General features: G+C 44.8%; 1 protein-coding gene and 1 long non-coding RNA gene across 26 annotated transcripts; one reads left to right on the top strand and one right to left on the bottom strand.

The window, feature by feature from the left end:
* The first annotated feature begins 48,794 nt into the window (after window positions 1-48,794).
* On the top strand, window positions 48,795-56,544 carry LOC123136154 (uncharacterized). 25 transcript variants are annotated; one of them, XR_006466608.1, is made up of 9 exons: window positions 49,230-50,597; window positions 50,684-52,807; window positions 52,904-53,089; window positions 53,464-53,963; window positions 54,050-54,128; window positions 54,267-54,321; window positions 54,407-54,764; window positions 54,900-54,984; window positions 55,814-56,544. It is a non-coding gene; the product is annotated as an uncharacterized lncRNA (long non-coding RNA). The 25 variants fall into 25 exon arrangements; XR_006466606.1 differs by having other exon boundaries at window positions 49,231-50,597; window positions 54,407-54,984; window positions 55,814-55,903; window positions 56,017-56,544; XR_006466604.1 differs by having other exon boundaries at window positions 49,231-50,597; window positions 54,407-54,996; window positions 55,814-55,903; window positions 56,017-56,544.
* On the bottom strand, window positions 56,049-57,701 carry LOC123136152 (uncharacterized). The gene is made up of 4 exons (XM_044555464.1): window positions 57,270-57,701; window positions 57,083-57,184; window positions 56,550-56,678; window positions 56,049-56,466 (listed from the first exon to the last, which is right to left on the bottom strand). Exons 1-4 carry the CDS (start codon window positions 57,611-57,613, stop codon window positions 56,049-56,051), a joined length of 993 nt encoding a protein of 330 aa, XP_044411399.1. The 5' UTR covers window positions 57,614-57,701.
* Between the last annotated feature and the right edge of the window lie 14,388 nt (window positions 57,702-72,089).

The following is a 72,089-nucleotide window of genomic DNA, read 5'->3' as shown; positions in this document are numbered from 1 at the left end:
CATCATGGGTATCCAGATCCCGCTGTTGGTTATTGACCTGAGAGCGTCTCGGTCATGTCTGCATGTCTCCCGAACCCGTAGGGTCTACACACTTAAGGTTCGGTGACGCTAGGGTTATTAGGAAGACTAGTATGTGACTACCGAATGTTGTTCGGAGTCCCGGATGGGATCCCGGACGTCACGAGGAGCTCCGGAAGGGTCCGGAGGTAAAGATTTATATATGGGAAGTTGTCAAACTGGCACCGGGAAGTTTCGGGGTCATACCGGTATTGTACCGGGGCCACCGGAAGGGTTCCGGGGGTCCACCGGGAGGGGCCACCCCTCCCGGGGGACCACATGGGCTGCGTGGGGCAGGGAGCCAGCCCCTGGTGGGCTGGGCGCACCCCCTCCCTTGGGCCCTTGCGCCTAGGGTTGAGGGGGGAACCCTAGAGGGGGCGCCCCCCTTGGCTTGGGGGGCAAGCCACCCTCTCCCCCTCTCCCCTTGGCCGCCGCCCCCCCTAGATGGGATCAAGAGGGGCCGGCCCCCCTTCTCCCTTCCCCCTATAAATAGAGGGGTGAGGGGAGGGCAGCCGCACCACCCTCCAAGGCGCAGCCCTCCCCTCCCCAACACCTCTCCTCCTCCGTTGTGTGCTCGGCGAAGCCCTGTCGGAGTACTGCTTCTCCACCATCACCACGCCGTCGTGCTGCCGGTGGAGCTGTCTTCCTCAACCTCTCCTTCCCCCTTGCTGGATCAAGAAGGAGGAGACGTCTCCCGTCCCGTACGTGTGTTGAACGCGGAGGTGCTGTCCGTTCAGCACTTGGTCATCGGTGATTCGAATCACATCGAGTACGACTCCATCATCACCTTGCAAGCTTCCGCACGCGATCTACAAGTGGTATGTAGATGCAAACTCATTCCCTCGACTCGTTGCTTAGATGAACTCATAGATGGATCTTGGTGAAACCCTAGGAAAAATTTTAATTTTCTGCAACGTTCCCCAACAGCGTTTTGGGTAGCTCTTGGAGGGGCGTTCGAGTTCATACTCTTCGGCCACAAGGACTTCAGTCCATCTGTCGGCTAGCAAGTCTTGGTCAGCTCTAAGTTGTTGCTGCTTTTTCTTAAGGCTGCTTGCCGTGGCCATAAGCCTGCGGTTGAAACGCTCTTGTTCGACAGGATCCTCAGGCACGACAAATTCGTCGTCGTCTAGGCTTGCCTCGTCTTCGGGGGAGGCATGTAATTATCGTCCTCTACCTCTCTGCCTGCCTCTCTCTCATGAGGGTTGGCTTCTCCATCCTCCCGCACTGAATCCTACTGGAGGGAGTTGTCTTCCGCACTGTCCGGGGTGTTATTGTCTCCCGTGCCGGAATCACCATTTTTGCTGTGGCGGGATTTAGAGCGGCGCCGCTGACACCAGCGCTTAGGCTGTTTCTTGGAGGGGTCATCCTCCGTTGTTCCATCACCATTCCCATCTTTTGGGATGTCCACCATGTAAATGTCGTATGATGAGGTGGCCTTCCAGTGCCCTGTAGGCGCTGGTTCTTGGTCGTCTCCTTCATCGTCGTCCATACCGTCGATGTCTTCGGAGTCGAAGTCGAGCATGTCGGTTAAATCATCGACAGTGGCTACTAAGTGGGTGGTGGGTGGGCTTTGAATTTCATCATCGTCCACATCCCAACCTTCCTGACCATAGTCCGGCCAGGGCTCTCCTGATAAAGAGAGAGACTTTAGTGAGTTCAGGATGTCGCCCAAGGGCGAGTGCTGCAAGATGTCCGCGGCGGTGAACTCCATGACCGGCGCCCAATCGGATTCGATTGGCAAGGGCGCGGGAGGTTCGGAGTCCGGAGAGGAGTCCGGCACCTTGGAGTCACGAGCATCGCAAAGGACAGGGTTGGTGTTCGGCTCATCGCCGTAGAGATAGCATCCCCCGAGGCGGTGTCCAGCCATCCATCCTCGATCGGCGCAGTCGGCTCCGAGCTAAGGGTCGGAGCGGACTCTGGTGCGGCCTCTAGGGCACTGTCCGGCGGCAGAGCTAGATCATGCCCTTCGTGACAGCGCGGTGCGTTTGGCTGTGGCTCGAACCCGTCGAATATCAAGTCTCCGTAGACATCAGTCGTGTAGTTCAAACTTCCAAATCTGACCTGATGGCCAGGGGCGTAGCTTTCGATCTGCTCCAGATGGCCAAGCGAATTGGCCAGCAGTGCAAAGCCGCCGAATATGAAGATCTGTCTGGGGAGAAAAGTCTCACCCTGGACCGCATCGTATTTGATGATCGGAGGAGCCATCAGGCCTAAAGATGACGACACAGAGGAACTCTCAATAAAAGCACCAATGTCGGTGTCAAAACCGGCGGATCTCGGGTAGGGGGTCCCGAACTGTGCGTCTAGGCGGATGGTAATAGGAGACAAGGGACACGATGTTTTTACCCAGGTTCGGGCCCTCTCGATGGAGGTAAAACCCTACTCCTGCTTGATTGATATTGATGATATGGGTAGTATAAGAGTAGATCTACCACGAGATCAGAGAGGCTAAACCCTAGAAGCTAGCCTATGGTATGATTGTTGTTCGTCCTATGGACTAAAACCCTCCGGTTTATATAGGCACCGAAGAGGGTTAGGGTTACACAGAGTCGGTTACAATGGTAGGAGATCTACATATCCGTATCGCCAAGCTTGCCTTCCACGCCAAGGAAAGTCCCATCGGGACACGGGACGCAGTCTTCAATCTTGTATCTTCATAGTCTAGGAGTCCGGCCGAAGATGATAGTTCGGCTATCCAGACACCCCCTAGTCCAGGACTCCCTCAGTTGCCCAGTGGCTATAAATAGCCCACCCCTACACCATAAATTGGTGGCTGCTCAGAGTTAGTATATGGCTTTTGTCATTTGAGAGCAACCCACCTCCGAAGCATTTGAGAGAGAATCCTTGCGAGGACAAAGCCCAAACCACCCAGAGCCCAAAGAGTGTTTGGAATCACTGAAGTCTTTCTGTCCGCATGATCTCAACACTTGTTACACTTGAGGACTGTGAATCCTCCAGCCGGTTAGGCGTCGCGTTCTAAGAATCCAAGGGTCATTCTGGATTGTCGGTGAATGAAGTCTGTGAAGGTTTGGAAGTCTACCTTGAAGACTTACCAGAGTGATTGGGCGGGGACTAAGTGTCCTTAGCTCAAGGAGAATAATGTGAAGACGCGGTCTTCTGAGTTGAATCTCAGCCTCCCTAACCAGACATACAGTTGTCACAGGAACTGGAATTGGTCGAACAAATCTTTGTCCTCTCCAAGCTACTGGTTCTATCTCTCACTCCCTTTACTTACAATTTGTCTTCATGAAGTCATTGCCTAATTGCATTATCTGTTTGACTTCACTACGTGACTACTTGTTCTGATTGGCTTCATACTATCTTTCATCCTGATCCATACTACCTCTAGCTGCTAATAGTCTTCGTGCTTTCACTTCATTGAATACTTGACTATGGCTTGCTTAGTGTAGTCTACCTTCCGCTGCATATGAATAGTGTCATTTCTTTTGCTTATCTTTGAAACTCCCATGTTTTGAAGACTTTCATAAAAATCGCCTATTCACCCCCCCCCTTCTAGTCGATAACCAGTTCTTTCAATTTGTATCAGAGCAAGGTACTCCCTTGTTCTGTGTGATTCGGTTTAACCACCTGGAGTTTTAGCTATGTCGACTGCAGGGATAATCAAAGTCTCCGCTGCGTGCTCCATCTTCGATGGCACTGAATAAGATGTGCATGCATCTTGAAGCCATTGATGTCGATTTGTGGTATGTTGTCAAGAATGGCATTCCCAAGACCGGTGAAGGTGTCACCCTGATGATGTCAAGAAGTTCGTTCAACTGGACTCTACTGCCAAGAACATCATCTGTCGTCATCTGACCAAAGGACAGTATGGCCATGTGAGTGCTCTAGAAACATCGAAGGTAGTCTGGGACTGGCTCTCCAAGGTCAATGAAGGCGTCTCAACTCAGGGTGATCAAAGGATCAATGTTCTCCACAACCTCTTCAACCGCTTCAAGAGACATGACAACGAGAACGTCCAGCTCACATTTGATCGCCTCACTGATATCACAAATGAGCTCCAAGCACTAGGCGCCACCGAGATCACGAAGCATGAAATAGTCAAGACACTACTGAGATCACTTGACAGCTCATTTGACACCTTAGCCCTGATGATTCAAAAATGCCCTGACTTCAAGACTCTCGATCCGTCTGACATACTTGAGAGGCTCAACACACAGGAGTTTCAGCTATCTGAGAAACGAGATATCTATGGCCCCAACTATGGCCGAACTCGTGTTTTGAAGGCAAAGGTTGTTTCCTCATCTGAAGAAGAATCTGACTGTAGTTCTGGTGATCCTGAAGACATTGGAAAGGAGCTTTCTATGCTTGTGAAGAAGTTCCAGAAATTCACTAAGAAGAAAGGCTTCTGAAAGTCTTCACGGTCCATCTCAAGAAATGATGAAGCTTCCACACATGACCACAAGAAGAGAACCTGCCACAAGTGTAAGAAACTTGGTTACTACATCTCTGAGTGTCCATAGTGGGACAATGAGAAGAAGAAGAAGAAGAGCAAAGAATATGATTCTGATGACAAGAAGAAGAAGAAATCCTCACAGTCTTCTCCCAAGTCTTCTTCCAAGTCTTCATCACACAAAAAGAGCTCATCTGGCAAGGCTCGTGCTTTTGTTGGCAATGAGATGGATTCAGAGGAGGAGTCTGCTTCTGAGGAGGCGGAGGTGGAGTCTGAGGAGGAGTCCAACTCTAGTGTTGCGAGACTGGCTCTAGCTACAACCTACATTGCCAAGTCCATCTTCAACACTAAAGACAATGGCTCCGTCACCAACGTTGATGATAATGACAAGGACGACTCGGCTCCCACCTACTGCTTCATGGCACGTCGTGCCAAGGTAAAATCACGTGATGCCTACTTTCAAACATCAAGTGAAGATGACTCTGATGGTGAATCCAAACCTAGTTACAAAAAACTTGCTAAAATTGCAACTGAACAACGGAAAGCTATGGAACACAGTCAAAAACTGTTAGACAAAAGCGATGACCTGTTGGACGCGGAAATGACCGATCTTAGTCCTTAATTGAAGACATAAAAAATCTTCATGTTAAGTATGAGGAACTTGAAAGTCGTCATGAAACGCTCTCAACAACTCATGAAAAGCTTTCCTACGATTATCTTCAAAGGAAGCAAGATCTTGAGAAATTGAGAGCGATTCATGAAGATCTTCAAAAGGAGAACGAGTCACTTCGCGCTCAATAGATCAGTCCCACTCAGGAAGGATTTGAACCACCATGTCTAAAATGCATTGAGTGAGATAACGCTGCCTCTGTTGCTAAATGTTCTACTGCTACTCCTGTTACAATATCTTCAACTGCTGATGTGGTAACTAACCCCTCTGCTAAGGATACCACTACTATTGCTGATGAGAATGCTAGGTTGAAGACATTGCTTGAGACAGGGATGTACAAAAGCCTCAAAGGTCATCAGACATTATGTGATGTCCTCAAAAAGCAGATTCTGAACCGAAACCCTAGGAAAGAGGGTGTTGGGTTCGAGAGGAAAATGAATGTTAATGGGTCGTACTGGAAGCCTGAGCAGTACCCGAAAACCACATGGGTTGCTGCAAAGGAACCTTTAGTAGATCCATCCACCTTATCTGGTTTCACTTGTGCTAACCCTATCATCATTAATGAATCCTTTGATGCAAACGATAAACTGTTTAAGAATCAGAAAGTTGTCTTGAGAATCTTCCTGTGAATGTCATCATGACACCACCTCGGAAGAAGACAAACCCCATACCAAAGGCTTCATATGGTCCAAAAGCTTCATACAGACCGAGGACTCATCTGAGTCACCCTAAAATCAATGTTTTACAGGAAAATCATACTCAAACCCATGAATATGAGCGTGTTTCCTCAAACCACTATGTTCATAGAACAAAGAACTTTTCTGCTTATTCCTATGAGTATTATTCACCTCCTGCAAGGCTATTTACTAGGGCTCCAAAGCCGAAGTTCTCAGATGCTGCACTTAGACTCATTGCTTTGAAGCCACCCCTGAAAATGTGGGTGGTTAAGAAGAATTAATTCTCTTTTGCAGGGAAAGGTCTCCAGCCAGAAATCAAAGGCGTCTGATGCTTATGCTGGGTACCTAAAACATCTTGTGGGACGCTGGACTAAATGTCCAAATGGTCTTATTGTATATCTCGTCCCAGAACCTACTGACTATTACACTGCTGATCCTAACCTTGATCTGAGCTTTCATAATCCACTTGCATGTCAAATGTTTATGCTTCACACTTCATTTTGTGAAGCCTATCCCCCTAACTGTACTGTAGGGTATGACACCTCGTGCTTCAGAATGGATTATGGATAGTGGCTGCACTAACCACATGACTGGTGATCGAAGACTTCTGATGGATTCAATGCTATGTCCATCAGACAAGATTCACAACACATTTGCTGACACTAGTAAAAGCAAGGTATTGGGTCTAGGTAGAGTTGCAATATCAAGGGATCAGCACATGGATAAAGTGATGCTTGTTGAATCCCTTGGTTTCAACTTAATGTCTGTCTCAATGCTTTGTGACTTAAACATGATTGTGCTATTTGGAAAATATCGTTACCTTGTACTAATGGAATCTGACAAGTCACTAGTCTTTGAAGGGTGTCGGAAAGATGATCTGTATATGGTAGATTTCTCAGCAGGACCACAGATGGTTGTATGTCTTCTAGCAAAAGCTTCATAGTGCTGGCTTTGGCATCGAAGGCTAGGGCATGCTAGCTGCTAAGTCTTGAGCTTGCGTTGGTTGTCCTCGAAGAGGAGAGCGTGATGCAGCAAGTGTAGCATAAGTATTTCCCTCAGTTTTGAGAACCAAGGTATCAATCCAGTAGGAGGCTCCTCAAAAGTCCCACGCACCTACACAAACAAACTGAGAACTCGCAACCAACGCAATAAAGGGGTTGGCAATCCCTTCACGGCCACTTGCGAAAGTGAGATCTAATAAAGATAGTATGATAAGATAAATATATTTTTGGTATTTTATAATATAGATGCAAAAAGTAAAGATGCAAATAAAGGTAGATTGAAAGCAAATATGATAAGAGATAGACCCGGGGGCCATAGGTTTCACTAGAGGCTTCTCTCAAGATAGCATAAGTATTACGGTGGGTGAACAAATTACTGTCGAGCAATTGATAGAAAAGCGCATAGTTATGAGATTATCTAGGCATGATCATGTATATATACATCACGTCCATAACAAGTAGACCGACTCCTGCCTGCATCTACTACTATTACTCCACACATCGACCGACTCCTGCCTGCATCTAGAGTATTAAGTTCATAAGAACATAGTAACGCATTAAGCAAGATGACATGATGTAGAGGGATAAACTCATGCAATATGATATAAACCCCATCTTGTTATCCTTGATGGCAACAATACAATATGTGCCTTGCAACCCTTTCTGTCACTGGGTAAGGACGCCGCAAGATTGAACCCAAAGCTAAGCACTTCTCCCATGGCAAGAAAGATCAATCTAGTAGGCCAAACCAAACTGATAATTCGAAGAGACTTGCAAAGATAACTCAATCATACATAAAAGAATTCAGAGAAGATTCAAATATTATTCATAGATAAACTTGATCATAAACCCACAATTCATCGGATCTCGACAGACACACCGAAAAGAGTTTACATCGAATAGATCTCCACAAGAGAGGGGGAGAACATTGTATTGAGATCCAAAAAGAGAGAAGAAGCCATCTAGATAATAACTATGGACCCGTAGGTCTGTGGTAAACTACTCACAACTCATCGGAGGGGCAAGGATGTTGATGTAGAGGTCCTCCGTGGTTGATTCCCCCTCCGGCAGAGTGCCAGCGAAGGCTCCAAGATGGGATCTCGTGGATACAGAAGGTTACGGCGGTGGAAATTGTGTTTCGTGGTGCCCTCGGATGTTTTCGGGGTACGTAGGTATATATAGGAGGAAGAAGTACGTCGGTGGCCACCTGAGGGGCCCACGAGACAGGGGGCGCGCCCTACAGGGGGGGCGCGGCCCCTATCTTGTGGGGTCCTCGGGAGCTTCTTGACTTGCACTCCAAGCTCTCCGCATCACGTTCGTTCCAAAAATCACGCTCCCGAAGGTTTCATTCTGTTTGGACTCCGTTTGATATTCCTTTTCTTCGAAATACTGAAATAGGCAAAAAACGGCAATGTGGGATGGGCCTCCGGTTAGTAGGTTAGTCCCAAAAATGATATAAATGTGTAAAATAAAGCCCATAAACATCCAAAATGGGTAATATAATAGCATGGAACAATCAAAAATTATAGATATGTTGGAGACGTATCAAGCATCCCCAAACTTAATTCCTGCTCGTCCTCGAGTAGGTAAATGATAAAAAAGAAATTTTTGATGTGGAATGCTACCTAGCATAATTCATAATGTAATTTTCTAGCATGAATTTTCAGATCCAAATGAGTACAAAATAAAAGTTCATATTGACATAAGAAATAGTAATACTTCAAGCATACTAATCAAAGTAATCATGTCTTCTCAAAATAACATGGCTAAAGAAAGTTATCCCTACAAAATCATATAGTCTGGTTGTTGCTCTATCTTCATCACACAAAGTATTTAATCATGCACAACCCCGATGACAAGCCAAGCAATTGTTTCATACTTTAATAATCTCAAACTTTTTCAACTTTCACGCAATACATGAGCGTGAGCCATGGACATAGCACTATATGTGGAATAGAATGGTGGTTGTAGAGAAGACAAAAAAGGAGAAGATAGTCTCACATCAACTAGGCGTATCAACGGGCTATGGAGATGCCCATTAATAGATATCAATGTGAGTGAGTAGGGATTTCCATGCAACGGATGCACTAGATCTATAAATATATGAAAGCTCAACAAAAGAAACTAAGTGGGGTGCATCCAACTTGCTTGCTCACGAAGACCTAGGGCAGTTTTGAGGAAGCCCATCATTGGAATATACAAGCCAAGTTCTATAATGAAAAATTCCCACTAGTATATGAAAGTGAGAACATATGATACTCTCTAATATGAAGATCATGGTGCTATTTTGAAGCACAAGTGTGGAAAAAGAGATAGTAGCATTGTCCCTTCTCTCTTTTTCTCTCATTTTTTTCTTTTCTCTTTTTTTCTTTTTTTTCTTCGGCCTTCTCTTTTTTTTGGCCTTTCTCTTTTTTTCTTTTTTTTGTAAAGTCCGAAGTCTCATCCCGACTTGTGGGGGAATCATAGTCTTCATCATCCTTTCCTCACCAGGACAATGCTCTAATAATGAAGATCATCACACTTTTATGGATTTACAACTCAAAGCTAGAACAAGATAAGACTCTATATGAATGCCTCCGGCGGTGTATCGGGATATACAATGAATCAAGAGTGACATGTATGAAAATTATGAAGGTGGCCTTGCCACAAATACAATGTCAACTACATGATCATGCAAAAAAGCAATATGACAAAAGTAATGCGTGTCATATGAACGGAACGGTGGAAAGTTGCATGGCAATATATCTCGGAATGGATATGGAAATGCCATAATAGGTAGGTATGGTGGCTATTTTGAGGAAGGTAAATGGTGGGTGTATGGTACCGGCAAAAGTTGCACGGTACAAGAGAGGCTAGCAATGGTGGAAGGGTGAAAGAGTGCGTATAATCCATGGACTCAACATTAATCAAAAGAACTCATATACTTGTTGCAAAAAATTAGAAGTCATCAAAAACCAAAGCACTACGTGCATGCTCCTAGGGGGATAGATTGGTAGGAAAAGACCATCGCTCGTCCCCGACCGCCACTCATAAGGAAGCAATCAATAAATAAAATTGTGCTCCAACTTCATCACAAAGCGGTTCACCATACGTGCATGCTACGGGAATCACAAACTTCAACACAAGCATTCTTTAAATTCATAATCACCCAACTAGCATGACTTTAATATCACTACCTCCATATCTCAAAACAATTATCAAGCATCAAATTGATCATAGCATCCAATTCACTTCCTATGATAGTTTTTATTATACCCAACTTGGATGCTCATCATTCTGGGACCAACTTTATGATCATAGAAAATACCATGCTGTTCTAAAAGACTCTCAAAATGATATAAGTGAAGCATGAGAGACTAGCAATTTCTTCAAAATTAAGACACCACCATGCTCTAAAAGATATAAATGAAGCACTAAAGCGAAAACTATCAAGCTCAAAAGATATAAGTGAAGCACATAGAGTATTCTAGCAAATTCTAATCAAATAGGCTTCTCCCAAAAGGTGTGTACAGCAAGGATGATTGTGGTAAACTAAAAAGCAAAGACTAATATAATACATGATGCTCCAAGCAAAACACATATCATGTAGCGAATAAAAATATAGCTCCAAGTAAAGTTACCAATGAACGAAGACGAAAGAGGGGATGCCTTCCCGGGGCATCCCCAAGCTTAGGCTTTTGGCTATCCTTGAATATCTTGGGGTGACATGGGCATCCCCAAGCTTAGGCTCTTGCCCCTCCTTATTCCATAGTCCATAAAAGCTTTACCCAAAACTTGAAAACTTCACAACACAAAACTCAATAGGAAATCTTATAAGCTCCGTTAGTGAAAGAAAACAAAACCACCACATAAGGTACTGCAATGAACTCATTCTTTATTTATTTTGGTGTTAAACCTACTGTATTCCAACTTCTTTATGGTTCATAAACTAATTTACTAGCCATAGATGCATTGAAATAAGCAAACAACACAAACAGAATCTGTCAAAAACAGAATAGTCTGTAGCAATCTGTAACTAACGCAAACTTCTGGAACTCTAAAAATCCTACCAAAATAGGAAGTCCTGGAAATTTTGTTTATTGAACAGAAGAAAAAAGAATCAACGCAAAAGCACGTTCCTGTGATTTAACAAAATTATATTCGTGCGTGCAAAGTTTCTGTTTTTCAGCAGAATCAAATCAACTATCATCGTAGGTTATCCTATAGGTTCTACTTGGCACAAACACTAATTAAAAGATAAAAACACATCTAAACAGAAGGTAGATGAAAGATTTATTACTAAACAGGACCAAAAACAAAAAACATAAAGAAAATTGGGTTGCCTCCCAACTAGCGCTATCGTTTAACGCCCCTAGCTAGGCATAAAAGCAAGGATAGATCTAACGAGTGCCATCTTTGGCACTAAATTCATAAGTAGCACGCATGATAGATTCATAAGGTAATTTGACTTTCTTTCTTGGAAAGTGCTCCATGCCTTTCTTTAAGGGAAATTGGAATCTAATGTTCCCTTCCTTCATATCAATAATCGCACCAATCGTTCTAAGAAAAGGTCTACCAAGAATAATAGGGCAAGAAAGATTGCAATCTATATCAAGAACGATAAAATCTACGGGCACCAAATTTATATTTGCAACAATAAGAACATCATTGATCCTTCCCATAGGCTTTTTAATGGTGGAATCCGCAAGGTGCAAATTTAAAGAGCAATCATCAAGATCATGGAAACCTAGAATATCACATAAAGTTTTCGGAATCGTGGAAACACTAGCACCCAAATCACACAAAGCAAAACATTCATAATTTTAATTCTAATCTTTATAGTAGGTTCCCACTCATCATTAAGTTTTCTAGGTATAGAAACTTCCAAATTAAGTTTTTCATCATAATATTGCATCAAGGCATCAACAATATGTTTGGTAAAAGCTTTGTTTTGACTATAAGCATGAGGAGAATTAACAACGGATTGCAACAAGGAAATACAACCTTTTAAAGAGCAATTATCATAATCAAATTCCTTGAAATCCGAGATAGTGGGTTCAATGTTATTGGAAGTTGAGGATTCTCCAATCTCACTTTTACCAATTTTAACATTAAGATCTAAAGACTCTGAAAGTGCAACTATCCCTAGGTGGTTTTGGTAATTCATAACAACATATAGCTCATTAAGCTAATGCTATTCCAAGACTATTATTTTAGGAAAGCTCAATGAATGGCATGGCATGGATGATGAAAGTGGATCCCTCAAAATACTAAGGACAAAGGATTGGCTCAAGCTCAAAAGCTCAAGACTCTTCATTTTATATTTTAGTGATCCAAGATCACATTGAGTCTATAGGAAAAGCCAATACTATCAAGGAGGGATGAGGTGTTGCTTAATGAGCCTCTTGCTTCATGTGCTTAGTGATATGCTCCAAAATCCTCAGCTACTTTCCCGCATCCACAAATGACCTAATCCTAAAGCCAAAATCGGTCACACCGATTCTTCCTATCCGGCACCACCGATTCCAAAGGTCATAGCCACTGCCACAAACCCTAAGCAAATCGGTCTTACCGATAGGGATCTCGGTCTCACCGAGATGGGATTGTAATCTCTCTGTTTCCCTTCGTGACATTTCGGTCTAACCGAAGTGAGCGATCGGTCCCACCGAGATTGCAATGTAAACTCTCTGTTTCCTTTTTGTAACATTTTGGTCTCACCGAAAAGAGCAAATCGGTCCCACCGAGTTTACCTGACCAACTCTCTAGAAAGCTTATTACCAAATCGGTCTCACCGAGTTTGTGTAATCGGTCTTACTGAGATTACGTGATGCCCTAACCCTAACCAAATCGGTCTCACCGAGTTGCATGTCAGTCCCACCGAAAATCCTAACGGTCACTAGGTTTGCTAAATCGGTCCGACCGAGTGTGTTGAATCGGTCCCACCGAGTTTGGTAAATTGTGTGTAACGGATAGATTTTTTGTGGAGGCTATATATACCCCTCAACCTCCTCTTCATTCATGGAGAGAGCCATCAGAACAAACCTACACTTCCAACTTACCATTTTTGAGAGAGAACCGCCTACTCGTGTGTTGAGGCCAAGATATTCCATTCCTACCATATGAATATTGATCTCTAGCCTTCCCCAAGTTGCTTTCCACTCTAATCTTATTTCCACCAGATCCAAAACCTATGAGAGAGAGTTGAGTGTTGGGGAGACTATCATTTGAAGCACAAGAGCAAGGAGTTCATCATCAACGCACCATTTGTTACTTCTTGGAGAGTGGTGTCTCCTAGATTGGCTAGGTGTCACTTGGGAGCCTCCGACAAGATTGTGGAGTTGAACCAAGGAGTTTGTAAGGGCAAGGAGATCGCCTACTTCGTGAAGATCTACCACTAGTGAGGCAAGTCCTTCATGGGCGACGGCCATGGTGGGATAGACAAGGTTGCTTCTTCGTGGACCCTTCGTGGGTGGAGCCCTCCGTGGACTCACCCAACCGTTACCCTTCGTGGGTTGAAGTCTCCATCAACATGGATGTACGATAGCACCACCTATCGAAACCACGCAAAAAACATCCATGTCTCCAATTGCGTTTGAATCCTCCAAACCCTTCCCTTTACTTTCTTGCAAGTTGCATGCTTTAATTTCCGCTGCCTATATACTCTTTGCATGCTTGCTTGAATAGTGTGATGATTGCTTGACTTGTCCTAAATAGCTAAAATCTGCCAAACTCTAAAATTGGGAAAAGGTTAAGTTTTAATTGGTCAAGTAGTCTAATCACCCCCCCTCTAGACATACTTCAAGGTCCTACAAGTGGTATCAGAGCTTTGGTCTCCATTTGCTTTGATTTCCATAGCTTTTGGTGGTCATAGCCTTGGTTTCACAACCTAGGAGAGTATGGCGTCTAGCGAGGGAAATTATCACCGTAGAGGTCCTTACTTTGATGGTACTAATTTTGCTAGTTGGAAGCATAAGATGAAAATGCATATTCTCGGACATAACCCCGCCGTTTGGGCAATTATTTGTATTGGCTTGCAAGGTGAATTCTTTGATGGGAGAGAGCCGAACCGTGAAGCTAATGCGGAAGAATTGAAGATGCTGCAATACAACGCTCAAGCTTGTGATATCATCTTCAACGGATTGTGTCCCGAAGAATTCAACAAAATCAGCCGTCTTGAGAATGCAAAGGAAATTTGGGATACTTTGATTGATATGCATGAAGGTATCGAATCCGTCAAGGAATCCAAGTTGGATGTGCTCCAAAGTCAGCTTGACAAGTTCAAAATGAAGGATGGTGAAGGTGTCGCTGAAATGTACTCTAGGCTTGGACTTATCACAAATGAGATTGTCGGCTTAGGGAGTGAAGAGATGACCAACAAATTCATCATCAAGAAAATCCTAAGAGCATTGGATGGAAAGTATGATACCGTGTGCACATTGATCCAGATGATGCCAAACTACAAAGATCTCAAGCCAACGGAAGTCATTGAAGAATTGTTGCTCATGAGATGTCACTCAAGGATAAGGAGGAACTTCACAACAAGTCAAGTGGTGCTTACAAAGCCTCAAGTGAAGCCCCCACATCATCAAGTGAGAAACAAACCTTCAATGAAGAATTGAGCTTAATGGTGAAGAACTTCAACAAATTCTACAAGAGTAGAAGCAAAGAAAGAAGCTCCAAGTCAAGGTCTTACAATGACAAAAGATCTTCTAGTCGAGAGCGCAATTGCTTCAATTGTGGGAGACCCGGACACTATTCCAATGAGTGTACGGCACCCTACAAAAGAAGAGAAGATTCTCCAAGAAGAAGAAGCAAAAGAGAAGAATCACCACCAAGAGAGAGGAGGAGTGGAGATGATCGTTATGAACGAAGACCCTCACGGAGAAGCAAGGATTCGGAAAGGAATGACAAGTCATCAAGGAGCTACACAAAACGAAGACATCAAGCTCATGTTGGTGAATGGGTATCCGGCTCCGACTCCGACAATCACTCCGAGAGAAGCTATCACTCCGACTCCGAATATACTCAAGATGAAGGTGTTGCCGGTCTAGCACTTGTGTCAACCAACTCCCACGACATATTTGATTCACCAAATGAAGGAATTGGAAGATGCTTCATGGCCAAAGGTCCAAAGGTAACACATCCTGAGTATGTTGATTTCAATAGTGATGAAGATGACTTGCTTGTGGATGATGATTTACTTGTTGACAACTCTAGTGATGAATACTATGATGAAACGTCAATTAATCATGCTAATCAAGATAAAACGAATGACAATGATAAGGAGAAAATTGAGCTTCTAACTAAAGAACTAAACACTCTTAAGTTGGCTCATGAAACTATCTTCGAAGATCATCGAGAACTTTTAAGGGCTCATGAGAAGTTATGCTTTGAAAAGCTCAATCTTGAGCAAGAGCATGAGTTCTTAAAGGCAATCAATGATGATCTTCGCAAGAAAAGTTCTTCTTACATTGCCAAGCATTTACTCTTATCTACTTACATGCCTCAAGTCAAGTCTAGTAACAAGTACAAGAAAGATACTTCCTCTAGTGGTAACAATAATAATGTCAAATCCGATATTGTTGCTTCTAGTAGTTCTCTTGATTCCACTAATGATTCTCTTAGGCAAGTTACACTTGAGCAAGAAAATAGCTTATTGAAGGGAATTATAGAGAAAGGTGTTTACAAGAGCCTTGCCGGGAGTAAGCAATTCAAGGAAATTGTACGCAAGCAAGGAAGGCACCGAAAGAATCAAGGTGTTGGTTTTGAACAAAAGTTTAATGCCAATGGAGTTGAGTGGGAAGAAGATCAATACCCCAAGACGAAGTTTGTTCCTCAACAAGAGAAGTATGATCCTACTTCCTTCAAGGGAACACAAGCACAAGATGATCTTCCACCACAAGACCACAAGAACAAAGGCAAGGACAAGCTTCAAGAAGAGATTGATGCATTTGAAGAAGCACCTAAAGCCTCATTCAAGTGGGTTCCCAAGACTACGTCAAGTTCTACTTCATCAAGTACAACTACAACTCCAAGGATTCCCATCAAGATGATGTGGATCCCGAAGAAGAAGAACTAGAGAGTTCTTGAGGGTGACTCCGCCAACATTCTTTACTCATATCGTCATGGCAAGAACAAGTGCAATCAACTTCCACATCTTGCATTAGTTCAAGGAGTCACAAACCCTCATGTTGGTAAGGCAAGGGACAAGGTAACCTAATGATTTCATGGACATCATCTTGTGTGTGCATCACTCCATGTCTATGGATATTCTTGTTTGTTCCTTGTGGGACTAACCCATGTAGGTAAGTTGAAAGTTCAACTCACTCCAAAGGATTGCTCCAAATGATCTACATCAACATTGAGCATCCACATCTTCAACACCTACATGAAGTCATCATCGACAAAACCCAAGGTTAGTTCATCCCTCTAAGGGGGGATCTCACATCTAGGGGGGAGCTTAACTCTAAGAATTGAGTCAAAGCAACTCTAATGGTGTGAACACATCAATGCATTATGTAAAAGTGGTAACCCCACTTGAGCTTAAACGATGAGTATGACCTATGATCAAATGTTCTCATTTGACTCCTAAGTCAATATACTCATATATAGATGACCTAGTCACCGCCAATTGTTTGATAGATGCTAGAATTGGTTGTGCATGCTTTGCCACATATTTCATTTGTCATCTTATTGTGTGAGCATGTTGGTGCATATTTTACTCATTCAAGGACATCCACTTGTTGTTTTGACTGTTTGGCTTCTTTTCTTTTTGCCAAGTGGATGGACAAGAATGCCTAAGGACTTTCTCTAGCTATCTATGCTTTTCTCGTCTCAAACTTTATTCATGCTACATCACAAAATTTGATCAAGTCAGATTCAAACCACTCTGTGTGAGCAGCACTCGGAGTCCCCGATTCGTCATAGACTTAAACTTCCAAAACCTCTTTGTGATTTTCGGTCTGACCGATTCCTCCATTTCGGTCCTACCGAGATCATTAAGTTGATCTAAGTTTTCAATCTCGGTGCAACCGATTTGAACTTTTCGGTCAAACCGAGTTGCTGTAACTGTACACAGTTATGCATCTCGGTGCCACCGAGTTGTTCCACTCGGTCACACCGACAGGGTCGGGCTATATATAGTCACGGGCAAAAATTTGGAAATTCCTCCAAACTCCTTCGCCCGTGCAATAGCTCGCTCTGCCATCCCAGGTCTCCGGATCGTCTCCTCGTCGCCAGCAGCCTCCAGTAGCTGGTCTCCGCCGCCGTCAACGGAATTCGACCCCGCCGTTCTACCGTAGCGAGTTCATCGCCAAGCTAGGGTATGGACTCGATCATTGTGCTATCCTCGTTTGATTCCTAGCACATTGTGTTCTTACTATTTCTTGCCATGGTTGAAACACTCCTATCCACTCTATATAGTCCGTAGATTAGATGAGATTCAAAATTTTAGGGTTAGGTTTCCGTCGAAACCATCTCGGACCCACCGAGTTGAAAAACTCGGTCTCACCGATTTGGCTTATGCCATTGCACTAGTAACTCTCGGTCTGACCGAGAATTGCTAATCGGTGTGACCGATTTTAGGACTTTGTGAAACCCTAGCAGTCTCGGTGCCACCGAACTGTGACTTGGTCCAACCGAGTTCGTCAGTTTAGGTTCCAAAACTGCTTCGGTATCACCGAGTTTGAAAATCGGTTGATCCGAAATGCTTTCTGTGGAAAACTAAAACTGAATTTTTGAATCATTCTTTTGCAAAAATCTCTACATTTTGTGATGCTCATCTATTCTATCTCATCTACAACTCTTCACAGGGTCAGCAGTCAATGTTTGCAGCATGTCAGACCAGAGTGACAGCCAGAACAGGTCAGAAGAGCAAATTGACATGAGCAAGGGCACTAGTCCCTCAAGTTCTACAGATGAAGGGAGCAGAAGCACTCCTAGCAACCTGCCTAAGGCTGCTACCAGGTAAAGGAGGAAGAGAACTTCAGACTCAGAGGATGAGGACTACAAAGCTGAAGAAGATGAGGCTACTTCCAAGAAAGTAGTGCTCAAGAAGGAATATGGCTCAGCACATAGCACAAAGCCTGGACTGAAAAAGAAAGTTCCTGCCAAGAGGACACCAATGCCCAAGGCCAGAAGGTCCACTCAAGTGCCAGAACAGACTGAACCCAAAGAGGCACCTGAAAAGAAAGTCACATCTTCCAAACCCAAGAAAGTTCCCACTAGAGAGACAATGAAGTTTACCATTGAATCAGAGGATGAAGGTGCTCAGGACAAGAAGAAGAAGAGAGCAAGAACCACAACTGCCAAGGTCCTTGGAAAGCCCTCTATGAGAAGAGATTCTGAAGAGGAAGAAGAGGATGCTGCACCAGCACCCAAGGCACCAAAGCTTATGGGTGATGCTATTAGATCAGGGGCTGCAACATCTAAGCCCAAGGAGGCACCCAAAGCTGCCTCCAAGGCCAAGCTTATACCAAAGAGGAATACTAGGAGTATTCCAGCTGCTGAGAAGAACAAGGCCCCAGTGCCAAATGTTGCTGAAGAAGAAGATGAAGAAGGACAGGTCCTAAGGAAGCTCAAGCCCAAGATACCAGACCACAATGATGCCCATCATGTGGCTGAGGACATGAGGATCAGGAAGGACTCAGGGTTGAGGCTATGGAGGATGGAAGATCCATATGCCTCAAGGAGAAGAACTGTTGTTGATTACATGTTCCATACAAAGGAACAGCGGGACTTCTATGAGACAATTCTGTTGGATAAGAAGCCCATAGTTTGTGATATGAGGTGGGTCGACTGGACCTACATCAAGGAAAATGAAGAGCACTATCCTGGGGTGCAAGACAGCTTTGTTGCTTGTGGAGTTGCTGATTTTGTTGGGCAAAAGCTCACCCACTGGAATGATGAACTTATCATGCAATTCTACTCCACAGCACACTTTTATCCAGATGGAAGAATTGTTTGGATGTCTGAAGGTACAAGGTACCAGTCAACTGTTGAGGAATGGGCAAGTCTGATAAATGCCCCAAAGGAAAATGAAGATGACCTGGACATTTATGCAAAGAAGAAGATGGATCACAATTCCATGGCACACATGTACAAGGAGATCCCAGACAAGGCTGTTGAGACACATAAGTTTGGATCAGTCCACTTTCTGCTGTCAGGGCTGCCAACAATCAATTGGATTCTGAGGCACACTTTGTTGCCTAAGTCTGGTGACCACAACATGATCAGAGGGCATGCCATCAACATGTTGCATGTGTTTGATGTGCCACAGAAGTTCAAAGTCATGAGCCTTATGATTGAAACCATTAAGAGGACTGCAGCAGATCAGAAGAGGAGTTGTGGATATGCCCCTCAGATTTAGGAGTTGATAAACTCAAAGATGGGCACAGGGAAATATCAATTGGATAAGGAACATTTTCCACTTTATCCAGACTTTGAGGACAATGAGGTTGTCATGAATGAGAATGATCCATCATCAGTTCAGGCTCAAGAGAAGAAGGAGAAGGCAAGGAAGGAGAAGGCTGCCAAGATGCCAACTCAAGAGGAGGCATCTGAGTATTTCTTGAAGAACAAGCAGGAGCAGCTTGGTTACTTAATAGCATCAACACTGAGGATTGAGAAGGGACTGGCCACCCTCACTCAGAATCAGGAGAGCCTGCAAAGAATCATGGAACTCAAATTCCATGACCTTGATGTCAAAGTAACTGAGATTCAATCTGTTGTGGAGCAGCTGCAGGATGACATGCAGGAGAGGCAGGGCAAGACTACAACTAATGTGTTTGCCAGAGTGCCTAGAGCCCAGAGGTCAGTTGCAGTGCCTATGACAAACACTAGAGCAACATCATCTGCACCAGCTACAGCCCCTACTGCTCCAGTGCAACCAGCTCCAGCATCAACTCCAGCACCCTCTACTTCAACTGAAGCCTTTGTCCTTGGAGTTATCCGGACACCACCACCTGAAGATCAAGCCTGAGAGACGATCTAGCACTATGCATTTTCTATGAACTTTTTGGTAACTTGTTGCCAAAGGGGGAGAAAAATGTATAGATCATAGGCTTCGAGAGAGAGTGTGTTGCTTTTGTTCTCTCTTGCTTTATTTGGTGGTTAAAACTTGTTTGCTTTTGATTGCTTGAGATACTATGCTTGTGAGACATTGATGATCATGTGTTTGATCATAAGCTACACTTATGCATGTTTGATGATATTATGTTATCTATCCTATGTGATCATTCACTTTGCTTGGTGATGAGTGCATGTATTCAATCTTTATTATTTTGAGCGCTCCACCAAGATGTATGTGACATGGAAGAGTAACCCATGAGCCTAATTCATTGTGCATTTGCAGTCCAAAGCAAATCTTAAACTATGCACAAATTTAGGGGGAGCTCTTGATTATCACATACTTCTCAAAGCAACGATGTTATTCAATCTTATTATCATTTGTCGAAGCTTTGATCTATATGTTGACATCAGTTACCAAAAAGGGGGATATTGAAAGTGCAACTATCCCTAGGTGGTTTTGGTAATTCATAACAACATATAGCTCATTGAGCTAATGCTATTCCAAGACTATTATTTCAGGAAAGCTCAATGAATGGCATGGCATGGATGATGAAAGTGGATCCCTCAAAATACTAAGGACAAAGGATTGGCTCAAGCTCAAAAGCTCAAGACTCTTCATTTTATATTTTAGTGATCCAAGATCACATTGAGTCTATAGGAAAAGCCAATACTATCAAGGAGGGATGAGGTGTTGCTTAATGAGCCTCTTGCTTCATGTGCTTAGTGATATGCTCCAAAACCCTCAGCTACTTTCCCACATCCACAAATGACCTAATCCTAAAGCCAAAATTGGTCACACCGATTCTTCCTATCCGGCACCACCGATTCCAAAGGTCATAGCCACTGCCACAAACCCTAAGCAAATCGGTCTTACCGATAGGGATCTCGGTCTCACCGAGATGGGATTGTGATCTCTATGTTTCCCTTCGTAATGTTTTGGTCTAACCGAAGTGAGCGATCGGTCCCACCTAGATTGCAATGTAAACTCTTTGTTTCCTTTTTGTAACATTTCAGTCTCACCGAAAAGAGCAAATCGGTCCCACCGAGTTTACCTGACCAACTCTCTGGAAAGCTTATTACCAAAATCGGTCTCACCAAGTTTTTGTAATCGGTCTTACCGAGATTACGTTATGCCCTAACCCTAACCGAATCGGTCTCACCGAGTTGCATGTCAGTCCCACCGAAAATCCTAACGGTCACTAGGTTTGCTAAATCGGTCCGACCGAGTCTGTTGAATCGGTCCCGCCGAGTTTGGTAAGTTGTGTGTAATGGTTAGATTTTGTGTGGAGGCTATATATACTCCTCCACCTCCTCTTCATTCATGGAGAGAGCCATCAGAACAAACCTACACTTCTAACTTACCATTTCTGAGAGAGAACCACCTACTCATGTGTTGAGGCCAAGATATTCCATTCCTACCATATGAATCTTGATATCTAGCCTTCCCCAAGTTGCTTTCCACTCACATCTTCTTTCCACCAGATCCAAAACCTATGAGAGAGAGTTGAGTGTTGGGGAGACTATCATTTGAAGCACAAGAGTAAGGAGTTCATCATCAATGCACCATTTGTTACTTCTTGGAGAGTGGTGTCTCCTAGATTGGCTAGGTGTCACTTGGGAGCCTCCGACAAGATTGTGGAGTTGAACCAAGGAGTTTGTAAGGGCAAGGAGATCGCCTACTTCGTGAAGATCTACCGCTAGTGAGGCAAGTCCTTCGTGGGCGACGGCCATGGTGGGATAGACAAGGTTGCTTCTTTGTGGACCCTTCGTGGGTGGAGCCCTCCATGGACTCACGCAACCGTTACCCTTCGTGGGTTGAAGTCTCCATCAACGTGGACGTACGATAGCACCACCTATCGGAACCACGCCAAAAACATCTGTGTCTCCAATTGCGTTTGAATCCTCCAAACCCTTCCCTTTACTTTCTTGCAAGTTGCATGCTTTAATTTCCGCTGCCTATATACTCTTTGCATGCTTGCTTGAATAGTGTGATGATTGCTTGACTTGTCCTAAATAGCTAAAATCTGCCAAACTCTAAAATTGGGAAAAGGTTAAGTTTTAATTGGTCAAGTAGTCTAATCACCCCCCCTCTAGACATACTTCAAGGTCCTACAGACTCCAAATTCTTGGGACACCTTCTAGGCAAAGTTGATTCATCATCAGTCCCATAATCATCAAAATTCATATTGCAAAACATAGATCTAATCGGAGACGCATCAATAACTTTAAGATCCTCATCATTATTTTCATGGAAACTAGAAGAACACGTTTTTATAAAGCTTTCTTTTTTAGCACGCAATCTAGCGGTTCTTTCCTTACAATCATCAATGGAAATTCTCATTACTTTGAGAGACTCATTGATATCATGCTTAGGAGGGGAAGATCTAATTTTAAGAGAATCAACATCAAGCGAAAGTCTATCAACGTTCCTAGCCAAATCATCAACTTTGAGCAATTTTTCTTCAAGCAAAGCATTAAAATTCTTTTGGGAAATCATAAATTCTTTCACACTATTCTCAAAATCAGAGGGCATCTTATTAAAATTACCATAAGAATTATTGTAGGAATTTCCATAATTATTTGAGGAATTACTAGGGAACGATCTAGCATCAAAATTTCCTCTATAAGCATTGTTTCCAAAACTATTCCTACCAACAAAATTCACATCCATAGATTCATTACTATTCTCAATCAAGGAAGACAAAGGCATATCATTGGGATCAATAGGAGTATTTTTAGTAGCAAACATCTTCATAAGTTCATCCATCTTTTCACTCAAAACATTGATTTCTTCTATAGCATGCACTTTTTTACTAGAAGATCTTTCAGTGTGCCATTGAGAATAATTAGCCATAATATTATCAAGAAGTTTTGTAGCATCTCCTAATGTAATTTCCATAAACGTGCCTCCCGCGGCCGAATCTAAGAGATTTCTAGAAGCAAAGTTCAAACCGGCATAAAAATTTTGTATGATCATCCATAAATTCAAACCATGAGTAGGGCAATTGCGAAGCATCAATTTCCTTCTTTCCCAAGATTGGGCAACATGCTCATGATCAAGTTGTTTAAAATTCATATTATCGTTCCTAAGAGTGATGATCTTAGCGGGAGGAAAATATTTAGAGATAAAAGCATCTTTGCACTTGTTCCAAGAATCAATACTATTTTTAGGCAAAGACAAAAACCAAACTTTAGCACGATCTCTAAGTGAAAACGGAAATAACTTCAATTTGACAATATTGTTATCCGTATCTTTCTTCTTTTACATATGACACAAATTAAACCCGGGCATGGGCAGCCCGGCCACCAGGCCCGAGCCCGGCCCGAAAAACCCGGGCCGGGCCGGGCCGGGCTTGACATTCGGGCCGGGCTCGGGCTTTGTTTTGCAGCCCGAAAGATAGTTCGGGCCGGGCTCGGGCTTCAATTTTTCCGTATTTTGGGCCAGGCTTTCGGGCTTCGGGCTGGGCTTGCACGTGTGCGTACTAAAAAACAGCATTCGGGCCAGGCTTTCGGGCTTCGGGCTTGATTTTGGGCCGGGCTCGGGCTTGAAAATATGGAGTATTTCGGGCTTTGGGCCGGGCTCGGGCGTGAGAAATGAAGGTCGGGCTTTTATAAGCCCGGCCCGAAACCCGGCACGGCCCGACGTTTGCCCAGGTTTAACACAAATCAACAAAATTGTTTAGATGAGTAGCGTCATCTTCACTAGGAAGGCCGGCAAATTGATCTTTCATAACAAGATTCAGCAAAGCGGTATTGATTTCACAAGACTCAACATCATTAAGAGGAGCAATCGGAGTACTAAGGAAATCATTATTATTGGTATTCGAGAAATCACACAATTTGGTATTGTCTTGCGCCATGGCAACAAGTAATCCAACACACAAGCAAACAGAAAAACGGCAAGCGAAAAAGAGAGGAGGAGATTGGGAAAGAGAGGGCGAATAAAACGGCAAGGGTGAAGTGGGGGAGAGGAAAACGAGAGGCAAATGGCAAATAATGTAAATGCGAGGGAGATGGGTTTGTGATGGGTACTTGGTATGTCTTGACTTGAGCGAAGACCTCCCCGGCAACGGTGCCAGAAATCCTTCTTGCTACGTCTTGAGCTTGCGTTGGTTTTCCTCGAAGAGGAGAGGGTGATGCAGCAAGTGCAGCGTAAGTATTTCCCTCAGTTTTGAGAACCAAGTTATCAATCCAGTAGGAGGCTCCTCAAAAGTCCCACGCACCTACACAAACAAACTGAGAACTCGCAACCAACGCAATAAAGGGGTTGTCAATCCCTTCACGGCCACTTGCGAAAGTGAGATCTAATAAAGATAATATGATAAGATAAATATATTTTTGGCATTTTATAATATAGATGCAAAAAGTAAAGATGCAAATAAAGGTAGATTGGAAGCAAATATGATAAGAGATAGACCCGGGGGCCATAGGTTTCACTAGAGGCTTCTCTCAAGATAGCATAAGTATTACGGTGGGTGAACAAATTACTGTCGAGCAATTGATAGAAAAGCGCATAGTTATGAGATTATCTAGGCATGATCATGTATATATACATCACGTCCATAACAAGTAGACCGACTCCTGCCTGCATCTACTACTATTACTCCACACATCGATCGACTCCTGCCTGCATCTAGAGTATTAAGTTCATAAGAACATAGTAATGCATTAAGCAAGATGACATGATGTAGAGGGATAAACTCATGCAATATGATATAAACCCCATCTTGTTATCCTCGATGGCAACAATACAATACGTGCCTTGCAACCCTTTCTGTCATTGGGTAAGGACACCGCAAGATTGAACCCAAAGCTAAGCACTGCTCCCATGGCAAGAAAGATCAATCTAGTAGGCAAACCAAACTGATAATTCGAAGAGACTTGCAAAGATAACTCAATCATACATAAAAGAATTCAGAGAAGATTCAAATATTATTCATAGATAAACTTGATCATAAACCCACAATTCATCGGATCTCGACAAACACACCGCAAAAAGAGTTTACATCGAATAGATCTCCACAAGAGAGGGGGAGAACATTGTATTGAGATCCAAAGAGAGAGAAGAAGCCATCTAGCTAATAACTATGGACCCGTAGGTCTGTGGTAAACTACTCACAACTCATCAGAGGGGCAAGGATGTTGATGTAGAGACCCTCCATGGTTGATTCCCCCTCCGGCAGAGTGCCGGCGAAGGCTCCAAGATGGGATATCGCGAATACAGAAGGTTACGGCGGTGGAAATTGTGTTTTGTGGTGCCCCCGGATGTTTTCGGGGTACGTAGGTATATATAGGAGGAAGAAGTACGTCAGTGGCCGCCCGAGGGGCCCACGAGACAGGGGGCGCACCCTACAGGGGGGCATGACCCCCTATCTCGTGGGGTCCTCAGGAGCTTCTTGACTTGCACTCCAAGCTCTCCGGATCACGTTCGTTCCAAAAATCACGCTCCCGAAGGTTTGATTCCGTTTGGACTCCATTTGATATTCCTTTTCTTCGAAATACTGAAATAGGCAAAAAAACAGCAATATGGGTTGGGCCTCTGGTTAGTAGGTTAGTCCCAAAAATGATATAAATATGTAAAATAAAGCCCATAAACATCCAAAAGGGGTAATATAATAGCATGGAACAATCAAAAATTATAGATACGTTGGAGACGTATCACTGGCATGAGGAACTTGCACACTCGCGAAGAAGAAGCATGTCGTGGGCATCGAAGGCGTCAAGTTCAAGAAGGATCATCTATGTGGTGCCTGCAAAGCTGGAAAGATGACTAGGGCCAAGCATCCCTCGAAGACAATCATGACTACATCTCAACCCTTCGAGCTGCTACACATGGACTTATTTGGCCCTACTCACTACTCTACTCTCACTACCACTGCTTGCCTCTATGGCTTTGTCATTGTTGATGATTATTCAAGATATACTTGGGTGCATATAATCCTCTACAAGAATGAAGTGTAGGATGTCTTTAGACGCTTTGCAAATCGTGCCATGACGAACTATGGCGTCAAGATCAAGCATATCAGAAGTGATAACTACACTGAGTTCAAGAACACCGGCCTCGACCTTTATCTGGATACTATGGTCATGAGTTCTCTACTCCATACACACCTCGGCAGAATGGCATCGTGTAGCGCAAGAACAGAACCCTTATTGAGATGGCCCGAACAATGCTCGATGAGTACAAGACTCCACGGAAGTTCTGGCCTGGAGCCATTGATAATGCATGCCACGTCATCAACCGTGTTTATCTTCACAAGCTTCTGAAGAAAACATCCTATGAACTCCTAACTGGTAAGAAGACAAATGTAAGCTACTTCAAAGTATTTGGTGCAAGGTGCTGGATCAAGGATCCACATCACACTTCAAAATTTGCACCGAAAGCACATGAAGGTTTTATGCTTGGTTACGGAAAGGATTCGCACTCCTACAGAGTCTTCAACCTCTTTCACTATAAAGTGGTTGAAACTGTGGATGTGCGGTTCAATGAGACTAATGGCTCGCAAGGGGAGCACCTACCAAATGTGCTACATGAAGTACCTCCCAGTGAATCAATCAAGCAAATGGGAATTGGAGAAATCATACCTTCTGAGGCTCACACTGAAGAGGAACTGATCATTTCTGCACCTAATCAACCTGAAGACAATGCTCAGCTTGAAGACAACCCTCCAAATGATGACATTGATCAGCAAGAGCAAAATCTTCGTCCTGTTCATCCTCGAGTTGCAAATGAAGTACAGATTGAGAAGATAATAGACAACATCAATGCACTTGGTCCACTCACTCGTTCAAGAGCAACACAAAGAGCAACACAGCTAACAAACTTCTGTGGGCATTTTGCATTCGTCTCAATCTCTAAACCCAAGAAAGTTGCTGAAGCCTTCATGGAACCTGAATGGATTCAAGCCATGCAAGAAGAGCTTCAACAGTTCGAGCTGAACAATGTGTGGGAATTAGTCAAGCGTCCTAATCCTCATAAGCACAATATCATTGGCACCAAATGGATATATTGCAACAAGCAAGATGAGCATGGTCAAGTTGTCAAAAACAAGGCTCGTCTTGTTGCTCAAGGATATACTCAAGTGGAAGGAATTGACTTCGATGAAACATTTGCTCCGGTGGCTAGGCTTGAAGCCATTCGCATACTGCCAGCCTATGCAAATCATCACAACATACTTCTGTATCAAATGGATGTGAAGAGTGCCTTTCTCAATGGGAAGATTGAAGAAGAAGTATATCTTGCACAACCTCCTGGTTTTGAAGATCCAAAACATCCTGATATGGTGTACAAGCTCAACAAGGCATTGTATGGCCTCAAACAAGCCCCTCGTGCTTGGTATGACACAGTCAAAGACTTCCTGAAGAGCAAAGCCTTCAAACCTGGTTCATTAGATCCTACACTCTTCACAAAGACATATGATGGTGAACTATTTGTGTGCCAAATCTATGTGGATGACATTATCTTCGACTGCACAAACAAGAAATACAGTGATGAGTTTGGACACGTGATGCAAGAGCAATATCAGATGTCCATGATGTTGGAAATATGCCCTAGAGGCAATAATAAAAGTATTATTATATTTCATTGTTCATGATAATTGTCTTTTATTCATGCTATAACTGTATTATCCGGAAATCGTAATACACGTGTGAATACTTAGACCACACTATGTCCCTGGTAAGCCTCTAGTTGACCAGCTCGTTGTGATCAACAGATAGTCATGGTTTCCTGACTATGGACATTGGATGTCGTTGATAACGGGATCACATCATTAGGAGAATGATGTGATGGACAAGACCCAATCCTAAGCATAGCATAAAAGATCGTGTAGTTCGTTTTGCTAGAGCTTTGCAAGTGTCAAGTATCTCTTCCTTCGACCATGAGATCGTGTAACTCCCGGATACCGTAAGAGTGCCTTGGGTGTATCAAACGTCACAACGTAACTGGGTGACTATAAAGGTGCATTACAGGTATCTCCGAAAGTAGCTGTTGGGTTGACACGGATCGAGACTGGGATTTGTCACTCCGTATAACGGAGAGGTATCTCTGGGCCCACTCGGTAATGCATCATCATATTGAGCTCAATGTGACCAAGGTGTTGGACACGGGATCATGCATTACGGTACGAGTAAAGTGACTTGCCGGTAACGAGACTGAACAAGGTATTGGGATACCGACGATCGAGTCTCGGGCAAGTAACGTACCGATTGACAAAGGGAATTGCATACAGGGTTTGATCGAATCCTCGACATCGTGGTTCATCCGATGACAACATCGAGGAGCATGTGGGAGCCATCATGGGTATCCAGATCCCGCTGATGGTTATTGACTGAGAGCGTCTCGGTCATGTCTGCATGTCTCCCGAACCCGTAGGGTCTACACACTTAAGGTTCGGTGACGCTAGGGTTATGAAGATATGTATATGCAGAAACCCGAATGTTGTTCGGAGTCCCGGATGAGATCCCGGACGTCATGAGGAGTTCCGGAATGGTCCGGAGGTAAAGAATTATATATAGGAAGTGCTATTTCGGGCATCGGGACAAGTTTCGGGGTTATCGGTATTGTACCGGGACCACCGGAAGGGTCCCGGGGGTCCACCGGGTGGGGCCACCTGTTCCGGGGGGCCACATGGGCTGTAGGGGGTGCGCCTTGGCCATCATGGGCCAAGGGCACCAGCCCCTATAGGCCCATGCGCCTAGGGTTTCCCCCTAGGAGGAGTCCTAGTGGTGGAAGGCACCCCTAGGTGCCTTGGGGGGGAGGGAAACCTCCCCTAGGCCCCCCCCCCCCTAGTAGATCTCATCTACTAGGGCCGGCGCCCCCCCTGGCACCCCTATATATAGTGGGGGAGAGGAGGGACTTCATACACCAGCCCCTGGCGCCTCCACCTCCCCCCGTTACGTCTCTCCCTCGTAGTCTCGGCGAAGCCCTGCTGCTGTGACGCCCTGCATCCACCACCACGCCGTCGTGCTGCTGGATCTTCATCAACCTCTCCTTCCCCCTTGCTGGATCAAGAAGGAGGAGACTTCTCCCGTCCCGTACGTGTGTTGAACGCGGAGGTGCCGTCCGTTCAGCGCTGGTCATCGGTGATTTGGATCACGTCGAGTACGACTACATCATCACCTTGCAAGCTTCCGCACGCGATCTACAAGTGGTATGTAGATGCAAACTCTCTCCCTAGACTCGTTGCTTAGATGAACTCATAGATGGATCTTGGTGAAACCGTAGGAAAATTTTTAATTTTCTGCAACGTTCCCCAACAGTGGCATCATGAGCTAGGTCTATGCGTAGTTCTCTTTGCACGAGTAGAACACAACTTTGTTGTGGGCGTGGATTTTGTCATCTTACTTGCCTCTACTAGTCTTTTCTTGCTCAACGGTATTGTGGGATGAAGCGGCCCGGACCAACCTTACACGTACACTTACGTGAGACCGGTTGCACCGACTGACATGCACAAGTTGCATAAGGTGGCTGGCGGGTGTCTGTCTCTCCCACCTTAGTTGGAGCGGAATCGATGAACAGGGCCCTTATGAAGGGTAAATAGAAGTTGACAAAATCACGTTGTGGTGATTCGTAGGTAAGAAAACGTTCTTGCTAGAACCCAATTGCAGCCACGTAAAAGATGCAACAACAATTAGAGGACGTCTAACTTGTTTTTGCAGCGATTGATCATGTGATGTGATATGGCCAGAAGTTGTGATGAATGATGAATTGTAATGTATGAGATCATGTTCTTTGTAATAGGATTCACGACTTGCATGTCGATGAGTATGACAACCGGCAGGAGCCATAGGAGTTGTCATTATTTTTTGTATGACCTGCGTGTCATTGAATAACGTCATGTAAACTACTTTACTTTATTGCTAAACGTTAGTCATAGAAGTAGAAGTAGTCGTTGGCGTGACAACTTCATGAAGACACGATGATGGAGATCATGATGATGGAGATCATGGTGTCAAGCCGGTGACAAGATGATCATGGAGCCCCGAAGATGAAGATCAATGGAGCTATATGATATTGGCCATATCATGTCAGAACTATATAATTGCATGTGATGTTTATTATGTATTATGCATCTTGTTTACTTAGGACGACGGTAGTAAATAAGATGATCCCTTATAAAATTTCAAGAAGTGTTCTCCCCTAACTGTGCACCGTTGCTACAGTTCGTCGTTTCTAAGCACCACGTGATGATCGGGTGTGATGGATTCTTACGTTCACATACAACGGGTGTAAGACAGTTTTACACAGCGAAAACACTTAGGGTTAACTTGACGAGCCTAGCATGTGCAGACATGGCCTCGGAACACGGAGACCGAAAGGTCGAACACGAGTCGTATGGAAGATACGATCAACATGAAAATGTTCACTGACGATGACTAGTCCGTCTCACGTGATGATCGGACACGGGCTAGTCGACTCGGATCGTGTAACACTTAGATGACTAAAGGGATGTCTAATCTAAGTGGGAGTTCATAATTTGACTAGAACTTTATTATCATGAACTTAGTCTACAACCTTTGCAAATATGTCTTGTAGATCAATGGCCAACGCTAATGTCAACATGAACTTCAACGCGTTCCTAGAGAAAACCAAGCTGAAAGATGATGGCAGCAACTATACGGACTGGGTCCGGAACCTGAGGATCATCCTCATAGCTGCCAGGAAACAATATGTCCTAGAAGGACCGCTAGGTGACGCTCCCGTCCCAGAGAACCAAGACATTATGAATGCTTGGCAGTCTCGCGCTGATGATTACTCCCTCGTTCAGTGCGGCATGCTTTACAGCTTGGAACCGGGGCTCCAAAAGCGTTTTGAGCATCACGGAGCATATGAGATGTTCGAAGAGCTGAAACTAGTTTTCCAAGCTCATGCCCGGGTCGAGAGATATGATGTCTCCGACAAGTTCTACAGTTGTAAGATGGAGGAAAACAGTTCTGTCAGTGAGCACATCCTGAAGATGTCTGGGTTGCACAACCGTATGACCCAGCTGAACATTAACCTCCCAGATGAGGCGGTCATTGACAGAATCCTCCAGTCGCTCCCACCAAGCTACAAGAGCTTTGTGATGAACTACAACATGCAGGGAATGGAAAAGACCATTCCTGAAGTGTTCTCGATGCTGAAGTCAGCAGAGGCTGAAATCAAGAAAGAACATCAAGTGTTGATGGTCAATAAGACCACTAGGTTCAAGAAGGGCAAGGGTAAGAAGAACTTCAAGAAAGACGGCAAAGATGTTGCCGCGCCTGGTAAGCCAGTTACCGGGAAGAAGTCAAAGAATGGACCCAAGCCTGAGACTGAGTGCTTTTATTGCAAGGGGAAGGGTCACTGGAAGTGGAACTGCCCCAAATACTTAGCGGATAAGAAGGCCGGCAACACCAAAGGTATATTTCATATACATGTGATTGATGTGTACCTTACCAGTACTCGTAGTAACTCCTGGGTATTTGATACCGGTGCCGTTGCTCATATTTGTAACTCACAGCAGGAGCTGCGGAATAAATGGAGACTGGCGAAGGACGAGGTGACGATGCGCGTCGGGAATGGTTCCAGAGTCGATGTGATCGCCGTCGGCACGCTGCCTCTATATTTACCTACGGGATTAGTTTTGAACCTTAATAATTGTTATTTAGTGCCAAGTTTGAGCATGAACATTGTATCTGGATCTCGTTTAATACGAGATGGCTACTCATTTAAGTCTGAGAATAATGGTTGTTCGATTTATATGAGAGATATGTTTTATGGTCATGCTCCGATGGTCAATGGTTTATTCTTAATGAATCTCGAGCGTAATATTACACATGTTCATAGTGTAGATGCCAAAAGATTTAAAATTGATAACGATAGTCCCACATACTTGTGGCACTGCCGCCTTGGTCACATTGGTGTCAAGCGCATGAAGAAGCTCCATGCCGATGGACTTTTAGAGTCTCTTGATTATGAATCGTTTGACACGTGCGAACCATGCCTCTTGGGCAAAATGACCAAGACTCCGTTCTCCGGAACAATGGAGCGAGCAACCAACTTGTTGGAAATCATACATACCGATGTGTGCGGTCCAATGAGCGTTGAGGCTCGCGGAGGATATCGTTATGTTCTCACTCTCACAGATGACTTGAGTAGATATGGGTATGTCTACTTAATGAAACACAAGTCTGAGACCTTTGAAAAGTTCAAGGAATTTCAGAATGAGGTGGAGAATCAACGTGACCGAAAGATAAAATTCTTACGATCAGATCGTGGAGGAGAATACTTAAGTCACGAATTTGGTACACACTTAAAGAAATGTGGAATCGTTTCACAGCTCACGCCGCCTGGAACACCTCAGCGAAACGGTGTGTCCGAACGTCGTAATCGCACTCTATTGGATATGGTGCAGTCTATGATGTCTCTTACCGATTTACCGCTATCATTTTGGGGATACGCTCTAGAGACAGCTACATTCACTTTAAATAGGGCACCGTCTAAATCCGTTGAGACGACACCGTATGAATTATGGTTTGGAAAGAAACCTAAGCTATCGTTTCTAAAAGTTTGGGGATGCGAAGCTTATGTCAAGAAACTTCAACCTGAAAAGCTCGAACCCAAGTCGGAAAAATGCGTATTCATAGGATACCCTAAGGAAACTGTAGGGTATACCTTCTACTTAAGATCCGAAGGCAAGATCTTTGTTGCCAAGAACGGATGCTTTCTGGAAAAAGAGTTTCTCTCGAAAGAAGTAAGTGGGAGGAAAGTAGAACTCGATGAAGTACTACCTCTTGAGCGGGATAGTGACGCAGCACAGGAAACCGTCCCTGTGATGCCCACACCAACTGAAGAAGAAAACCATGATAATGATCAAGGGACTTCGGATCGAGTTACTGCTGAACTTCGTAGGTCCACAAGGACACGTTCCGCACCAGAGTGGTACGGCAACCCTGTCCTGGAAATCATGTTGTTAGACAACAATGAACCTTCGAACTATGAAGAAGCAATGGCGGGCCCGGATTCCAACAAATGGCTTGAAGCCATGAAATCCGAGATAGAATCCATGTATGAAAACAAAGTATGGACTTTGACAGACTTGCCCGATGATCGGCGAGCGATAGAAAACAAATGGATCTTTAAGAAGAAGACGGACGCGGATGGTAATGTTACCATCTATAAAGCTCGACTTGTCGCTAAGGGTTATCGACAGGTTCAAGGGATTGACTACGACGAGACATTCTCTCCCGTAGCGAAGCTAAAGTCCGTCCGAATCATGTTAGCAATTGCCGCATACTATGATTATGAGATATGGCAGATGGACGTCAAAACAGCATTCCTTAACGGGCATCTTAAGGAAGAACTGTATATGATGCAGCCGGAAGGTTTTGTCGATCCTCGGAACGCTAACAAAGTATGCAAGCTCCAGCGATCCATTTATGGACTGGTGCAAGCATCTCGGAGTTGGAACATTCGCTTTGATGAGATGATCAAAGCGTTTGGGTTTATGCAGACTTATGGAGAAGCCTGCGTTTACAAGAAAGTGAGTGGGAGCTCTGTAGCATTTCTCATATTATATGTAGATGACATACTCCTGATGGGAAATAATATAGAATTTCTGGACAGCATTAAGGCCTACTTGAATAAGTGTTTTTCAATGAAGGACCTTGGAGAAGCTGCTTATATATTAGGCATCAAGATCTATAGAGATAGATCGAGACGCCTCATAGGTCTTTCACAAAGCACATACCTTGATAAGATTTTGAAGAGATTCAGAATGGATCAGTCCAAGAAGGGGTTCTTGCCTATGTTACAAGGTATGAGACTGAGCTCAGCTCAGTCACCGACCACGGCAAAAGATAAAGAAGAGATGAGTGTCATCCCCTATGCTTCAGCCATAGGATCTATTATGTATGCCATGCTGTGTACCAGACCCGATGTAAACCTTGCCGTAAGTTTGGTAGCAAGATACCAAAGTAATCCCGGCAAGGAACACTGGACAGCGGTCAAGAATATCCTGAAGTACCTGAAAAGGACAAAGGACATGTTTCTCGTTTATGGAGGAGACGAAGAGCTCGTCGTAAAGGGTTACGTCGACGCTAGCTTCGACTCAGATCTGGATGACTCTAAGTCACAAACCGGATACGTGTATATGTTGAATGGTGGAGCAGTAAGCTGGTGCAGCTGCAAGCAGAGCGTCGTGGCGGGATCTACGTGTGAAGCGGAGTACATGGCAGCCTCGGAGGCAGCACATGAAGCGATTTGGGTGAAGGAGTTCATCACCGACCTAGGAGTCATACCCAATGCGTCGGGGCCGATCAAACTCTTCTGTGACAACACTGGAGCTATTGCCCTCGCAAAGGAGCCCAGGTTTCACAAGAAGACCAGGCACATCAAGCGTCGTTTCAACTCCATCCGTGAAAATGTTCAAGATGGAGACATAGAGATTTGCAAAGTGCACACGGATCTGAATGTCGTAGATCCGCTGACTAAACCTCTCTCGTGTGCAAAACATGATCAACACCAGAACTCTATGGGTGTTCGATTCATCACAATGTAACTAGATTGGTGACTCTAGTGCAAGTGGGAGACTGTTGGAAATATGCCCTAGAGGCAATAATAAAAGTATTATTATATTTCATTGTTCATGATAATTGTCTTTTATTCATGCTATAACTGTATTATCCGGAAATCGTAATACACGTGTGAATACTTAGACCACACTATGTCCCTGGTAAGCCTCTAGTTGACCAGCTCGTTGTGATCAACAGATAGTCATGGTTTCCTGACTATGGACATTGGATGTCGTTGATAACGGGATCACATCATTAGGAGAATGATGTGATGGACAAGACCCAATCCTAAGCATAGCATAAAAGATCGTGTAGTTCGTTTTGCTAGAGCTTTGCAAGTGTCAAGTATCTCTTCCTTCGACCATGAGATCGTGTAACTCCCGGATACCGTACGGGTGCCTTGGGTGTATCAAACGTCACAATGTAACTGGGTGACTATAAAGGTGCATTACAGGTATCTCCGAAAGTAGCTGTTGGGTTGACACGGATCGAGACTGGGATTTGTCACTCCGTATGACGGAGAGGTATCTCTGGGCCCACTCGGTAATGCATCATCATATTGAGCTCAATGTGACCAAGGTGTTGGACACGGGATCATGCATTACGGTACGAGTAAAGTGACTTGCCGGTAACGAGACTGAACAAGGTATTGGGATACCGACGATCGAGTCTCGGGCAAGTAACGTACCGATTGACAAAGGGAATTGCATACAGGGTTTGATCGAATCCTCGACATCGTGGTTCATCCGATGACAACATCAAGGAGCATGTGGGAGCCATCATGGGTATCCAGATCCCGCTGATGGTTATTGACTGAGAGCGTCTCAGTCATGTCTGCATGTCTCCCGAACCCGTAGGGTCTACACACTTAAGGTTCGGTGACGCTAGGGTTATGAAGATATGTATATGCAGAAACCCGAATGTTGTTCGGAGTCCCGGATGAGATCCCGGACGTCACGAGGAGTTCCGGAATGGTCCGGAGGTAAAGAATTATATATAGGAAGTGCTATTTCGGGCATCGGGACAAGTTTCGGGGTTATCGGTATTGTACCGGGACCACCGGAAGGGTCCCGGGGGTCCACCGGGTGGGGCCACCTGTCCCAGGGGGCCACATGGGCTGTAGAGGGTGCGCCTTGGCCATCATGGGCCAAGGGCACCAGCCCCTATAGGCCCATGCGCCTAGGGTTTCCCCCTAGGAGGAGTCCTAGTGGTGGAAGGCACCCCTAGGTGCCTTGGGGGGGAGGGAAACCTCCCCTAGGCCGCCGCCCCCCTAGTAGATCTCATCTACTAGGGCCGGCGCCCCCCCTGGCACCCCTATATATAGTGGGGGAGAGGAGGGACTTCATACACCAGCCCCTGGCGCCTCCACCTCCCCCCGTTACGTCTCTTCCTCGTAGTCTCGGCGAAGCCCTGCTGCTGTGACGCCCTGCATCCACCACCACGCCGTCGTGCTGCTGGATCTTCATCAACCTCTCCTTCCCCCTTGCTGGATCAAGAAGGAGGAGACGTCTCCCGTCCCGTATGTGTGTTGAACGCGGAGGTGCCGTCCGTTCGGCGCTGGTCATCGGTGATTTGGATCACGTCGAGTACGACTACATCATCACCTTGCAAGCTTCCGCACGCGATCTACAAGTGGTATGTAGATGCAAACTCTCTCCCTAGACTCGTTGCTTAGATGAACTCATAGATGGATCTTGGTGAAACCGTAGGAAAAATTTTAATTTTCTGCAACGTTCCCCAACACATGATGGGTGAGCTGAAGTTCTTCCTGGGTCTCCAAATCCGTCAGCAACGCAACGACATCTTCATATCTCAAGAAAAATATCTCAAAGATTGCCTGAAGAAGTTTGGAATGCAAGACTGCAAAGGATACACAACGCCAATGCCAACCAAAAGTCATATGGGTCCCGACGCCAATGGTAAAGAGTTTGATCAAAAGAATTCTTACAGAGTCACATAAATTCTCCTGAAGCCAGTTCTTGTCTGACCATCCACCGGAAGCCTTTGCTAGCCTTGAAGCCATTCAGTTTAAGCTTCATGGCTACTGAGAAGTCAGCAAGAAAGGGTGGCAGACAGCGCCGTGGGAACACTTCCAACAATTTGTCACCTGATCTGCACGAACTGTACAAGACAGACCCAGAGGAAACCTATGGAGAATGCAAGAATCGAATCCAATGGATTCGAAGATATTGGGCTGAGGAATGGTACAAGTACAGTTTTGTCACTGCTGAGTATGCCGAGAAGAATGACATCAAGCGACCCTGGGGAGATATCCTATACAAAAATCTTCCTCCCAGGTCCAAGACTGAAGCTATTGAACAAGGATTCTATCCGTGCATGGTTCGCGGAGCACAGCCAGAGAATGCTGACCCTTCTTCTCTGTTGTGGTGTCGCGAACACAATATGTTCAAGCGCAATTACAAATTCGCCAAAGACTCTGCTGTGAAGAACAAGAAAGCATTTGGACTTGACTTCAACCCATGTCCATCTGCTCCTCGGGAAGATGGCACCCGTGAAGCCAATGAAAACAGAATCGGCCCCTTCTACAACCTCGAAGGCCTCGTCACTCACATTGTCGTCCAAGGTGCAAATGTGGATCACTCTGCCGATGAAGCTGATACTGATGATGCGCCAGCTCCTCCTCCTAAGCCGCAGAAGCAGAAGAAAACTAAGGCTTCAAAACCTTTTGCTGCTTCAAAAGCTTCATGAGCAAAGCCATTGGCAACTGCCCCTCCTGCTCCAAGTATCAATTCTGAAGATCTCTAGCATCTCCAAGAAGAAAGAGAAGCCCCAGAAGAAACATGTTCAGAGTTCTGGTCAAGCCCTGACACCTGCTGCCGTTCTGAGGAACGAAACTGAAGCCATTAAGCTGTCAACTAATGATGAGTGCAGTGATGATGCCCTTGAGCAGCTGATTAAGAGCAAGCAAGAGGCGGAGATCTTCAATGACCTGCCCCTCTTTGATGTGAACATTCTGGATAACTTCATTGATGAGTGGTTTGACAACCCAAATCTCAGCTTTGATGATCTTCAGCTCCCAATTGGCATCAGCATCGCCTTCCAAGGCACCATTGCTCCTGAGCTGGCTCTGGCTCAAAGAATTGTTGAACTAAAAAATAAGATTGACTATGAGAAAGACCAGTTCAAGAAGCATGTGGCCAAGCTCAGTGTTGCTGATGTTCAAAACTTCAAGCTGATGTTGCATGACCTCAAGGAAGCATTTCGAAAGAAGCATGAAGAAGCAAAAGGTTCACACGAGCAAATGAAGAATCTAGTTGCCAAGTGTGTTCAAGCTTACAATGAAGCTGAGAAGCGCAAGGCACTTGGGCGTCCTGGCATAGACCCCAAGCTGGCTGCCAAGAAGAAGAAGCCTATTGTGGCCCAAGCTGAAACACCAAGGCGGGAAGAACCTCGCATTGTCTTCTCTACCAGTATGACAGGCTCGAAGCCTAAGGTCCCCACAGTGGCTTCAGAACGGAAGAAAACCAAGGCAGCTGAAGCCGAAGCCAGAAAGCGCAAACTCAAGAACACCACTGACGATGCTCCACCCACCAAGAAAAGAAAGACCAAGAAGAAAGATAGGGCTGCCCCCATAGAGCCCCTCGTTGTCGAGCCCATCTCCGTTGCTCGTCCAGCATCCGAACACCAAGAGTGTCAATTGATAGTTCACGAGCCTGCTTCCACAAAGGCTCCTAAAGCTGAAGAAGTTCCAGACGTTGACCCCATCACGGATGAAGACATTGGTCCCCAAGAAAATGTAGATGATGATGAAGCCCTTCCTCAAATAGAGCGCCAAACGGTATCATCGCCTGTTCTCACGAACAACGAACTCATCAGTATTGGTTGTCCCTTGACGCCAATCTCTCAGGATGCCTCATGGGTTGATCGCCCCCAACCAGCTACACCAAGTCAAGATTCACCACGAACTCCCCCATCTCAAGTCACCAATCCGGTGCTTGATGATGATGACGACTATGTGGTCCATCCCACTCCTACTCCAAAGGTGTTGCCAGCATTTTGCAGGCTTCGCAAAGAACCAAGGCCACAAGTCGCTCAATTGAGCGTTCCAGAAGGAGAAGTGCAACCCAACGTGGCAACACAACTAGAGTTTCCTGAAGCCACTCCTACTGCGAATGTCTTTGCGTCTGAAGCCAATGCTGCTGAAGACATACCGGCTGCATCAGCCAAAGAAAATCAAGAACCCCGTCAAGAAGAAGATCGTGTTGCCACACCCCCTATCAACCAAGAAGATGTTCTCGAGGAGAACGTGTGTGTGCCCGACCCTCCAGCTACTCAAGGGGAGGTTGAAAATCCTGATGCGGCCACAAATAACACCACTGACGCCAATGATGTTGTCATGGCTGAAGATAATGTGGCGCCTGCAATGAACATCGTGCATGAAGCCAATGATGCACCTGCAACAAATGTGCAGCCTGACGCCCTCGCTAATACCACTGCTCATGTTCCGCCACCAAGACCACGCACTATTGAGCAAGCATTTTATCAAGGCGAACTTGTTACTGTCAGATGGCCAATTCTGGTTCCTCCGCCTACTCCCAAACCTCAGTTTGATTATCATGTGGAGCACATGCCACAGGTTCAGAAGCCAAAACCGAGGCTGCCAAGATTTCCAGGTACTGCATCTGCACCAGGATCATTCAACATCAATGGCTTCATTGCACACAACACTTTCTTTGATAGAGCCAAGAACCCCTATTCCAAGCCAAGAATATCATCTGATTGGTTCTGGAGTTATTAGCACTACAGTTATTGCTCTTGTGTTCTATACAATCAAGGGCGCATATTTCCTCATATGCGTCTGGACTGCGAAGCCATTGCTGGCCTGCCCTGCTTAGAAGAAGCCCTCAACTGTTTCAGAGATGCAGACCTTCTCCAGTTTGTGACTGATAAGGAGAATTGGGATGAAGAGCTTCTGCTGCAATTCTATGCAACTCTCCACATTCGCGGCTACAACAGGGATCCGAAGACATGGGTCCTTGAGTGGATGACAGGCAACGTACACCATGAAGCCAAAGCTCTCGATCTCATTGAGCTTACTGGCCTGTCCACTCCAGGTGAACTATATGAACCTGGTTGTCAGCTTCACCGCAATGCATTGGAAAGCATCTTCCAGAAGCCTGAGCCCAATATGAGCCAAATGCTGAGTATGATGAAGCCACTGCCTCAGGATGCTGAATATCCCAAAGAATTCTTTGTTGAAGACCTAGAGTATTTGCCCCGAACCATCTATCACATTATCAGGCGAACTCTTTGGCCCATCAAAGGACATTCTTCCTCAGCAAAGCTTGAAGGAGCAATGAAGACATTGGTATTCTACATTCTCAATGGCATTAGCTTCAATGCTCATGATTTCTTCATTCGCCAATTTGCTGCATCTGGCTCACATATATTTGGTCTAAAATTCTATGCTCCATGGGTTATGCGTCTGATCAAGCTTCATTCTGTTGTTGACTATCAGCCCTCTGCTCGCAACCATCTCATATTCTTGCCAGAGGTTGATATGTCCGTCGAAGCCATATACCCAGAGCCTGCCAAGGAGGCAATTTATCTTCACAATGTCGACCGTCAGAGTTTCTCTCAGCATGTTGAAGGAGTTCCAGCTGCTACTCGTGTTTATCCGCTGGCTGGCAATACTCGCCGTGCATGTACTGAAGCCACTGAAAGCACTATTGCTCCAAGGCCTCGGAAGCGATCTCGTGTGCTCAACGACCGAGAGCTTCTCGTGGCTTTGCATCAAAAACACGATAAGCATCATTAATCACATTCGCAACCTTGCCACCAAGAATGCCTTTCTCACCCATGAAACCTGTCGGCGGTCTTGGAAGAGTTTGACATTGCTCAGTGCTGAAGCTGATCTTCATGATGATGGATTCACAGAGAGATTCAAGTTCGACACAACTCCTCCCAGGAATGTTGTCTTGCGACGGACTCTATCACTTGAAGATTCTGAGTACTCCTCCTCCGCGGCAACTGTTAATGCCAGAGTTCTTGATGACGCTGATGATGCTACTTCACCACCTCCAACTTTGGTGCGTATCGACACTGCACCAAGTTCGTCTACACCACCAAACCTCAACGACGACCCTGCTACCTCACCTACTCCTAATGGGAACGAGTAGAGACTATGTCTTCAAACCTTTTTGGTCCTTACTGACAAAAGGGGGAGAAGCATATGTTGATAGTCTTCAAGCGGGTCCATATGGGTGGTTGCTATACTTTTGCCAAGTGGTTACAACTCTCGCTTTTGATACATTTGGTTCTTTGAGTTGTAACACTTAAACTTGATGGTCGTCTGCTACTTTTTCTGTTATTCTGTGATGCGATGATAAATCCCGCATGAAGTCATTCTGCAGACGTCCATTTTTCATTATGCATGTCATTATTTTTGTTATATCTGTTCATGCATGATGTATTGTCTTCATAAGGTAAAGAGGATCTCCACAAGTACAACCTGCCTTGTGCATTTGCATTCCAACGCAAAACACTTATATGCACATCTTCAAGGGGAGCCTTTTTGCCACCAATGAAGACAATATCTTTATTCCTTACAAATTCACATACTTTTATCCCCGTTGAAAACTTCAACCAGTTTGTCATCAATCACCAAAAAGGGGGAGATTGTAAGTGCATCTAGTGCCATCCCTAGTTGGTTTTGGAGTATTGACAACAAACCTGGTTGAGGGACTAATGTGTTTGTGAGAATTGCAGGATAACACAGGTAGTAGTCCCTCACTGATTCGGTTTACCTACCGGAGATGACCCCTAAAAATGTGTGAAGACATTGAAGACAATGGTGGTCTGTGAAGCTATTCACATTGAAGACTATGACATGAGAAGACATCGCATGAAGACTATGGCGCGCGAAGACTTAGTTGTTTCGTTGTTTCCTTTTCTTCTTTGTTGAGTCATAGGAACCACCGCACTGTTAAGTGGGTTCCAAGTGAACAAAGTCAGAGTGACTAAAGTGATGCTCAACCAAATCCTATGTCTTCGAGCAAAGACAACGAGAGCAAATCTTATCCAGAGTCAGATGAGTCAGCTTTACTTGTAGCCCAAGTCAAGCTGCCGCGTGTGTTCAAAATCTGACCGTTGGGACACGTATCAGTTCCTTAGTGACCCAGGGTCATTTCGGAAAAATCAGGTCGGGTTGCCCAGTGGCTATAAATAGCCCACCCCCTACACCATAAATTAGTGGCTGCTCAGAGTTAGTATACAACTTTTGTCGTTTGAGAGCAACCCACCTCCGGAGCATTTGAGAGAGAATCCTTGCAAGGACAAAGCCCAAACCACCCAAAGCCCAAAGAGTGTTTGGCATCACTGGAGTCTTTCTGTCCGCGTGATCTGAAGACTTGTTACACTTGAGGACTATGAATCCTCCAGCTGGTTAGGCGTCGCGTTCTGAGCATCCAAGAGTCATTGTGGATTGCCGGTGAACGAAGTCTGTGAAGGTTTGGCAGTCTACCTTGAAGACTTAACAGAGTGATTGGGCGGGGACTAAGTGTCCTTAGCTCAAGGGGAATAAGGTGAAGACGCGGTCTTCTGAGTTGAATCTCAGCCTCCCTAACCAGACATACAGTTGTCACAGCAACTGGAACTAGTCGAACAAATCTCTGTCCTCTCCAAGCTACTTGTTCTATCTCTCACTCCCTTTACTTACAATTTGTCTTCGTCAAGTCATTGCCTGATTGCATTATCTGTTTGACTTCACTGCGTGACTACTTGTTCTGATTGACTTCATACTATCTTTCATCCTGATCCATACTACCTAGCTGCTAATAGTCTTCGTGCTTTCACTTTATTGAATACTTGACTATGGCTTGCTTAGTGTAGTCTACCTTCCGCTGCAGAGGAATAGTGTCATTTCTATTGCTTTTCTTCGAAACTCACATGTTTTGAAGACTTTCATAAAAATCGCCTATTCACCCCCCCTCTAGTCGATAACCAGCTCTTTCACCACATAACAACATATGTTGTTCCCTTTGTCATCGATATGTTACTCGCCTGAGATTCGATCGTCGGTATCTCAATACCTAGTTCAATCTCATTACCAGCAAGTCTCTTTACTCGTTCCGTAATGCATCGTCCAAGCAACTAACTCATTAGTTGCATTGCTTGCAAGGCTTATAGTGATGTGCTTTACCGAGAGGGCCCAGAGATACCTCTCCGACAATCGGAGTGACAAATCATAATCTTGATCTATGCCAACTCAACAAGTACCATCAGAGACACCTATAGAGCACCTTTATGATCTCATAGTCATAGGAACATGTATAAGTCATGAAGAAAGCAATAGCAATATACTAAACGATCAAGTGTTAAGCTAACGGAATGGGTCAAGTCAACCACATCATTCTCTAATGATGTGATCCCGTTAATCAAATGACAACTCATGTCTATGGCTAGGAAACCTAACCATCTTTGATTCAACGAGCTAGTCAAGTAGAGGCACACTAGTGACACTTTGTTTGTCTATGTATTTACACATGTACTAAGTTTCCGGTTAATACAATTCTAGCATGAATAATAAACATTTATCATGATATAAGGAAATATAAATAACAACTTTATTATTGCCTCTAGGGCATATTTCCTTCAGTCTCCCACTTGCACTAGAGTCAATAATCTAGATTACACAGTAATGATTCTAACACCCATGGAGTCTTGGTGATGATCATGTTTTGCTCGTGAGAGAGGCTTAGTCAATGGGTCTGCAACATTCAGATCCGTATGTATCTTGCAAATCTCTATGTCTCCCTCCTTGACTTGATCGCGGATGGATTTGAAGCATCTCTTGATGTGCTTGGTTCTCTTGTGAAATATGGATTCCTTTGCCAAGGCAATTGCACCAGTATTGTCACAAAATATTTTCATTGAACCCGATGCACTAGGTATGACACCTAGATCGGATATGAACTCCTTCATCCAGACTCCTTCATTTGCTGCTTCCAAAGCAGTTATGTACTCCGCTTCACACGTAGATCCTGCCACGGCGCTTTGCTTAGAACTGCACCAACTGACAACTCCACCATTCAATATAAACACATATCCGGTTTGTGACTTAGAGTCATCCGGATCAGTGTCAAAGCTTGCATCGATGTAACCATTTACGACGAGCTCTTTGTCACCTCCATAAATGAGAAACATATCCTTAGTCCTTTTCAGGTATTTCAGGATATTCTTGACCGTTGTCCAGTGATCCACTCCTGGATTACTTTGGTACCTCCCTGCTAAACTTATAGCAAGGCACACATCAGGTCTAGTACACAGCATTGCATACATGATAGAGCCTATGGCTGAAGCATAGGGAACACCTTTCATTTTCTCTCTATCTTCTGCAGTGGTCGGGCATTGAGTCTGGATCAACTTCACACCTTGTAACACAGGCAAGAACCCTTTCTTTGCTTGATCCATTTTGAACTTCTTCAAAACTTTATCAAGGTATGTGCTTTGTGAAAGTCCAATTACGCATCTTGATCTATCTCTATAGATCTTAATGCCCAATATATAAGCAGCTTCACCGAGGTCTTTCATTGAAAAACTCTTATTCAAGTATCCTTTTATGCTATCCAGAAATTCTATATCATTTCCAATCAACAATATGTCATCCACATATAATATTAGAAATGCTACAGAGCTCCCACTCACTTTCTTGTAAATACATGCTTCTCCAAAAGTCTATATAAAACCATATGCTTTGATCACACTATCAAAACGTTTATTCCAACCGAGATGCTTGCACCAGTCCATAGATGGATCGCTGGAGCTTGCACACTATGTTAGCATCCTTTGGATCGATAAAACCTTCAGGTTGCATCATATACAACTCTTCTTCCAGAAATCCATTCAGGAATGCAGTCTTTACATCCATTTGCCAAATTTCATAATCATAAAATGCGGCAATTGCTAACATGATTCGGGCGGACTTAAGCATCGCTACAGGTGAGAAGGTCTCATCGTAGTCAACTCCTTGAACTTGTCGAAAACCTTTCGCAACAAGTCGAGCTTTGTAGACAGTTACATTACCGTCAGCGTCTATCTTCTTCTTGAAGATCCATTTATTCTCGATGGCTTGCCGATCATCGGGCAAGTCAACCAAAGTCCACACTTTGTTCTCATACATCGATCCCATCTCAGATTTCATGGCCTCAAGCCATTTCTCGAAATCTGGGCTCATCATCGCGTCCTCATAGTTCGTAGGTTCGTCATCGTCAAGTAACATAACCTCTAGAACAGGATTACCGTACCACTCTGGTGCGGATCTTACTCTGGTTGACCTACAAGGTTTGGTTGTAACTTGATCTGAAGTTACATGATCATCATCATTAGCTTCCTCACTAATTGGTGTAGGAGTCATAGGAACAGATTTCTGTGATGAACTACTTTCCAATAAGGGAGCAGGTACAATTACCTCATCAAGTTCTACTTTCCTCCCACTCACTTCTTTCGAGAGAAACTCCTTCTCTAAAAGGGATCCATTCTTAGCAACGAATGTCTTGCATTCAGATCTGTGATAGAAGGTGTACCCAATAGTCTCCTTTGGGTATCCTATGAAGACACATTTCTCCGTTTTGGGTTTGAGCTTATCAGGTTGGAGCCTTTTCACATAAGCATCGCAGCCCCAAACTTTAAGAAACGACAACTTTGGTTTCTTGCCAAACCATAGTTCATAAGGCGCCATCTCAACGGATTTAGATGGTGCCCTATTTGACGTGAATGCAGCCGTCTCTAAAGCATTACCCCAAAACGATAGCGGTAAATCAGTAAGAGACATCATAGATCGCACCATATCTAGTAAAGTACGATTACGACGTTCGGACACACCATTACGCTGTGGTGTTCCGGGTGGCGTGAGTTGCGAAACTATAGTTGCATTGCTTGCAAGGCTTATAGCGATGTGCTTTACCGAGAGGGCCCAGAGATACCTCTCCGACAATCGGAGTGACAAATCCTAATCTTGATCTATGCCAACTCAACAAGTACCATCGGAGACACCTATAGAGCACCTTTATGAGCCGCAAAAAAGGGGAAAAAGAAAAAAAGAGAAAAGGAAAGGGGCCACAGTACCTACGTGGTCTGCCCGTGCCAACCGCCTTTTACTACGTACTCACTCCGTCCCGTAATTCTTTGTCGCGGAGTCGTTTTTGCAATTTAGTCCTCGTCGTTTTCCCGACCAAACCCGCGGTCCTCGTCCTTTCTCAATCTCCTCCGACGCTGGAAGATTTGGTCACCCCGCCCCGTCCGCCTTGCTCCCATCCCCCCACGCCACCCCACGCCGCCTCCGCCTTGCTTCCCTCTTGCCATCCCGCACAGTCGCCTCGTTCCCCTCCCCTCCGCTCGCCGCCTCGTTCCCCTTCGCCCGTCGCCCGCGAAGGTTCAATTTTGGAGACCACCGTTCGCAGTCCACGCTCTCCTTCCGCCTGTGCCCGTCGTCGACCACCTCCTTTCTGCCGACCATGATGCTCGCCCCTCCATGGACGCCTCGACCCGAGCACTGGGAAGCACGAGTGCCCCTTCTCCACTCCGCGGACGGTGCCTTACACCAGCGGCGCCCCGTCCGACGGCGGTGTCCTTCCCCGAGGGTGGCGAACCGGAGCTAGCACCGCCCTTCATCGACCTCCTCCTCGCCGGCTGGCCACCGTCGACCACGAAGCCGGTCCCCGCCTCGCCGCCCAGCAGCCACCACTGTCCACCTCGCCGTCTACCTCGCCGTCAACCTCATCCATTGGAGTTGGCAGCTCTCCCCCGACGGTGGCAGCAACCATCCCCGCATTCCCCGCCCAGCAACCTCCCCGCGACAACAGATCAAAGGTGAGGATGCTTGATGGAATCCCCAAAATGTCAAAACTGGAAATTTTAGTACTGTGCTCACCTGTGAATTACTCCATTTTGTGCATTTTTGTGGATTTTTGAAACATGTGCTCCATTTTGGGACACACGCAGGTGGGATTCAGAGTACTCTACAAAACTGCTTCAAAATTACTCCACACAAACAAGTGCATTTTCTAGACCTGCTTGTAAATTACTCCATTTTGAAACTGAGATCTGCTTGTACTGTCATAACTTTCAGTTCGTAAAATTGGAGTATTGAAGAAGTGTATTTCCATTTTGAAACTGAAAATAAATTGTATGTTCTGCGATTTGTATGTTGGTTATCAATTCTATTTCCACTAAATTTTAATCAGTGACTAGCAGAAGAATTTACTTCATGTTAACTACAACACAATATTCAGTTTCCACGAAGAATTGAAATTCATTCAAAAATACTGTTTGATTATTTTCAAAATACGAGATAGAGTTGGAGTAGCACCAATTGAGGAGAAGCTTGTCCAACATCGTCTGAGATGGTTTGGGCATATTCAACGCAGGCCTCCAGAAGCTCCAGTACATAGAGGACGGCTAAAGCGTGCGGAGAATGGCAAGAGAGGGCGGGGTCGACCGAATTTGACATGGGAGGAGTCCGTTAAGAGAGACCTGAAGGATTGGAGTATCGACAAAGAGCTAGCTATGGACAGGGGTGCGTGGAAGCTTGCTATCCATGTGCCAGAGCCATGAGTTGGTTGCGAGATCTTATGGGTTTCACCTCTAGCCTACCCCAACTTGTTTGGGACTAAAGGCTTTGTTGTTGTTGTTGTTGTTGTTGTTGTTGTTGTTGTTGTTGTTGTTGTTGTTGTTGTTGTTGTTGTTTTCAAAAACTACTGACAAATTCCAGTTGCAGTACATCTAGCTGATACTCCATCTTGACATAACAATACGAGCCCTGCAAAACTAAGTGCAAGTACTCTTCAAGTCCCATTTGCTCCTTTGTAAATTCAGGTAACACATTTAACACTTGGTAAATTCAGTTAACTGAATTTGACTGAGCACTTTTGTACCAACAATAAACTGATTCTTGTAAGGAAAAAACTTGCTGCACAAATTTGGTTCTGAGTTTGTACCATACTTAATTGAATTTGACTGAATTTTTGTACCAACAGTTGCACAAACTTGGGGCTGTACACTGTTAACTGAATTTGACAACATATGACGTGTGAGAACAGCTCAAATATCGTGTGAATTTCCTGTACACTATTAACTGAATTTGACTGAACACTTTCCAAACTTAGGAGTTGTTCTCTGTTAACTGAATTTGACTGAGCACTTTCCAAAAGTCGGTTCTGAGTTTCTGCACAATTTTACGCACAACATGCTGCTACAATGAAATTGATTGAACTGCAATTTTTTTTCAAATTGTCAGGATCGGTACCAGCTCGTAGAAGCAGAGACGGGGGCGGGGATCAGAGGCGGGGGCAGCCGCCAGCTAGCAGCAGAGATGGCGGCGGGGATGGGGTGGAGGGGGGGGGGTGTCGGCGTCACCCACAAGCAGCAGCAGCAGCAGGCGGCGGTCGAAGCGGACCTGCGCGACGGCTGAAGTGGACCTGCGCGACGACCAGCGTGGCGGCGGTGGGCGGCAGAATCGGGGCCGAAGTGGACCAGCGTGGCGACATGCGGGCCGGCGGAATCGGGGCCGAAGTGGACCAGCACGGCGACATTCTCTCCGGCGGTGGGCGCCGAAATCGATGGCGGAGGTACCGCTCGTGGGCGGGCGGCGGAGGTCCTGCTCGTGGGTGGCCTGTTCGTGGGCGGCCTCCTGGGCGGGCTCATCGGCGACGCAGGACCTGCTCAGGCGACTGGCGGCTGGCTGCGGCGACGTGCGGGCGACGGGCGGAGGAGGAAGAAGGAGACGGGAGCTTGTTTGTGAGAGCTTTGAAGGCACAAGGGCTTTTTTTGTAAAAACACGATTGTACTGCGCGCGCGACAATAAGGGCATGTACAATGGAAGCACCCGTTTGGTGCTGCCCCATAGTCCATCTAGACATAAATATCTAAAACCACCACATAATTTTTTCTATTGTCCAACGGAAGCTACCATCTAGTGGGACCTACGCAGCGTCAGCCATCTACCATGCAGCACAGAGGGTGGGAGCAGCAAAGGTCCCCATATCTCCTTTTCCTCCCCTATTTCTCTCTCTCTCTGAACTTTTTCCACTTTCCCAGCCGAAGAAGCCGTCTCCTCTGCAAGCTGCACCTGTGGTCTGCAAGCAGCACCTGCATCACCACCGTGGCATCCGAACCTAGCTGGACCCTAGGGCAGTAGGTCTGAGGCGACGCGATGGCCATGCCCTAATTTCGGGACAGAGGGACGTAATAACTTTTGTCAAACGAAAAAGAAAAGGGAAACGCTTAGGTTCGGCGCACCGGCCGAGCGTTGGGCCGGACGCGCGCGAGCCACTCGATCGAGGCAAATCCTACACACACAACGCATCCCTTGATTCTTTTTTCTAGGCCACAGAAACATCAGCCCACCGCCCGCATCTCGCTCTTATCCATTCCCCATCCATCTCGTTCTCGTCCTCTCCGCAGGCCCGCTCCACGCAAGCACCCCCGCCACTGCCGGCGCTCGATGCGTTGGCCGCTGCTGCAACTGCGTGCCGGCGAAGCTACTTCCCCACGGGCTGGAGTACGAGCCTTTCAGCTGGTGCGCAAGGGGAGCTGCAAAACCCATCTTGTGGACCTACAAGTTGTACATGCAAGCGCTGGTAATGGCGGACAACCACCGCTGCTAGCCGCCGACGCCCAGCTTTACCCGCGACGGCGGTCTGCAATCAGCTGAGTGATACAACTACGGCAATGAGATGCTGGGACCAGCACCAAAATTTGCTACAACCAATGTTTTCTGGTTTGTCCCAATTTTACTGTTTTTGCTACCATCGCTTTTAGATTTGCTGGAACCAGCACAAAAATTTGCTACCATCGGCGTTTTTGATTTTACTGGAACGAACGGCAATTTTTGCAATTTGCTACCACCAGCGTTTTGGTTTGCTGGAACCAGATCCATTTTTTTGCTACAACAGAACATTTTGCTTTTGCTGGAACAAACGTCAATTTTTTTTGCATTTTTGTTTCCAATGGCATTTTGTTTTGCTGGAACCGCTACAAATTTTGCTACTACCGGTGTTTCGGTTTGTTGGAACATTGCCTAATTTTTTCTATTTTTGCTTTCATCGTTTTTATTTTTTGCTGGAACCAGCCTCAAAATTTGTTACCACCATATTCAGATTTTGCTGGAACCGGTAATTTTTCTGATTCAACCGGGTACTGGAGTTTTCTGTTGCCTTTTCGTTTGCTACAATCTGCTATGCGGGATGCTGGAACCTCTTGTTTTGGCGAAGCTGCAATGCCGCGTGAAAACTGATGAAGTAGCTGCCAGTGCGTTTTGGTGTCGCAACCATGGGTGGCGGAGATGCAATCCGTCGCTGGCAGTTTTCTCATGAATTTATCGAGCTGCAACCCGCCCACAATGGAGTTGTGACAGCTTCGTCGGAGATTTTTGCGTGGGCCATGGCCACCATTGCATCGGTGGGAGGGAAGGGGAGAAGAAAGCTGCAACTGGCGAGCGATGGCGGAAAACTGCGACCGGCGGCGAGGGCCGCGAGGCTCGTCCCAAGGTGAGGGAGGATGGCTGGAGAGGGCGGCGACCGGAGCTGCAGCGTGTGCGCATGGCGAATCCATTGAGGGAGCGAGGGGATTTTTTATTATACTATAAGCTGGGAACGAAGCGGAAAGAAGATCTGACGGCTAACTTTTATCGAATCGGAGGGCGTAGGCGTGACCGGCCGAAACTTTTGGGCCGGCGCGCCGGCGCCTATTAGTCGCCAAAAGAAAATCGGGTGGCGTAATAACTTTTGCCGATCGGATCTGCGCCTTATATTCTTGTCTTCTCCTCCTCCTGACCCAGGCCGAAACCTAATCTAGCCGCCTCCTCCCCTCCCACTCCAGATCAACAAATCTCACCATGGCCTTCTCCTTTTCCTTTGCCAACCATGGATGGCGGCCGGATCCTCACCATGGCCTTCTCCTACCTGTCCGCCGGATCCTCGAACCATGGCCTTCAACTCTCTCCGCCGGATCCTCACCATGACCTTGTGCTTTCTGGACGCCGGATCTTCAGCATGGCCGGCCTTCTCATGTCTGCCGCCGGATCCTCAGCATGGCCGTCCGTCCTCGATGGAACCGGCCTCAGCGCGCCGCGCCGCGCCCGCAGATGCAGATCTTCCAGCGGACAGGGACGTGGGACGGCCGGCAACACCCTCCCGGACCCGTTGACAGCATGATGGCCGCGGCCCTCTTTTGGCTTGGTGGTGAGTATCCACACAATAACCTTGTCATTTTCCAATCTCTTTTTCTTGCCTGTCTGACGAATCCACACAATATGTCTGTCTTGCAGGTTCGGTTCCGTTTGGTTCGATCTGAGGATGTTCGAGTATTATTATTAGTATTTGACGTTAGATATGTTTTAATGGGTGGGTGGTTGATGCAAGAAAGATTCATAGCCATCTGCTGGCTCTATTTTACATCAGGGCGTCTTCGATTTTATAGGTTATTTTCCCAGATGATTTGTATCTTTAGGAATTTTCCCTAAGTAAGCACTCATTTGCACTCTATTTTTAGAGAAAGATTGCCGTGCTCTTGTTTCAATTCCGTAACCTCTTTGATTGATGCATTTTTTTCTTTTTTAGTTTCCCAGTTATACTATTTTTCTGGTCATTTATATCATTATTAACCAAGGTTCCTTCGCCATGTTTTGATAGTCCTACAAACCACAGTTGTCGTACACCACCTTTGGTTATAGCACTAGAGTCAAACACACGAGGATAAGATAAATCATACCAACCATGTAATTTGTCATCTTGGTGCATTCGCATCCCAACCCCTATGCGATAGGCTAAGTGGGACACATGAACTTCTCTTCTCTATTCACCTTGTTAAATCAGTTTTTATTTTTTTGCCGCAACTCTTAGTACCACTTATTGGGAGGTGCTAAATTGAGAGGTAGATTTTTCAAAATACATTTTATTCAGGCCATGTTAAGCCTTTTGATTTTAGCACTTATCCTCACATTATTTAGTGTCATCGTCAGTCCTTCTTTCTAACCTTCCATTTCTACCTATGCAAATGCTCTTTGCATGCTGATGCCGAGGGCTAGATTTTTTTTCTAGCACCAGTGCTAATGGATGTGAGGCGATGCGCTAAGATTAAAAAACTTAGCCCCACCCCCACCACTAGCTCAGTATCCACTGCTATGCTAAATGAACTCGCTTTAAGTAGTTTAATATGTTTGTCAATTTTAGTTGAATTTTTCTAATGTCTAGCTCATATAGTTGGTCCTATAAGGTGAATAGCAAGGGAAAACTAATAATGTACTCCCTCCGTCCAGAAATACTTGTCATCAAAATGAATAAAAGGGGATGTTTCTAGATGTATTTTGGTTCTACATACATCCCTTTTTGTCCATTTTGATGACAAGTATTTTCGGACGGAGGGAGTATTTATCTTAGCTTCTAATTTGTTGGTTTTGAAAGATCCAAATGTTTCAAGTGCAAAAGGCGTGCTAGAGGACGCAGGAATTAGCTAGCGTTTGTGTTTGTCAGTTGAAGGATGTTAGATGCTTAAGCGTTTATCGCCTCTCTGGTTCATAGGTAAAACAAAGGAAACACGTAGGGAGAAAAGGATGTCCTTTAAAAATTCCTGGGGTGTGAGATGGTTGTATTTTTTGTAGCATGGTAACATTCTATTTAGACTTTTTTTTGTCTTGTTTAAATACAATTCGACTATTTAGTTTATTAATATTCTTTTGTTTTTGTCACTTTTTTCTTCTTATTCATGCACCAAACACGCATGTTCTCAAAATTTACGTGTTCTCAATCTGCTATCTTGCGAGCGTGTCTGTGCTGTATTCTTTAGTTTCTGAGGATCCTGCAAATCAATGTGCCCTTTTGCTTGTGAGATGTATGCAGCCAAGAGATGTGATTAAACAACAATGACTAATTTGAATAGAGATAAGAATCTGGTGTGCCTATTTGTATTACCACTAAATAAACTAAGCATTATGTGTATCAATTTTTTTGGTTCGACGAATACTGGTTTACATTTTTTGAAGTCTGTGCTCACCATCCTGTGCACCCTTGCTCGTACAGGAAGGATTCTGTACCACTAGTCCATGGGGTAGCTGTCAAAAGCTGCACTGTTTCCCTAGGCGCTCAAGTTCTTCTTTTAAAATCAGTTAAGGGTGACTATTATGGTATGTACTTGTTAGTCCATTGCCTTTTTATTTTGATATGATGTAATCTCGCTGTGTGTTTCCCTGTTCGCATGTAGGTGGCAAAATGGATTGCAGATGTATCAAATTGCCCTTTTGCTTGTGAGGTGTATGCAGCTAAAATATGCAATTAAATAGCAACTAGTGCTTTTAGGAATAGGCTGTCTACTCCAGTTCGGTAAGATGAAGCATAGTGTTCTAAAGAAGTTATACATGAGCACAGCAAGCAGTGTTCTTGCTCAAATAGAGAAGGTACCATGTCCGCCTTATTCAGTCTTCTAGAAATAAACTCTGTTCCATCACATGGATTACATATATGATCTCATATAACATAAAGTAAATTTATAGTCTCGGCAGATCTGGTGCACTCTATTTGAAGTATTCCACTGACAACCGCCCCAGTTCTTCATCTGAAAATAAAATAAGAAGTGGCATCAGCAGCAAAACATAATCAAGTATTCAAGGAGAATTGGCATGCAAGGTGACTGGAGGCGAGGGATGGCTCAGAATTTAGCACTTCTGCTCTGAGGCCAGGTATGCAATACTTCCATAATGTTCTGGATGGAATCACTTTTCTATATGACAACATGAACTTAAATGTCTGTGCAGCAAAACAACATGCTTGTGCAAGTATAGGAGTATCCTATCTTCCGTATTCAATCTAGAGTAGAATACTACATTCATGCTGTATACAATTGTTCATCAGTTTAAATGTAGATGAAGAGTCGCAACACTGACATGAACTTAGCTTAAATTGTCCAGTTCTGTCAGTGTAAAATACAACTGCAGTATACCCAAAATAATAACCATGGTGTTTACTGTAGTGATTCTAACAAATGTGAATGTTTGATCGAAAGGAATGAATGGTCTATATAATAACTTATGGCTCTATCTTAAAATGTTCACAGTGAAGCAGGTGGTCAATCAACATGTAGCGAGGAAAGGAACAGAATGGTACAGGAAGAATTGATGATCTTAATGGCCCTCTTTCACTTTCAACTCAGTGCTTTTGGAAATAGGCCGTCTACTCCAGTTCGGTAAGATGAAGCATAGTGTTCTAAAGAAGTTATACATGAGCACAGCAAGCAGTGTGCTTGCTCAAATAGAGAAGGTACCATGTCCGCCTTATTCAGTCTTTTAGCAATAAAATCTGTTCCATCGCACGGATTACGTATATGATCTCATCTAACACAAGAGTAAATTGCATACCATTAAACATAGTTTTTGCAGATCAGATGAATTTTTTGATGAAGCATTCTACTGACGCCCTCCCCAGCGCTTCATCTGAAAATAAAATAAAAAGTGGCATCAGCAGCAAAACATCATCAAGTATTCAAGGAGAATTGGTGTGTAAGGTGACTGGAGGCGAGAGATAGCTCAGAATCCAGCACTTATGCCGTGAGGCCTGGTATGCAATAGTTTACGGTAATTCTGGAGATGATGATGTGAGCAGGAAGAGTTTATAGTTTTGGGTGTTTTGTCTATTGTGAGCAGGAGTTTACAGCTAAGACCGGGCATTGTGATTTAAGGCCTCAAAACAGTAGTATCATTGTCATGGTTGTGGAATATATAGGTATGCAATTGTTCCCTGTGACAATTTCCCATGCCTGTATGTATGAACCTGTCTGAACAATTTGTTTTACTTTAAGTTGCTCTATGAATGATTTGTTTTACTGGAAGTTGTATCATTATCGTTATGGAATTGGTGCAGGGACGACGCCATGGAAGTTCTCTTGTGCTCTGTTTCATTCATGGTCGCGGATAATGTAGGATTATTTAAAGTTCTGCTACTTTTTGGCTTAATTGGCTCCAATTCCTATTGTTTATGGATGGACTCTTCTCCTTGTGCAGAAGTAGAGGTTGGCCCCGCTGCTGAGCCAGCGCGAGCCACAAATTTGCCATGGTGAGCTACTCCAGATCCCCTCCCTTACTTTGCTATGCGCTTCGTGGCCATTGAGCCATGGATGGTCTTAGTTAACATTTTGCGGTGGCAATTGATTCTCGGTGGGGTGTGGTGGGGTTGCACCTGGACGTTAATTGTTTATAATGCGTGGAATCCAAAACTACAAGATCTGATGACGAAAAGATACATGCTCCTCGCACCATAGCTGATAGATGAATCTTAGCACACTGATATTGTCACATTTAGTCAGGCTGATTTATCAAAAGGGGACGATATTGGATTCTGTACCCCATCTGTAGAGTTATGGTATGTCAGTTTCTGTTCTAACTTCAAATGAATACACATCAATTATGAATTGATTTTATTAGCAAATGGATGCTAGCCAGCAATTTCATTTCACTTATGAAGATCACATTTTAATGCCTACTACCTACTAATCAGGTGGGTCCACCACTTCCGGCCACACAATTAGTTTCTCTAAGGTCAGAAGAACTACATCTTCAGCTCAAGCAATATGTGCATTCAGGTTAGATACAAGGTCAGAGACAATTTTATTATTGATATAATGGTTCTTAAATTTGGTTTGGCAAGCTTTAGGAAACACCGATGTCTCGTGTTCAGTCAGTTCTGTTTTCTGGATTTGACAGAAAATCAATAACCTTTTTGAGGAATTTTGACGAAAATATACACTCTCTTTTGCTTTTTGAGGAATTTTTCACTAAATATATACATGTCAGTACTCATGGAAGTCACCGGTATTTTGGAGTCTTTTGAATGAAGTTTCTTAGAAAAAGAGCACTCAGTCCAATTTAACATCCAGAAAGAGAACACAATGTTCAAGGGTCTGTTCAAGGGTCAGTGTAGCTGTGTAAATCGTGCTGAGCATAGCCATGTGCACCGCGCATGGCAACAATATCGAGAATTAGAGTATAGAAGCGCTTACTAAAGTAACCTAACTTTTTTTATAATCCGCAGCAACCAAGATTTAGTTACATAAGTGGTGAACAAAGAGTACATTTTCCCTTTTTCTAAAAAACGTATGATTTAACAAAAAAAAGCGTTAGGGAGCAAACTGGTATGGAGAAACTTCCCTTTTGAAAATGCTTCTAGAAAAGACGATATATGAATGAAAGATAAATACTTCCATGTATTGTCCTTTTTAGAAGTGTTTTCATAATTCAGTTTAATTCTTTTTTCACTTTGAATTGACCTAAGTTTTTTGTTTGAAAAAGGAACAATATATAGTTGGTTTTAGTCACTTAAGCTTATCCACTTAGCCTATCATTCTCAAGTGCAGCAATATTTTGCTGCACATTTTCAAGGATATAAGAGCATGTTCATTGTGCCTCATCCAGATGTCGTTCGCCGTCAACCTAAGAATCGAGTGTGTCGTCGGATTCAACCTGGCAATGTGTCCAGGCCTAAATAGAATTCAGATAGTTCAGGTTCTTAGTCTGTCCTTTCTCAACGCTGGAACACTGAAGTAGATTGAGCATAGGGACATTGTGATTTTGTTTTCTTATCGCTTAACTTCCTACATTTTAATCTGCTAATATAGGTACTGACCTGCCAGATTCCTTCCATTGTAATCTATGTGAAGAAAAACAGTGAATGTTTCTTGATGAACAAAGGTGCCAATGCAACGATTGCATCAGTCATCAAAAGGACCATGATGTAAAAGTTGAAAACGAAACAAGGTCTCAGGCAGTGCTTAGTTTCATGGCACAATGTTTCTGTTGTTTTTAGACGTTTAGCGCTGTTCCATAGACATAGACATGAAATGGTTACTTGTATGGAAGCAGGCTCGACAATGTGATGTTTATATAATTGGTAAACCAACAAGAAGTAACTGGACGTGCTCTCTTGCGTGCATGGCAAATAATGTGCTTGCAAAAATAGAAGGTAACTTACAAGTTCTTTGATCTTTGAATCTTTGGACTTGATCCCGGTGTTCCCCTTGATGCTGGCTAACTCATCTCGCCTGTTTGAGCTTGGCTTTAAACCAAGGCTGCAATGCGGAAATTTGTTAGGTGCCAGTTTGTATGTTTGTAAATTTTGCAATTTTGTGTGTGTGTTTTTACTCCTACTTACTTATGCTGAGCAACGTGGGATTCAATCTCTGCAATGCAGACCGTTCTCTTGCAGACATGGCACTTGACCTTTAAGTGAGACCACAGCAATTTGGCTCGCTCCTTTGCCTGGTTGAATTCATCTTCAGCTCTGCATAAATAGGATTCATCAGGACAGACAATGAGACGGTAGTTCAAACTGCATAAATAGGAATTCATCAGGAGAGACAATGAGACGGTAGTTCAAACTGTTAACAAGAGGCATTCATCAAGACGACGTGACTCAAACAGTTAACCAGAGGCACATTCATCAGGACAGACAATAAGATGTAACTCAACCGTTAGCAAGAGGCATTTATTAGCACAGAGAATATAAAGGCGTAGCTCAAACCGTTAACAAGAGGCATATTGAGAGACAAAGTGATTCATCAGGACACATAACTCAAAAGATCAATTATTTCTTTGAAAGAGGAATACATCGCATCGCATCTAAAGCATGTTCACTCTAAATCTAGTCATCACTGCCCATCATCAAATCAAATCAGGATGGTGTACCGCTGAATCTTCCTCGTCCTCTCCTCGTATTCGCGGGTCAGCTCACGCACCCTCGCAACGTAGTCATCGCCTTGCCTCGCTCTCTCATCGTCATCCTCGCGCCTGCAGGGTCGGCAAGATTAGCCGCGAGAGTCGGACAGACAGAGTAGAAGCTTATACTAGCAGACTACTCCACTAACAAGAGTATCTGTGACGATCCAGGTGAGGGCCGAAGTCGGCGAGCGGGACAACGTCGTAGCAGGCTGTGCAGCGGAAACCATGGTGTTGCGCATGCTTCTCCAGATCAGAGAACTTGACATGCTCTTGGCACGAGGGGCACTGGAAGGTGTGGCTCCTCGCGTGATCCATGAAGTCCCGCACCCTGACCATCTTGGTGCATGAAGGGCAGGGCACCTTCCTGAAATAGTCGGCGGCCATCCATCCAATCGTGCCGGCGCTGGTTGCAGCGCCTGCGACCACGGTGATCTTGTTGGCATAGGCCGATATCATCGCAGCTGTCGCCGCCGCGGAAATGAGTACGGCAGGGGCCATCGCTGGTCCCGACAGCAGGATGCGGCGGCGGGCGGCGCGGATGGGGATGGGAGCGGCGCGGATGGGGATGGGAGGGAGAGGACGACGACTCGGTCGCGTGCGGCGCCGATGGGGATGGATGGGGTGCTAGGGTTGGGCTTTTCTGCTCTATGGGCCCGTAATTGTATTGTGTTATTTCAGAAAAGCCCATCGCCTCCTCCTACTTCTTTCAAAAACAAAAAAGCCATAAACAAAAAACCTGATTCTGGAAAATACAGGAAAGCAAGAATTTACAACTCCACATGCACTATTTTATAAAAATTGTCATTTTATATTATATGAAATTGGGTAAAAATTTATGAATGTTCAAACATGTTGCACGGCAAATTTACACATTTTCTTTATGTCTACATGGCGAAAAAAAGTTCTTAGATGCCAAATTTCTCACTTTTCGGTGTATTAGACATGGAAATTCTTGGAAATGCTTCTAGTAGTTGGATGGCAAATTTTACATAATGTTTCTGAGTTTGTCCAATAAAAGTTTTTTTCCACACATGGTAAAATTAGATTTATTTTTCCTCCTGGTCACAAATGCAAATTCATGGCAAGCTTTAGTTCTTTTTTTCTCCCTTAACCATGACAACTTTGGAAATGTTTCCACTTTGTTACATGACAATTTTACTTTTCTTTTTTGCATTTCCCAAAATTTGTAATGAAGTTGACATGAGGCATTTTTTCTTCTTCTAAAATTGCCTAAAAACGAAATTTGACATGGTTGTATACATAAACTTTGCATGTCTGTTAAACTAAAATTACCATTGTCCAGGAAAAAACTAAATTGCCATGGCAAATGTAGTGAAAAAAACCTGTAGATGAGACATGCCAAATTAGCAATTTATTTTTGTACAAACATTTTCAGAAATTGTCATGGGAACACAAGTTAGGGATATTTGGTTGGCATGGCAAAATTTGAAATTTTTAATTGCCAAAGACTTTACAATATTTTTTAAGGCACGACAATTGTAAGGAAAAAAAGTAGATGAGACATGGCAAATTTAGTTTCATTTTGGACATTGACATGTCCAAAATTCCCATGTGTCATCAAATTAAATTCCCATGTGTCAATTAAAATGTGGACGAGACATTTCAAATGAAACCAAATGTCCATGTGGTATCTAAGTTCACAATGGGTAGTTCAAACCTGGGGGAAATATCAGGTGCTCCCATCCTTGGGTACTTCCAATGCTCCAACTTCAGAAAAAATAATTTTAAATGTTAAAAAAACTTCTGAAAAAATTGTGAATGTTCACAAAAATGTAAATACAACTCCTAAAAATTTCATGTCCGAACTCTAAATGAACATTGAGAAAAAAAATGTGAAATCTAGCATGAATAGTGTCATAAAAAGACAAAAACTACATTTGACACTATTCATATCTAAATTCTCTTTTTTGTTTCTCAATGTACATTTTGAGTTCGGACCTGAAATTTTTAGGGGCTGTAGTCATATTCCTTGTAAACATTCGCACTTTTCTAGAACTTCTTAAAACAATTAAGATTGATCTTTTGAAATTGGATCATGGGGAGCACCCCAAGGATGGGAGCACCTGATATTTCCCCTTCAAACCTGATACTCATGGATTGACTATTACCCTTGTTGATGATATTGCTTCTGTAGAAACAATTGCTCTTGATTGGAAACCTGGTACTCATGAAAGAGCTATAAGATGTTTGCATTGCCATGCAATATGTTTCGGTAAGTCAAACTAATTTGTCAGCAGGAACACGTCTTCGGATGCACTGAATGGATTATGCATAGTGGATGCACTAATCATATGGCCGGAGATAAATCATTATTTGCCGATCCAAATTTGACATCTTCTTCACTGAAGTACATTACTTTTGGTGATAGCAACAAAGGAAAGGTAAACAAGTTAGCAACAAAGCAACAAAGGACAAGAATATTGAGAACGTTATGCTTGTGCAATCCCTTGGATTCTATCTTATATCTGTTGGTAAATTATGTGATATTGGCATGCTAGTACTATTCTCCAGGACTAAACGCATTGTTTTCATGGAATTTGACAACATCTTTGTCTTTGAGGCAAAAAGAAAAGGTGATTTGTATGTTGTGGATTTTTTTCTAAGGTTCCCTCAGTTCCCACCAGTTTGCTTGCAAAAGCTACAAAGGGTTGGTTGTGGCACCATATGCTTGCTCATGCAGGTATGAAAAACTTGCAGACTCTGGTGAAGAATGAGCACCTGATGGGAATTTCTGATGTGAAATTTGACAAGGATCGTATCTATGGTGCATGTAAAGCTGGCAAGCTTGATGTCCTGCAAGGGCAAATGGTGTTGTTGATGATGCAAAAAACCTGTAGATCCCTCGGTAGGGGTCCAAGTGCAGCTAGAAGTCTTAGATCGGAGGTCACACGACGAATTTGTCTAGGTTTGGGCCTCCGAAGAGTAATACCCTAAATCCTGCTCGTGTTTGTTATTCATGGTGGAGGGATACCTCGTGCTAGGGGTTACAATGGTGTTGATGAGATTGCCACCCAGAGTTGGTTTATATACAAATAGAAGGGAATGAGCACCCCCTAGAACTCAGTAGAGGCTAGGATTTTACATGGAGGAAGTTGCGATCCAAGGCACCGTCGCCCTTGTGATGTAGGGCGGAACCCTAGGGGCCGATCTTTCACGTTTGGAGTGGATCCTACGGGGAATCATGAAGAACACGCGGAAGCACAAAGGGGAAACACGGGGAAAACAAGAGGGAATCACGAAACCGACAAGGAATCAATCACACAAGTGCTAGATCACCGAGAACAAGGAGTAACACATGATCCACAATCAACAAAGGTAAGGATACAAATGAACCGTTCTTCTCCGGGAGGAGGTCTTGAATCCGCGAGGGGATCTTCCCGTAAAGGGGTCTTGAATCCAAGAGGATCTTCTCCGAAGAGGCCGCGGTCTCTCACGAGGAGGAGATCCGATGGATGAGCGAGGCTCTATCTCACAAATGAGCTAAATCAACGCTAACCCTAACTAGGAGGAGGTGGGGAGTATATATAGTGCTAGCCCACGAAGGGGTAAGTGAGAGGGGGATACATGGGCCCTTGGCCCGCTCTCTGCGCACAGGCAGGTGCCGGATGTCCGGGGCTTCGCGACGGGCTGGATGTCCGGGCTAGCCTGGGTCTTCCAGATGCATTCGGTGATGGAGGGGCCGGATTTCCGGGAGAAGGGGCCGGATGTCCGGTGGCTCGCGAGGGGCGGGATGTCCGGGCCTGGGGCCGGATGTCCGGGCGGATGTCCGGGCTGGCTTGGCCGATTCTGGAGCTCCCTGGATAGAAGGGGGCCGGATGTCCGGGCTGTGGCCGGATGTCCAGGGCCTGTAGCAGCTGGCTCTTCTTCCTTCTCCTCTTCCATGCTTCCGCGCACGCTCGGCCTTGGTCCTTGGGTTCTCCATGGTCTCCTCGGGTGTACCTGAGTATGCACAAGGTCCACGCTTGAAGTAGCAACCATGTCTCACGTGTGGAAAGTGAAGGTTTAGAGAGGAGCGAGTTCACCTTGTGTCCAATGGCGTATGCTCGAGGTATCGTCATATGTCCTCTTGGGGCTCGGAGAGTAGTCGGAGTGTACATGGGGATGAACGTGGGATGCTCCGCATCATCTCCCCCCCTTGGGAAAGATCCGACCTCGGATCGTGATCCTCATCACCATGGAAACGGTTGTCGTGGACAGACTTGTAGTTGGACGAAGTTGAAGGCATGGCGCAATCCAAGTATTCCAAGGTGTCGCCGGAGTGGTATACATGCAAAAGGAGAAAACACAAACAACACTCGGAAATACAATGGTTAGCGCACACAAAGTGTCCATGAAGTAAATATGAGTCCGTGCGGCAAGATTGTTTGTGACAAGACACATGATGCTTATCAAGATGATCTAGAATGATATGCAAAGCATTCATGGGATAATTAGCATGGTGCACAAAGCGACAAATTCTACCATTGTGCAAAATGATGTCATAATGGGATGGTGCATCAAAAGCATGAACATAGCAATGGATGTTCAATATGTGAATGTCATCATGCAATTTATGTTGGACCATATGATCATGATGTATGAAAATGCCATCAAGGAAGATCACAACAAATTTGCTAAGGAAATGCACAAGCGCAAATATCATGGATGACATGGGAATACAAGATGCAACAAGGCAATCATAATGTGTGTCAATCCATGCATAGGGTGCAAACTTGTAGTGAGTATGATATGTCCATCGAGCATAACAAGTGTGAGCACAATCAACAAATATGGAGGTGCTGGGTGTACCAATGCTCGATGTCGTGGCAAGAGTGGAAGTCCGAAGATGCATCCAATAAGTGTGAGCCAATCTCCAATGTCACTCCTCCGTCCGCGAGATGTATCATGTAGACAACAAGAAGGAAACAACAATGAAGGAGTGACCCATCCAATATGCGTATTTGAGGATGGCTCAAAGAGAAGGAGTTCACCTCAAGAATGTTCTCGAAGATGTTGGAGTTGCACATCATGTATGCCTTCCCATGGCTAAGGTGTCGCATAATTGCACCGCCTTGTGAATCCTCCAAAATGAAAGAACATGAAAAACACTCGGAAAAACAAATGAGGTTAGCGAAAATGCAAACCCTATCATTCGAGTGGTAAGATACCCAAAAAGTGTATGCATCATGCTCATCATAAGAAAGTACAAGGGAGCGTGTCATAGTATGGAGGCATATGATGCAAGAACAACCAAGTACAATAGGCTCAATCAAACAAGCATGCATCACAAGTAAGGTGTCAAAGTCTCCAAGATCAATAAGCATAGTATATTTGCACTCAATACAAGTGGATATGAAAGAGGCAACTAATGGACACAAGAGATAATGATCAAGATATATCATGTGAGAGGCATGAACATATATGTCATCAACCCAAGAAAGCAAGTAATAGTGGAACATGGGCGATGCAACATAGCAAGCAATCATAGCGATTAAGTCAAGCATGCTAGTAGTGCGAAGATGCAACATACTAGAAGGAATCATGGCAAGCATGTCATGTGTGCAAATAGTGGGCATGAATAATGCACATGACATATCACAAGCATGAAAGCAAGATGTGAGGAAAGTAGCATGAATGTATTGGTGAGAGGCCATATGTAAATAGCAATGTGTCATCATGACTCTCCCAACACAACAAGTATCAATAACGTGGGGGCACAAAGAAATCATGGCAATAGCTACAAGTATCTCCACCAAGCATGCAAATACATATAGAAGTATCATAATGGTGAATCATATGTAAGTGCAAGCAAGGGTCACAATTGCATGGCAAAGGCATAGGAGCAAGCATAACATGCAAAGTGAACACAATAGTATGGGCATAAGGTGACAAGTGGTAAATATTCCATAGCCGTGTGAGAGCCAAGTAGAAGAGATGCGCGTAGTCCTTGCGAAGGGAACGGTGGTAAGGATAGTCCACGGGATCCCAAGTCATCGTTGCTCTCAAGAGCTTGTTTTGTCAACTCTTGGGATTGAGAGGTTGACGAGTATATGTGAGTACCTACACAAAACAAAGACAAAGAGAAAATTGTGTGTGCATGGTATATGTACACATCATCCATCATGATGCGCACATGCTTGTGTTGGTTAGCACTAAATAGCCAATGCTCAAACAAATGAGATGCGTGATATAGAAACATGTCATCCATCATGATAGGTTTGTTATTATGTATCGCATAATGGAGACTCAAATTGTGTAATGCATCATGAGAAATATCTAGAGCATTGTTATTCATGGAATGCATATGGTGCAAGCAATTATGTGAATCATGCAAAGTATGGAATGCATCAAAATCTCCTAATATGTATGAGGAAACTATGGGGGTCTCCTCATGAGCATGAGTAGCAACATCACATGGAGAATATTGACAACATCCAAAACAAAGCATATTTGGAACAATGTGATCATGGCATGACATAGTAGATGAATTGCGTAAATCATGTAAAGGAAGTATGGCAATATCATCACATGAAAAACAAAAGCCAATGACCATCATCTCGTCATCTATGCCATAAGTGCAAATGGGATTGATCTTAATGGGGCATGCATAGTTACTATGTTGAGATTGTAATGATGCAATATGGGAGATCTCACTCATAGCATATGACAAGTTCAATGGATTGTCAAACATGACGTGACCAAAAGAATTTTCACATGATATCCTATGAAGCATAGCATCACAACTAGGCAACTCAACATGCTCATCATCATATTCATCATAAATAGGTAAGTCAAGGCATGAAGAAGTCTCACTAGCGTGAAGCATGGTAATAGGTGGGTCAACATCATGGGAGCAATCAATGTCAAGAGAGTCCACTAGTGGGACAAGAGAAGCACCATCACCTATGTTACCTTTGGAGCGTCGCTCATGTTTTGTAGGTGAGGTGTTGAAATTCCACTCGTTGTCATCTTCATCTTGATGGAACCATGTGGGGGGGTGCATCATTGTCCACCATGGCCATCGGTTTCTCCATCGGAGGGATGGACTCGTCGAGGATAGGCGTGTCGTCATGTAGGAGACCTAGAACCAAAGAAGAAAACACACTTGGAGTAGAGGTTAAGTCGTTAGAAATCATAGTGGCCTCGCATGCCGTGTCAACTACCTCACTCACTACATGTTGTGGCTCACTCACTCCCTCAAGGATGCTCTCACTCATATGGTTGGTGGGGTCACTCAAATGGCACTCAACCTCACAAAGGATGTGTGGCATGCTCTCATGTGTGGGGCTAGTGGTGGTCACACTCATCCTCTCATAGGAAATGCTCTCCATGTCACGTATGGTGGAGTCACTCATGTCACTCATGTGGTGGTGGCTCTCCTCACATGGCACTTGGGGCATCTCGACATATGTGGGTGTCGGAGAGATGTAGGTGCAAATGTCTCCATGCTCAACTCCTATTGCCGTGGTCGAAGGGGATGGCCCTTGCTCGACCTTCTTGTCGCCGTCTTGTTGTTGGAGGCCCATATGATGTGGCACCTCATAGCTCGTCTCCATGACCGAAGGGAGTTTCCCATGCTCGTCCATCTTCCTTGAGGGGCTTCCGAAGATGGAAGTGTCACCCTCGCTCGTAGGTGGTCGCCTTGGACTTGAAGAAGTTATTGTAGGCGTACTCATGGGAAGTAGGCGAAGATGCCGTACGTCCAAAGGCGAAGATGCCGAAGTGGTTGATGTAGCCGTAGCGCCGTCTTGGTGGTGGTCGTCTCGCGGTCTTCTTTTGTGCTCTTGAAGCTTGGACTTGGCGTGAAGTAGGTCTTGTTGGGACTTGTGCACTTGCGCTTGTGGAGCATCTTCATGATGATGATGTCGTTGTCGTGCTTGAGCTCGTAGTAAATGTCATTCGTCGTCGTCGTGCACATGATGCTTGGAGGTGACTTGCCCTTCATGGCGATGTTGATCACGAACGTGATGGTGGTCGCCATGTAGATGTGGACGAGGACGATTTGCACTTGCATCGCTTTCGCGCTCCGAAGACTTGTGTCTTGAATGTCGCCGCCTTGAAGATGACAAAGGGGAAGAAGACTTGATCAAGGCTCTAATCTCCTCCATCCTTGCATCTTGCTCCTCTTTATGTGCGGAAAGCTTCTTGTCGATGTAGTCCCTTTTCCTTGCTTCAGAGTGACGAATGTCGATGGAGATGTTCTCGATGCGCTCTTGCAATCTTGATTGTGCGCCTTGCATTTGTCGTTGTAGATCGAAGATAGACGCTTTGGAGATGTAGTTGTTCATGCCGTCGTTGTTGTCGTAGACCGGAGAGGAAATGCCTTGCCTATCCATCAAAAGACTCGAGCAAATATGAGTGGGAGAAAGAGAAGAACTTATACCAATGTACCTTGACCGATGTTGACAATGAATCAAGTTCACTCAAATGCGGACAATGAAATAGCATTATTGGTACCAATCCTTGTCGGTTCTCACACCTACACAAGTAAAGCTTATGGAGGAGCTCGATGAGGATAGTGGCACAAAAATTTAATGCAAAATGTTAGCAAGAGTCAATAATGTTGAAAGAGATTCACAAATTCGCAAGTGAAACAAATGGACCAATAGTAAAGAATGGCACATGGAAACACACACACGGATAGATAAATGGGGTCGTGCAACCAAGGAATGAGCACAAAATGTGGAATCCACGGAAAAAGCTCGTGTTGCACAACTCAAGAGAGACGCTAGCACGATTGCTCTATAGGCGGATACGACACTTGTGCACAACCTATGAGATGCAAAATGGATAAACTTTCTATCCCAAGTATGCTATGTATGTATGGTTCCCGGTGTTTCTCTCAAGATGATCCAAGATGATCGAATATGAAAATCTTATATGCAATGTGGTATGATTCTATGGCACTTGCTTACAAGCTCTTTGCTCACTTTTTTTTCTTTGCTTAAAAGCTTATTCTTCTACTTTTTTTTGTATGGCCACTTTTGCACAATGCACAAACCAAGATAGCAATTGTGTATATGCGGGAACAAACTTGTGACACAAGATATGATAGCAATATATGCACCACGATGATATGGTATGTATTCTATGGGAAGTATGGATCACTAATGTGCACAAGTAACGTTGCCGGCAATACTCAAATGGATAGTCTCGATAGGCAAGTAACGCAAAATGGGCTAGGGGTTAACAATGCAATGGCAAGGGGAATATACAATGGAGGGATACCACGATACCAAGATGATATGGAGGTTACCGTCCTTGGCGATGATGAGTGGCGGTGTTCTTGATATAGAAACCAAGATGATGGAGACTCGTCCCTAAGTAGCTGAAACACCTTAGGAAACGGAAAAACCGCGAACTCAAAATCTCAAACGTCAAATGTCAAAATGGTGGTAGCGGAAAGCGGTGGTGGTTTGCACTTGGCAATGTGGACGTGGAATGATGGGCTATACACGTTTCAAAGTTCAAGTTGCCGTCCCTAAGAAGCCGAAACACCTTAGGAGACACAAGCCACAACTCAAACAAAATCGGGTTAAGTTGGGGTGGAAATGTATGGTGTGCAAGCCTATGCGGAAATGGTGGTGGTGGTTGATGAAGAAGCAACCGTCCCTAAGTAGCCTAAACACCTTAGGAGACTCAAATCACAACTCAAACAACAACTAATGCTATAAGGAACAAAACGGGTTAGGTTGCGGAAGTCGGTGGTGGTTATGCGGATTTTGTGGTGGAAGCCCTAGGTAAAGATGCCAAAATTCACAGAATTTGATGGAGTCAAATGATGTTGGTGGTATTTTTGTGGGACGGGGGATGTCAATAGCTTCAAAACGAGCTAAAGAACGCCAAAAACGGACTCCGGATGAATTAGTTATGGTCAAAACGGTGAAACGGAAAAAGCTGAAATCCCAGGGGCCGGACATCCGGGGGTCGGGCCGGATTTCCGGGACCTGATGTCCAGAAACTTGTGCGAAAATGCACTCCAGGAGCTGGATGTCCGAATTTCCGGGATGGCCGGATGTCCGGGGGTCGGGCCGGATGTCCGGGCTCCAAATCCGAGGATGAACTCGAGGAACTCGATTTTGGGGCGGAAATTGATGATTTCGGGGGCAAAATTGGAGAGATTTTGTGGATGAAAAGTGGGGAAACTTGGAGAGATGCTAGATCCACTTGAAACCAAGCAAATCCACGGATCAAAATCAACAAAACATCATCAAACCAACAAATCACAAAAAAATTTGGGGCTATTTTTGGTGGGGATTTTCGGATTTTAGGACGAAATCAAGCAAAAGAAGGATAGAAAACGATGGGAGGGACTCCAAATACGTGATAAACGTGGCTCATGATACCAAGATGATGTAGGGCGGAACCCTAGGGGCCGATCTTTCACGTTTGGAGTGGATCCTACGGGGAATCACGAAGAACACGCGGAAGCACAAAGGGGAAACACGGGGAAAACAAGAGGGAATCACGAAACCGACAAGGAATCAATCACACAAGTGCTAGATCACCGAGAACAAGGAGTAACACATGATCCACAATCAACAAAGGTAAGGATACAAAGGAACCGTTCTTCTTCGAGAGGAGGTCTTGAATCCGCGAGGGGATCTTCTCGTAAAGGGGTCTTGAATCCAAGTGGATCTTCTCCGAAGAGGCCGCGGTCTCTCACGAGGAGGAGATCCGATGGATGAGCAAGGCTCTATCTCACAAATGAGCTAAATCAATGCTAACCCTAACTAGGAGGAGGTGGGGGAGTATATATAGTGCTAGCCCATGAAGGGGTAAGTGAGAGGGGGATACATGTGCCCTTGGCCCGCTCTCTGCGCACAGGCAGGTGCCGGATGTCCGGGGCTTCGCGACGGGCCGGATGTCCGGGCTGGGAGGCCGGATGTCCGGGCTAGCCTGGGTCTTCTAGATGCATTCGGTGATGGAGGGGCCGGATTTCCGGGAGAAGGGGCCGGATGTCCAGTGGCTCGCGAGGGGCCGGATGTCTGGGCTGGCTTGGCCGATTCTAGAGCTCCCTAGATAGAAAGGGGCTGGATTTCCGGGCGATGGGCCGGATGTCCTTGCTGTGGCCGGATGTCCGGGGCCTGTAGCAGCTGGCTCTTCTTCCTTCTCCTCTTCCATGCTTCCGCGCACGCTCGGCTTTGGTCCTTGGGTTCTCCATGGTCTCCTCGGGTGTACCTGAGTATGCACAAGGTCCGCGCTTGAAGTAGCAACCATGTCTCACGTGTGGAAAGTGAAGGTTTAGAGAGGAGCGAGTTCACCTTGTGTCCAATGGCATATGCTCGAGGTATCGTCATATGTCCTCTTGGGGCTCGGAGAGTAGTCGGAGTGTACATGGCGATGAACATGGGATGCTCCGCATCACCTTGGCTTGGGGATCAAGATGGTTTCCAGATGCTTATCCTCCTCTTCGGGCTTCCCTCAGTAGCTGGGCCTTACAAGCACCTTGGCAAGCCTTATGTCGGGCTCCCCTCAGTGAGCCACCCCCGGTGTATGACACCGTCAGTAGCCCTCGAGTGTGGCAGAGGTCACATGAGCTAGTCTTTGAGACCTCCAGAGGGCTCCTTCTACCTTCTTTCTTGTCCTTGTGGTTCTCTTCAGGGTCTGGCATCCCAGGCCCCAGATAATGCATGTACTGTAGCGTGGGGCTCCCAAGCCGCTTGGGTTCGTGAGCTGCTTGATGGCCTGCAAGTGCACATGGTCTAGTTGTAGCCTTTTTGAAGTAAGAGTATCGATCCCACAGGGAGCTGATACGTCTCCAACGTATCTATCATTTAAAAAGTATTCATGCCATTTTTACAAAAATAATTATATGGTTTTGGTGCACTTTTATATGATTTTTATGGAACTAACCTATTAACCTAGTGCCCAGTGTCGGTTGCTATTTTCTGCATGTTTTTGGTTTTCCAGGAAATCCATACAAAACGAAGTCCAAATGCAACAAAATTTTACAACGATTTTTCTAGACAATAAGAGACCCAAAAGGTCTCGAGAGAGAACCACAGGAGGTCTAGGGGGCACAAGTCTGGGTGGCACCCCCTAGGGTGAGCCCCCCTGATCTTGTGGGACCCTCGGAAACCTTTTGGACGTAATATCAACACTGAAACATCCTATAAATCACGAAACCGCAGAAAGTTAACCTAGATGAGTTTTTCCGCCGCCGTAAGCCTCAGTTCTGAAGAGATCTCATCCAGATCCCTATTCTGGCACCCTGCTGGAGGGGAGAATCATCGCCGGAGGCCATCTTCATCATCCCGACGGTCTCCATGACGAGGAGGGAGTAGTTGACCCTCGAGGCTGAGGGTATGTATGATGACCCACAAGTATAGGGCATCAATCGTAGTCCTTTCGATAAGTAAGAGTGTCGAACCCAACAAGGAGCAGAAGGAAATGACAAGCGGTTTTCAGCAAGGTATTTTCTGCAGACACAAAAATTGCCGGTAATAGATAGTTTGATAGAAAGATAATTTGTAACGAGCAAGTAATAGTAACGGTAACAAAAGTGCAGCAAGGTAGCCCAATCCTTTTTGTAGTAAAGGATAGGCTAGAATAGTCTCTGATAATAAGTAAAACATTCTTGAGGACACACGGAAATTTCATCTAGTCACTTTCATCATGTATATTTGATTCACGTTTGCTACTTTGATAATTTTATATGTGGGTGGACCGGTGCTTGGGTGCTGTTCTTACATGAACAAGCCTCCCACTTATGATTAACCCCTCTCGCAAGCATTAGCAACTACGAAAGAATAATTAAGATAACAATCTAACCATAACATTAAACATATGGTTCCAAATCAGTCCCTTACAGAATAGTGCATAAACTAGGGTTTAAGCTTTTGTCACTCCATAATGCATTCACTTAGGCCCAAAGATGGTGAAGTGTCATGTAGTCGACGTTCACATAACACCACTAAGGGAATCACAACATACACATCATCAAAGTATCAAACGAATACCAAATTCACATGATTACTTGTGAGAAGACTTCTACCAAGTCCTCAAGAACAAAAGCAACTACTCACAAATTCATGCTCAAGATCAGAGGGATAATAAATAGCATAATGGATCTGAACATATAATCTTCCACCAAACAAACCAACTAGCATCAACTACAAGATGTAATCAATACTACTAGAGGTTTTGATACAAAGATTGAACACAAGAGATGAACTAGGGTTTTGAGATGAGATGGTGCTGGTGAAGATGTTGATGAAGATTGGCCCTCCCAAGGTGAAAGGGTTGTTGGTGATGACGATGGCTTCGATTCCCCCCTCCCGGAGGGAAGTATCCCCGGCGGAATCGCTCCATCAGAGAGCAAAAGTGCTCCTGCACAGGTTCCTCCTCGAGGTGGCAGCGCCCCATCCCGAAAGTGCTCTCTTTATTATTTATAGGGCAAATTACCTTATTGAAGGAAATATGCCCTAGAGGCAATAATAAAGTTGTTATTTTATATTATTTTTCCTTATTCATGATAAACGTTTATTATTATGCTAGAATTGTATAGATCGGAAACTTAAATACATGGTGTGAATACATAAACAAATACCGTGTCCCTAGTAAGCCTCTACTAGACTAGCTCGTTGATCAAAGATGGTTAAGGTTTCCTAACCATAGACATGTGTTGTCATTTGATAACAGGGTCACATCATTAGGAGAATGATGTGATGGACAAGACCCATTCGTTAGCTTAGTATAATGATCATTCCATTTATTGCTATTGCTTTCTTCATGCCAAATACATATTCCTTCGACTATGAGATTATGCAACTCCCGGATACCAGAGGAATACCTTGTGTGCTATCAAATGTCACGACGTAATTGGGTGATCATAAAATGCTCTACAGGTATCTCCGAAGGTGTTTGTTGAGTTGGCATAGATTGGGATTAGGATTTGTCACCCCGAGTATCGGAGAGGTATCTCTAGGCCCTCTCGGTAATACACATCATAAGCTTGCAAGCAAATGACTAAGGATTTAGTCACAAGGTGATGTATTACAGAACGGGTAAAGAGACTTTCCGGTAAGGAGATTGAACTAGGTATGAAGATACCGAGGATCGAATCTCGGGCAAGTAACATACCGATGGACAAAGGGAATTATGCATGTTGTCATAATGGTTCGACCGATAAAGATTTTCGTAGAATATGTAGGAGCCAATATGGGCATCCAGGTTCCGCTATTGGTTATTGATCGTAGAGGTGTCTCGGTCATGTCTACATAGTTTTCGAACCCGTAGGATCCGCATGCTTAACGTTCGTTGACGATATAGTATTATATGAGTTATATGTTTTGGTGACCGAATGTTGTTCGGAGTCCTGGATGAGATCATGGACATGAATAGGAGTTTAAAAATGGTCGAGAGGTAAAGATTGATATATAGGACGATAGTACTTGGACACTGGAAGTGTTTCGGGACGTACCGGGAAGGAATCGGGTCAGAAGGGGTTCCGAGCACCCCCCGGCAAGTTATGGGCCTTATGGGCCAAAGGAGGGGACAGACCAACCCACAAGGGGCTGGTGCACCCCCTCACTTGTTTGGGAAGCCGTAGGGAAGGAAAAGGGGGAGGGCTAGCCCCTCCCGCATTTCCCTCTCATGGGAGAAAGGAAAAGGGGGCGCCACCATCCCGTGCCTTTCCCCGCACTCCAGATAAGAAAAAGGGGGCGTGGCTTGGGAGGGACCTCAAGTAGGATTCCTCCTACTTGGGCGCCTCCTTTGGCTGCTCCTCCCTCCCTCCCACCTATATATATGTGGGAGGGGGGCGCCTAGCAAACAACAAACAATTGTCTAGCCATGTGCGGCGCCCCCTCCACCGTTTACACCCCCGATCATATTTTCGTAGTGCTTAGGCGAAGCCCTATGGAGATCACTTCACCATCATCGTCACCACGCCGTTGTGCTGACGGAACTCATCTACTACCTCGACGTCTTGCTGGATCAAGAAGGCGAGGGACGTCACCGAGCTGAACGT

The sequence above is a fragment of the Triticum aestivum genome, chromosome 6B, assembly GCF_018294505.1.
Source record: "Triticum aestivum cultivar Chinese Spring chromosome 6B, IWGSC CS RefSeq v2.1, whole genome shotgun sequence".
Taxonomy (NCBI): domain Eukaryota; kingdom Viridiplantae; phylum Streptophyta; class Magnoliopsida; order Poales; family Poaceae; genus Triticum; species Triticum aestivum.
This window is presented reverse-complemented; position numbering and strand designations above follow the sequence as displayed.

Excerpts from the sequence above, each read along its gene's own strand:
- LOC123136152 (XM_044555464.1), bottom strand. The coding sequence starts at position 57,613 with ATGGCCCCTGCCGTACTCATTTCCGCGGCGGCGACAGCTGCGATGATA. Across the intron at positions 57,185-57,269 it reads CCTCACCTGGATCGTCACAG|GCGCGAGGATGACGATGAGA; the intron begins ATACTCTTGTTA and ends CCGACCCTGCAG. Across the intron at positions 56,467-56,549 it reads TCCCACGTTGCTCAGCATAA|CCTTGGTTTAAAGCCAAGCT; the intron begins GTAAGTAGGAGT and ends TCCGCATTGCAG.